The sequence below is a fragment of the Rhamphochromis longiceps genome, linkage group LG20, assembly GCF_057381845.1.
Source record: "Rhamphochromis longiceps isolate RC_006_pf linkage group LG20, R_longiceps_female_GT1.1, whole genome shotgun sequence".
Taxonomy (NCBI): domain Eukaryota; kingdom Metazoa; phylum Chordata; class Actinopteri; order Cichliformes; family Cichlidae; genus Rhamphochromis; species Rhamphochromis longiceps.
Window position 1 is genome coordinate 15156831 of NC_140576.1, and position 72089 is coordinate 15228919.

The following is a 72089-nucleotide window of genomic DNA, read 5'->3' on the forward strand; positions in this document are numbered from 1 at the left end:
TTTTTGCAGGGTTTTCAAAGTTACAATATAGATTAAATTACTGATTCATTAAAGCTTCTCTAAATTATATTTGCCTCAGAATATTTGGAAGCTCTTGAACCCACAGAGAGTTATCAGAAATATCCATTTCTGTAGCTACCTTCAGGTTTATGATGTTTATCCGGTCATATTATTACTGCATTGGTTCTGGCAAGGTAGAGAAGTGAAATGTCACTCATGATACTGATGAGCCCTTTATTGTGTGTCTTTCTGTCTATCTTCACTGCTCCACTATCCAATAAAGGAAATAATGCTCAAAAAGTAATGAAAAAAAATAACAAATGTTCTAATAACACTGATTTGGGTTTAACATCTTCAACTTCAACAAGTTTTCAACTTAGGTCCATATATGTTTAGACTCTGACAGTTTTTTGTTTTTTTACCTGTTAACTGATACATATTCCAGTTATAGTTATATAATGGAATGAAGCAAATAAAAGACCTGAAATTGATTTGAGGTGTGGTGTCTGCAATATGCAATTTGCAGTTTAGAAGATTTTGCTGTGAACAGACAAAATGCTGTCAAATTGCTGGTGAAATTAGCCATACTTAAGCTGTGAAAACCCATTGCTACAATAAATAAATTGCTACAATATTGGATGTCCATGAGAGACAAAAAAGCCTGCACACTGCTGGAAAAAACATTCTTTGAACAGAGACCCAGATCAACCTCTACCAGAATGATGGAAAGAAAAATGTATGGCGATGGTGTGGAACAGCTAATGATCCAAAGAATATCACATCATCTGTAAAATATGGCAGAGACAGTGTGATGGCTTCGACACGCATGACTTAGTAATGATGTGTTTATTGATGATGTGACACAAGGCAGAAGCAGCCGAATGAATCCTCAGGTGTTCAGAGACATACTGTCTGGCAATCAAAATACAGTCAGATGGGGTACCGCTTCATAATACAGATAGACAATGACCCAAAACATAAAGCCAAAGCAACCCAGGAATTTATTAAAGCAAAGCAGTGGAATATAAAGCATGCATTTCACTTGTTTAAGACTAAACTTCAGACAGAAAGTCCCACAAACAAACAGCAGAGCATTAAGAAGAAGGAAACCCAGCATCTGGTGATGTCCATGAGTTCAAGAATTAAGGCTGTCATTGCCAACAAAGAGATTTTAACTAAGTATTAGAAATGAATTTTTTTTCCAGTTAATTTCTCCAATTACTTCTGACCCCCTGAAATGAAGGGGTTGTGTTAAAATTCTTTAGTTCCTCACATTTTTATGCATTCTAATTGTTCAACCCACTGAATTAAAGCTGAAAGTCTGCACCTCAACTGCATCTGAGTTGTTTCATTTAAAATTCATTGTGGTAATGTACAGAACAAACATTTTTAAAAAAAGTTGTCTCTGTCCAAATATTTATGGAGCTAATTGTATTTATATCACAAAAACAGTCAACTCAACATACTTTATACTGTAAGGTAAAGATCATACAATGATAACCAACATCAGGAACCTTCACTGCCAATGATGTCTGGGAGCTCACAGGATTAAATAAGGGTACTTTCAGGCCTACAGTCTTTCGTCCCTTTAAATCAAACTCTGGTTTGTTTTCCCTATTGGTGTAGTTTGTTTGTGCAGATGTATACACAGTAATCACACTCGGAAGCAATTTGGTTCACTTGGAGTTTACTTGGATTTTTCCTATGTGTGAAATGAAACCTTTCAAAGGGAGAAGCTGATGAGTTTAAAAGTTTATAAACTTATCGGCTGATTTGGACAAACTTGCTGCTGCAAGCTGTTCTTCACTGTTAATGGAGTGAAAGAGTTCACCCACTTCAAGGCTGGGTTGTTAAGCAAAAGCCAGTCATATCCCAGACCTGCTCTCAGTTCTGGAATCACAAGGCTGAAAGTGATCTTGTATGAAGTCATGTGTGACTGTGCAACATGGCAAATAAACAGAATTCTCCAAATGTCCATGTGTTCCTAAAAGATTTTCACTGACTTTAGAGAACTGTGGGCTATATGAATTTTTCCTGCAGTTTATTTGGTAATGATAGTGGTGGCATAATTTTTACCTGCTGGTAAAACATATATTTTGTTGAAAGTCTCTGTAATATTACTGGCATCTGTGCTACTGGCATCCATGTGATGATTGCTAAAGGCTACATCTTTATTAGAAATAATTACAAACTGTGAAAGGAATATTGAGAAGTGAGACTCCTCTGCTCTGTAATTTAATTCTTGTGAGTACACGAGGGCATCAAAGACGGGATAGGAAGCTGTAATATGGATTCAGTCTGGTGCCGTGAAGACTACTGCGCACCATCCTGGGATGAAAAAGATCCCAGAAATGACATGACTCCATGTCAGTGGTGACAGCGTAACATGATGATCATAAACTTCAAACATGCTCCACTACATAACTTTAATCACTGATGGCAGCGTGACTGAGGACGAGAGAGCGTTGCTATGATGTTCGCTGACTACTGCCAAACATAGCAGGATATTTTTGGAATCCACAGAAGTGAAAAAATAGATACACTATATATAGTTTCATCAGGTCCACATACTTACAAAAACAACAAAACAAAAAAACCCTGTAAAACTTTGTGTGACAGGGTAAATGACACAAGCTTGCACAAGTACTTTGTAAAACAAGTAAGATGGAAAAGTGCTAAATACTACGTTCAGTTACCATTCCTCCTGTCCTGGTGTGAACCGCTTGAATCGGTTAGTAGTGAGTGACACCTCATTATCCCACCGTAGCCCTGCAGAGACCAACACGCCAATGTATCTGTTTCTTTGTGTTGTTAGTTCTGTTTGCATGGATGCTCTGTGCCCTCAGATTAAGTGTTCATGACACGGGGAAACAAACACATACACACACAGTCACAGAGACACAGGTGCAGCAAAACCACCACAGACACATCACTGGGTTGTAGATGACAGCCTGGAGGATTTGTTTGTTCAAGTGCCACAGCTTGAGTGCATTCATGGCTCACAATGGTAAACCTCCCACCGGGCTGGTGTTGTCTTCCCCTTAAAGACCCACTTCCACGTGAAAGTTTCAACAACATGCATCCAAGGCTACGCTTATTTCAAACATATATCAACGCATTTATTATTAAAATAAAAATCCTTTATAATCATAATTATCAGCTCTGCTTTGACGAGTAGGCTCTGCACACAGAACAGATGATTAACAGGCTATTTTATGCCCATATAAAATTTAATAAACATGAAAAACCTGTCAGTTATTGTAAACTGATTAAATTTAAGAAAACAAACAAAAACAAAAGAAAAGAAAGAAAAGCTGCATATTTGCACACCAAATCAAGGAATCGCGTAGACAAACAGGTAGTTCTTTGGGGTTGTATTAGTGTGTAATGCCCAGAATAGCACGCTAACAATGTTTGTTTGTTTTTTTTAAAAAGAAAGAAAAGAAAAGAAACAACTGAGAGGTTTCCTCAATTTTGACCGTTCAACTATTGTAGATGTTTGCAAATAAGCAGAGTCTACACCAAATATTCACAATTTGGTCAGCTAAGTCTAAAAATGGAGGATTAAAAAAAATGCATACCAACCCTGGCACATTGAGCACAGACAGGTAAAATGTGAGGCATGCCGGTTATGAGCCGGCCTTTTCTACCAGAAAGTATTCACTGTTTAATACCAAAGCAATGCATAAATAAAAATTTTATCCTTTTGATGACGATAGATGGAAAATTAGAGGATCACTAAAATCCAAATCATCTGATAGCTTTACAGGTGCTTGACACGATCACACTAGATGAAGGCATGTGTTGACCAAAATTAGTACTTTCTAAAAACCATCAATGTGTTCATTACATTTCAGGTGCAAATTCATCTAGCAAGAAAAATTGTGGAGCAGACAGCCAACAAAATAAAAACATAGGCCATTCCACCAGAACTGTCCAGGACAGGAGTGTTTTATTTGACATTAGGAACACACGTGATGACTTTGCAAAGTATTAGTTTGAATTCACATGTCTGACTTCATATCATGGCAGCCATTTACCCCCTATTGCAGGACACGATGTTTATATCCCTAAAAATATAGAGTTACAATACAGTTAAAGCAACATTCAGCTCTAGTCAAAGGAGCTTGCAAAGAAAAGCGTCTGGACTTCTTTAAGACTTCTTTAAGTTAAAGAAGTCTTAAAGAAGTCCAGACGCTTTTCTTTGCAAGCTCCTTTGACTACGATGACCTGGATGACTGAGAACCTTCACAGACAACATTCAGCTCTAGTTATTTCCTGTAGTACAGAAGGAAAAATCTCATTATAGTTATGCTACTGTAAAAACAAACCCTGTATGGCAACATTCATTAGACATGCACAGTAAAATAACATGCAACTCGAGAGCGAACTGCTTTCTCTCTTCCAAATACAGATCACTGAGTCCAATCTGCAATGTAATCAGAGTATCATAACCATGTGTCATATGATATATTTACTTGGACACCTCAGCCTCATTTGTAAAGTGGTAACAAATCCCAGTCAAAAGGTCAGTGTAGCAATACCACACTAAAAATACTTAAATAAAAGTCCATTCATTTCAGTTTCCTCGATACAGTTACAGTCAGTGAAGATAAACTTTAGATATTGTTATCATTCTTGTATAGTTCAACCTGTAATAAGTTACTTTCTAAAGCACTTACAACTGTCAGTGAGTTTAATATGTTTAAGAAGAATATTTTCATCTAAACTACACTGGTGAAGTATGAAGCAGGCAAAAACTGGTAGATATAAAAGTACTAGTATCCACAACTTGCTACATTCCTCCATTAAAACTAGATTTGGGTGAAATGTTTTATGTGCTTCAGAGTAACTGGGAAAGAATAAAAAATAATATTATTTCCAGGTTATTTCCATACTTATATTTATGATGATTTTAAGTCAACCACAAAGAAACATGTTTCTGCACGGGGTTTGTCAAAAGGCTAAAGTCACTGTTTGTGTGTGTGTGTTTGGGGCGAGGATGTGTGTGTGTGTATGTGTGTGTGTGTGACAGAGCCACAAATATTGAAACTGTAATTTCATTTGCTTTTTCCATTAAAAGAAGGATTGAGTAAGGTTTATGAAAATGTGTTTAAATTTGTGTTTTTCATAGATTTATACTACATGCACATGTGCAGTTGGTTTTAGTGTGATCGTGTATGTGTGTTTACGTGGGCGTGCCCTCCCCAGTGGCAGTTTGTAATCAGCTGTCAAAGTGGGCACTGACCCCATCGCAGCATTTGAAAGCTGCATGCTGGGAAACGAAAAGCTTTCAAGTCCACTCGTGCAGCAGCAGCAGTGAAAGTGAAGGACAGGCAGCACAGACATTTAACCTGCACTTGTTCAGGATATTGATTAGCTGCATTTTGTCAGTTGTAAGAATGGTGGTTTAAGCCTATGCATTTTTTGTGTCTGTTTGGATTGCCATTTTTTAAACTCCAGTGACTTTATCAAGAACAGTAAAGAGCAAAGGTAAGATTTTATTATGGTTAATATGATAATCATGGCTAAAGATGGCAAACCACTGACAAAACAGGTACTAAAAAAATCTGCAATCCCATTTTTTGTTTTCGGCGAAAAATGTAAATGTCATTCAAAAGTTTTACTCATGCATAGCAAGTATAACAATGTGTGTGATTTAAAAAATAAATAAATAACAACCATCTGACTGGATTGGTAGATGTTCTTGATCAAAAAATACCCTAATAGTATGAATGATAGTATAAATTTTATTTGACACTGGAAATTAAAGTTTTTCAGAAACAAAAGAGCCATTTCTTGAAAAAACTGCACTCTTACTTCACCTGAAATCGTAGATTTGGTTTTTCTTGCAGAATATTGTGCTGGCGTCTCAAACCTCAGGTTAAAAATTTCAGCTCTGGCTTTTGATTTAACCATGGATAAAGATTCAGAGTCAAACGTTTGTTTAATATGCTCATTTATGTTCTTAACTTGGGATTTAAATCAGTATTTTTATCTTTTCAAACTTTAACAAAATCTTAACATAGTTAATATTTTTAAAGTATTTAATGGCTGTGCACACACCCTATGTGGCTCTATCACATCAGCTCTGACCAAAATTTCGATGGCATGCAACAAGCTGCTTGCACAAACAAGGGATTGAGTTTTTTTGATTGTTTGTTTTTTCGTGGGAGAGCAATTTTAAATTTGAAAAAGCACTTGCTTTGTTTTTGCTTTATGTTTGGCTAAAGATGATTGAGCTGGGCCTCCCTGATGGCAACCTGATTGATGAGTTGATGGAGCTGACAGCACAGAGCCTCAGTCACCTGGAAATCCAAGAACACTTCAACGTCATCAAAGAGATCGGACGAGGGAAATATGGGAAAGTGCTCCTGGTTACACATCGCTTTAGAGGTATGACTGCACTTATTCTTCTTAAAGAAGAGTATAACCGGTTTCCTTCTATGTGTTATAAAAATCTTTTGTTTCCCAGGAGAAATCAGTTACAGAATTTACCTTCTTTAATGTTAGGAGTTTTAAAATTTCTTAATACATGGCAGAAAATTGTTTTTTATTTGCACTTAGCTGTTGTATTATCACAAAAGGATGCAATATATGATGACATATAATGTTTCTGAAAAGTATATATTCAACAGACTTAAGACCAAAAACACGTAGTCATTTATAGTCTACCAAAAGTCACCAAAGTTGTTCTTTTTGTCATGCCAGACATCTCTGTGGGTTGAAATAAAATAAAAGCTACTGAGAGAGAGAATGCTTTAGTGAAGAAACCTCAGGTTAAAAATTTGGGAAAACTGCTACTTGAAGAAAACATAAGGTGTATGATGTCTTCTGATTCTGTGCAAATCTTGAAACCTGAATGACCCAGTGCAATTGAGTCAAATCAAAGCGGAGCAATAAAGGTGTCAGTGGAGACAAAGTAGACAGCCTGAATGCATAGCATGGGGTTGCAAAGGGTGGCTGGCTTGAGGCCTGGAGGTTCTCAATTTGGAAACAGCTAGCGTGTATGGGGGTGACCCATACACGCTAGCCTACGTTTTGGAAATACTCTGTTGTTGTGTCTTAAATAATTATCATATTCAACTGTCATCAGTTTGATTTATCTGTTTAACAAAGTAACACAAACATGTGTATGAACTGGGATACTAATTACAAAAACATGAATGATCTGCAGGGACTCCCATGGCATTGAAAGTGATGCCCAAAACTTCAACTAAGCTGCAGGGCTTTCTGCGAGAGTACTGCATCTCCTTGCACCTGTCCTGCCACCCCTGCATTGTGGGTCTTTTTGGCATCGCCTTCCAGTCTAATGAGCATTACTGCTTTGCCCAGGAGCTGATCATTGGAAGGGACCTTTTTGCTGTCATTCAACCAAAAGTGAGTCAAACAATTGCAAAATAAGACTACAACTAGAGCCATAATAGTGGGTTTGTAAGATTGTAATGTAATGTAAGCATTTACTTGAATTTACTGTCACATGTGCACCATCTGACTTTAGTGTGTTAAGACGTCAACTGTGAATTGAACTACAGAGTGCAGTTGAATTTGATGGCAATATTATTAGTTTTGCAGGTATTTTGTCGTAAGCCAACATATTGGCTCAGTGGTTAGCAGTGTTGCCTCAGGAGAAAAGGGCCCTGCATTTGACGGGTTTATGTGTGTTTCCTGTGTTTCTGTGTATTTTCTAAAGATGTTTGAGTCCCTCTGCAGGGACAGAGTTGATACAATAATGTACTTAAGATGTATCTTCTGGCCACCAAAGGAATGTAAAGGAAAATGTATCTCACTGTATCTCAAAAAAAAAAAACCAAAAAAAAAAAACCAGTCAATCAAAATGAAAATCAGTAGATTTCTGCTGTTGGCCCTGGAAATCTGGGGACGACCCCTTCAGCGCTGTCCATAAGCCATGGCTGTATTCAAATCTTCCTAAGATAAACTTGGGACATTTTACAACATTAAGAGGCAGACCCATCAAATATACAGAATTAAAAGATTCTAACGGACCGGGTTAATTTGAACTTAGGCTGACTGAATTAAACCTTTCACAACCAATATGAATGGTTTTCCAAATTTCTTGAACTCACATTCATCAGAAGAAAACATTTAGATGTTTAATGTTTGGTGAAAGAAATGATGAGCACTAGAAATATATTAAAAACGACTGTATCCAGCTTCTATATTAGGGTCACAAGCCCATCTCCAATTTCATTTGTTCTAGGTGGGTATCCCAGAATCCTCAGTAAAACGCTGTGTCCTTCAGATCGCCAGTGCTTTGGAGTTCATCCACACCCATGGCTTGGTCCACCGTGATGTGAAGCCTGAAAATATTCTTCTGCTGGACAATCTCTGCTGCCAGGTGAAGCTGGCGGACTTTGGACTTGCCCAGAAGAGAGGAACCCTGATACGTTTTATCACAGGAATCCTTCCCTATATGGCCCCTGAACTTTGTTCTGTAGCTCTGCCCGAGGGCCAGAAAGAGGTGACTGCTCCACCTCTGAGTGTGGAGCCAAGTCTGGATACCTGGGCATTTGGCGTGGTTATCTTCTGCATCCTCACAGGCTACTTCCCCTGGGAACGCTGTGTGGACTCGGATGACTTCTACGAAGAGTTTGCAGATTGGTGGAGAATGGAAAATCGATCTAACGCTGAGGAGGACATCCCTCCTTTGTGGAAAAGGTTCACTCCAGTAGCCATGGAGATGTTTGGTAAACTCCTGGCTCTGGATGCAGGAAAAAGGTGTTCAGTGGGAGATGTGAGAGCATATGTGGAGAAGGACTGGCTGAAGAAGGTACCGGGTAATGATCAGCAGTAAAAGTCGGGGGAAAAGGGAAAAAAGAAAGCAGCATTTCTCTGGATTTTGTAGCTCCTTATTGCTTAAAAACAATAAAAATATATGATGTAGCTCAAAGCCAGCGTGTGGTTTGCAGTGATCTTTAATATCATTCTGATGCCTTTGTCCTTGTGTAAAAGCATCCTAAGACTAGCAAATGTCTTGTCTTACTGACCATTCAAAATATCCATCTCACATTTGAACTGAAAATCATCAATAAAACTACCAGGAACATCGTTAGACTGTGGAAGGAAACTAAAGAAACCCACCAGATATGGAGGTAAAGGACTCTGTGAATCCAGAACTTTCTTGCTGTGAGGAAGCAGCACCATCTTGCTGCTAGTACGCAAAACAGACAAAAAATAAAACGGGAGTTTTCTGCATGTATTTGTTGCATTTAACTAATAAAAAAATTATATAGTAACAGTAAATTGGTGCGTGGTGATTGGCAGAGGTGCCTCAGGAGAAGATGGCCCTGTGTTTTGAGTTTGCATGTTCTCCCTGTGCTTCTCTGGGCTTTCCTCAAGTCTTTGAGGTTCCTGATTCATGTTGCCTATCTTGGCTCAGGCTACTCTTACTAAAGAAATTTAAGTTAAATAAAAGTTAACAATACAACCTAATTATTTTTAAGGTAATGTCTTTTTTGTATATGGGATGATACAGACTGTATGTTAAAATACGTGTACCTTATGGTACATACTAGTGGTGCAACGGATCAAGGTTGATTCGTAATCTGAACTGATCCCACTCCACAGGTCGGCATGCACGTGATCAGAAGATTCGAAAAAGAAGAAAAAAAAGTATGTGTAGGGTGCGCGTGGTGGATCTGTCAAGCGATAGTTATGGCCAGCTTAGCGGTCCAAGTGGCGGAGCAGAGGAATTTGCGGTATTTAGGTCCAAGTGGCGGAGCAGAGGAGTTTGCGGTATTTAGGTCCAAGTGGCGGAGCAGAGGAGTTTGCGGTATTTAGGCAGCCCTTTGCTGCCCAATCTGACCAGGCTAAAGCTATTACAAAAGCTATTACAAAAGCTATTGGGGTGTTTAAAGTTATGGCTGAACTGTCCCAGGCATCTTCTGTTGCCTTAACTACTACAAATGGGTGTAGCAATGGAAAGCTACGTGACCGTGACAGCTCATTATATCACAGCAGAGTGCGATAGAATGAGCGGTATGTATTATTGTAGGGTCTAACTTACAATATAAAGCACCTTGAGGCAACTGTTGTTGTGATTTGGTGCTTTATAAATACAATTGAATTGAATTGAATTTAGTGGTAGATACAAAGCCCTGTACTGCCCTATATTGTACCATATTTTTTTAAATAATTGAGTGGAATGAGTGTTGAGTTGAATGTTTTTAACAGACAAAAAATAATTCAATAAGTAAATGTTAAATTTATGTCTTTTTTCTTTTTTTGCTGATCCAAAAATCCGATCCGTGACTTAAAACCGTGCACCACTAGTACATACAGTATATTTGAGGTTTTGAGTAGTATAACACATAGACTGTGCCTGCAGGGACAGAGTTGAATTTTATTTGAATTTACGTCCACCAGAAATACAAATGACCTAATAATTGCTCAACAGCTTCATCTATGAAATTTATGTTTGATTCCTGCAAAAACAGCATAAAATGAGAAAACAGATGCAAAACAATAAAAAAAGGAGGGAACAGAGACGGTTGCAGAGAAACCGAAACAATGAGAAACTGACATACAGAAAACAATTAACGCAGTTGCAGCAGAGTGCTTCTAGTTTTTCATACACTGCTTTTGTATTTTCACTTAGTTTCTGTGAAATAAACAATGACATGGTGTAATAATGATGAAGACCAGATGATTTTTCTTTATGTTCTTATATGTAAAAACTAAACATTTAAAAAAAAGTGTGTGTACCTAGCATGCAAAAATATACAATTCATGATTATATGTTCTGTAGTTATATGGTTATTTCTGTCTTATGTACAAAGAGAAACCCCAAGAAGTTGATTCTGTTTATCTGGACGCAGCGTTTTCAGCGGGAGAAACATTCTTCTTCAGTCTCAGCTGAATGCAGGTTTCCCCAAATTTATACACAGTAAATCTGCATAATGAATGAAACTAGCACCACTGACGATCATTAATATGCAAATTGTCATGACCACTGATCAGTGACGATTGGTCATGAGTACCATTCACAGATAAACATCTTTCACCATCTTACAATGCTGTGATTGCAGGTCACGGCTGAAATACACACAGTTACATAAAACAGATCAAATTCATGACCTCACGAGTTATTTTTTGTACCCCATCTGCCATACTTTATTGACCTTTCTTTAACAAGGTTACATGCATAATCTCATGCAGCTTGTTCTCCACTGATAGATGTCTTGCTGTTGCTGTTCACGTACACGAGACACCAGTGTTGCTTTCTGATTGGAATGTTTCAGGATCTGAGGATGGAAGAACCAGACTGACCAGAGTCTTTAATGTGTTTTTCCAACTCTACTCCAACTTTACTATATTTTTAGGACAGTACATGATAGGTTTGTAGCATAAACCTATTCGCTGGAACGTTAAGACAACATAATTACACTGCAAGCAAGACACAAGTAGGCAAACTTCTTCATGGTACTCGTGCACGGGAGAGAACCGGACAGGCACCGTTCCTTCGCTTGACCCCAGTAGCTCTCGTCCGTTCTCCCGTATCACTGTCCTTTTATTGAGGTTACATGAATATGCATAAGTTCATTAACATATGACGTCTACATACACAAAGAGTACCTTGCCTGTGTGTGTGTGTGTGTGTGTGTGTGTGTGTGTGTGTGTGTGTGTGTGGACTGCTGATCAAAGGGTCAAACATCCTTGGTCAGGAAGAGGGTAGCCTCCCCCTCACCCTAGATGGTTCATCCTAGATAACACGGTGAGGAAGTCCTGCAGTTCATCTAAACAAAGAGCACTTAGACTAGAACAGACGCAACTACGTTAATCCTACCATAAAATAATAAGACACGGTATGACCTCTCATGCTCCCAAAGTGCTGTCTAATACACACAAAGTTTGCAGACTATCAAGGATCAAAACCTCTACCAATCTACAACTAATTACAAAACTCTAAGCATATATAAGTAAATATTTCTAAGCATAAATGACAATCAACAATACAAATCTAACATTTCCCCCCTTTTTGACCTTTATGCCTGAAAAGTTCCCAGGTATGAATACCTCATGTCTGACAGTTTCAATGCAAACATTTTTATACTCAGCATATGTCAAATCACCCTAAATTACTGAAAAGGTACACAGTTCAACAAATGTATTAGCAGTTATCCCATTCATTGAGCTCATCTCATGGCAAACTGCATCTTACGAGCAAACAAAGAAATTGTTAATTTAATAGTGAAAATAAAAAAGTAACATTTTCAAAAACATCTCAGCTTGGTAATGCTTCCTCCAGGTGTGCACATCACATGTCTCTCTGCAGAGTGGTTTGAGTTCTGCAGGGCGTCATGAATGTCTCTTCCAGTTGTTTCCATCGTTGTCCATAGGACCAGAGTCCAAATGTATGTAGAATAAACATTCAAACATACCAGTTGGTTTTGTTGTTTGTCAACATGGTTCTCAGCTATTTCCAAAGCTGCAGACCTCTCAGCACTCTAGTTTTATGGCCTCCCATTACCTCACTTCAGGCCTTCGTCCTGTGAGGGGGATATTTATGACTCCTTCATTGTCCTTCATTGTCCATACTCTGCAGAAAACACCTCTGTGGAAAGGGTGCAGGGTTGTCTTACTGCTATTATGATCCCAGCAGCCTTCAGAGTGTCATCGTATGCACAGTACAGTGGCACAGCGTTAGGTGATGTTCATAGGAAACTGCTGTTATCACCACCATAGCTTCTGGTTCCTGTGCTTTTCACAGAATCATGATGTCATCCTCGAACTCCTTCTACGCTGTCGATGGAGCTTGGCACGCTCCTCATCCCCTGAGTGTTTATGTTCCAACGCTGCTGAAGGTTTAAGGCAGAGCACGTCGTACACCTTAGTCGTCTTCCTCAGCGTCAATATTGAATCTTTCATTGTATTTAAAATCTTGCTGTGGGAAGTCTCCTCTTGATTTCCTGGAAGCTTAGTAGCACAGCTCTCTGTGTGATGTCTGCTGTGCTGAAGATGATCTCTGATCCTCCTGAAGCCTCTCTCCCATCTTGTGGACGATCCTCTCCTCTATTTTGCAGGCAGTTTCATGGTCCTTGCTGTGGCTCCAAGGTCTGATTTCATGATGGGTCCCAACCAGCTTGATCTTTGACCTCAACCACTGCCTGGTCCTGTCAGCTATGCGCTTCTCACTGGGCCTCTGAAGATTTCTCAGGAGATTACTGCTGCACCTGTATTTCCTTGCTAGGAAGACAAACTATTTGGAGAGTGTGTCAACAATCATCAAACCACATTCTTTAGTTCAGTGAACTTCACTTATAGGCCATCAAAGCCTCATCTGAACATGGGTGCACCACTTGCATAGGTTTAATATTTGTAAATAAAACGGCTAATCACACAAATCACTGCAACAATAATAAAAAACATTGTTTAATGTTAATCCTTGGACCCCTCCTCTTGACGCATGGACACACCCATGCGTCAACTCACCAAACCTGGATTCCAGTCTTAAAGAAAAAGATTAGCTAGATCATATCCCAGGCAACATCAGGGCATCTCCTCCCCTGGAGCAGCACCACCCTGGACCTATAATCCTGCAATGAAAATGTTAGTGTGTTTTGCATATTAAGTTTGCTTAACACCTGGCTCTCCCAGGAGCCTGCATACACACCATCATGGCCTGGAAAACAAAATCTGGAAGTAAAATCAAACTCCATACCTGTAAACAATTGTATCATAAGAACAAGAAGCATTCAACATCAGCAAGACAAGTGTCATGTGCAGGTTTTCTCAAATCAGTAAACTACAATTATTTTCATAAGTCGCCTCAGACATGGATCATCCCATGTACTCAGGCAACATTAATGTAATCGGTGACTGCTCTTAAGCAAAGTCACTCCACTTATATATTACTATGGGCTCAAAAGTGGCCAGCTAATGAGCCCATATCAAACTATCCCAGAAACACTGTATCTCTTATTTGTTTTACTCATGTCACTTGTCCGTTTCAGCTGAATCTTCCACAGCATTCTCAAAGAAACTAACATTAGCAATACATATTGACTGTAGTCAGACAGAGGTCAGACACAGGTCAACAGGTTCCAGAGGTGCCATAAAAACACCATAAAGTCAACCCTAGCTGTGGAAAGAAGTAACACCAGTTCTCAACACAGGAAATTTCACACATGTTATTCACATTATCAAAGTAACCTTCACATTTTCCCATCAACACAACGCAACAGCATCACCACTCATAACCCGTAAACACAGTTTTCCTCACACATAAACCCAGAAATCCTGTAGTAGGAAAAAACATCAACCAGTTGTCCTGGTATAAATCGCATCATCAATTCACATGAAGAACTGGCATGCTGTAAGAAAAGAAAATGCAAATATTAGCGCTTGCGCAGGCGTATGCATACTTTGTCACAGTTATCTCTGTGAGCAACTCAAGCCTATGAATAACACACCTGATAAATGCACAGACACAGAAAATGGCATTTAAAAGGTTAAATCATCATGCAACCTCGAGTGTTGCTGTCATCTTTCTGCTCCTGTAAAAGGAAACACATGGGTTCATCTGCACCTTTGTCAGGTGGGGGTTAGCTTCACACAATCATGTTCAGTCAGTCAGTCAGTTATTTTAAAATTCTTACTCATTCACTCAGTGGTTCCTTCTTTTGCTAATTGTGGAAATTATCATCGCATTCGTTTCCACGCTCAGCAAAACGACGTTATTTCAAAAAGAAAAATAATTTAGACTGGATTTCCTCGTTGAATCCTTTTTGGGGGGGACTCTCATTTCCTAATTGTCCCAAATAAGTGGCTTTCTCCTGAACCCATTTTAAATGTGGAGAAACTCACTTGCAACAATTTTCTTGACGACGTGTAACGCTTTTAATTCCCGACTTGCAGATCTGCTCAAAGAAAAGAAATTCACAAGCAAAAATCAGTGCTTGTTCAAAAATGAGAAATAAAAAATAACAGAGATTATCAAACCAAACTCTCAGTGCACTGTGAAAGTATCAAAATAAAAAGGCCTTGTTAAGTCATGACACAAACTCCTCATCATCTTCACAACAGGAGAAGAATCATCAGCTAGATTCACTCCAAACCAACCATCAACTGCACAACACACAACATAATCCTAATGTCATATTAGCTATGAGTTTAATCACCCGGTCTGTGCTCTTCACTCATTTAAGCCACAGATCTATTTTATTCAATTTTTCCTTTTTCCCTTCATCATAAAACATGTGACATGCTGTCATGCACTTCACAAAAGACGTTTGTTCTGATGTATTCAGAGTTGTGTATCTAAATACAGGATTCACTCGCACATCAAAACAGGAAACTCAGTGTTTTAGAGTCTCCACTCAACACACAACAACTCCAACACATCTCATTCACTCATACTAGAATTCAGTCACCTTTCATTAATCTAAAACCGATCAACTAATTTGCATATCAGCTATTAACCCACTAAGTTGACAGGACGACAGAAAAGCATGTTCAAAATAGTATCACAAAAGACAATTTCCCTCATACAGTAAATTACATGTGCTGCCTCAATCAAGCAGGAAGCTTCTCCCAATTTACCATTTTAACAACTAAATTTATTGTCTGATCACTGGTTGGTCAAACCAGGATCTTTTTTCCCACAAAAGTTAAACTGTTGTCCTGCAACCTGGAGAGTCAATTTTTTGCATTGGATAAATTCAGTATTTAATAACAAGTGTCTGCTAAATTGACACTATTTTAACACTGATGAAAGATAACAAGCTAATTTTCATTGCATGGGTTTGTGTTATTAGGCAGGTCTAATGCATGTCTGTGGAGCTGCATCTCCAGCAGAGCATGTTCTTAAAGCTGCCTTTCCTACACACTTCTCTGCTATTATTTAATCATTTCTTAACTAATGTGCTATGAGTCTTCATGAGTCATTTTGTGTTTGGAATTGTTAGTAGGGTTAATGCATGTTCTGCTTGTGTGTGTGTGATTTTGTATATGTTTCTATTTTCGCAATGTTTCAGACTCAGTCTCAATTTTCCAACTTAAGCAGTCAGTTTTCTTTTCCCCAGGTTTGCTAACCCAAATTTTGATTTCCCACATTAAATAATTCCTATGTGTTCTCACCTAGTCTTCTCACTCTGTTGTCCTCTCACTCTTTTGTCCTCTCCCACTTCAACAGTCCCGGCAGTTCTCCTTCAGCTTTGTCCTGTCTAGTAGCTGAAGTGCTGCTGCTGCCTTCTTGGGCGACTTCTTAGCAGCTGCTGCCGGTTTCTTGACTTTGGCCGCGGCGGGCTTCTTGGCTTTGCTCTCAGTAGCCTTGTTCATCTTGAAGGATCCGGAGGTCCTGGTGCCCTTGGTCTGCACCAGAGTGCCCTTCGCCACCAGGCTTTTGATGGCGGTCTTAACACGGGCCTTGTTCTTGTCCACATCGTAGCCTCCGGCAGCCAGAGCCTTCTTGAGAGCGGCCACAGACAGGCCGTTGCGCTCCTTGGAAGCGGCCACGGCTTTCACAATCAGCTCGCCCACGCTGAGGCCGACCTTCTTGGGCTTGGAAGTCATCGTCTTCTTCTTCTTGGCCTGAACCTCGGCGCAGGGCGCGTTTATGATGGAGCCTTTCCCACCACAGCGCTGGCACGTTGAACGCATCATGAAGGGTCCATTTCTTTCATGTCGCTAGCCGCATGTGGCTTGCCCGAGTCACTCAGTCCTTTTTGAGCATTTCAACATGCTGCCGCCGCAGACCCTGGCCTCAGATCCAGCAAGTTTAGCGCGCTGATCTCCAAAAAAGTCCCGATGGCCAGAAAGACGTCAAATAAGTGTCTCGTGCTGAGAACTCAAACAAAAACTCCTCTTCACGCTGCCATCTTGCTCGCCCCTCCGTGAAATTCAACCAATCAGACAGGAAGATGGGTTTGCTTTCTTCTTCTGCTGCTGTTTATCCACATTGCTGCTGCTTTGCTGGGACTTTTTGTGCTCAGGACTTGCTGCTGTCTCTTTATCATGTTATTGCTTTGGAGCTGCATTCCTTATCTTCAGGGAGGAGTGAGCTCGCTTGTGAGGTTGAGAAACACATGGCACTGTAAATAAGTCAGCCAGAAACTTGGCCTGCATGTTTCCAATGATGTTAAACTATAACTTTCTTCCGACTGTTGCATGTGGAAAATTGATACAGGTCTGCTTTTCACCTGAAAGTGACAAACTAAAACATGTTCATTATTATCATCACTGCTTAATCAACACACATCTCTCTCTCTCTCTCTCTGTCTGTGTTTGTGTGAACAATCCTTTCTTAAAAGCAGAAAATGACATTGTAGTTGTTTTTCGGCTGATCAACACAAAACCTTTTTCCTATGATTATTTCTCTTCGTCTACAATGTAATTTGTCTCTTTTTCACTCTTTTTTTTTTCTTCACAATAGCTGGTGGTCTGCAAAATCACCGCTCTCACTCACAATCAGAGGCAATCACTTTTGCACAGTGCACAAAAACACTGTGATGTCAGACACATTCACACTCACTTTTTCATCTGCATAAATAAACCATATGGCTGGAGATATGTGCCATGGTGATCCATAAGCATGATCACCAGTTTATTTAATTATTTTTAATCCAACAAAACAAATAAACAAAAACATGATGCTGATGCTACACACACACACGAGTCAAGGTGCAGAAAAACTGCTCATGGAAACGCTGCACACTCTCTGTTTCCCTCTCTTTGAGTAGTTCTCAGACAGCTCTTGATCTGATAATGTGTACCTTGCTCATCAGCTCAAAAAACAAAAACAAAACTGCAACGCGACATCACACAGTAGTTGCATGCTCTGCCCACAGTGGCAAAGTCTTACACTTACATATTCAACACAGCTTCTCCATCATGTATTTTTAGATGTTTCATACAGGGTTGAGCATATTAGTTGTTTTCACAGATGTGCTCTATATCTCAACAATGGCTCATAATAAGACGACCGTCTTCCACACAGGTCAAGTGCCTCTATGCACTTCATGAGTTTAAATATTTACCTATATCACTTCACCTCACATGTCATTGTACTGAATTTAAGCAACCACAAGCTTAATGTAGATTACTTTTAACAACTATCCACCTCAATTAAATCTATGGTCTGGCACACAGGCTGCTGTCGATCAGGGCAAGCTAAAGAATAAACATTGTGTCAGCAAGGGGTGGGGGGAAAGCCATTCACCAGAGCATATCTTAAGTGCTGCTGATGTGGGCTGGCCTTCTCCACAGCTCTCCAAGGCTGGTGTGTTTTCTGAAAACTTCTAACATTTGAATCTCTTCCATTTATAAGCCTGCGATTAACCGCACGGCTCAGGTCCGCGTGACCGCGCTCGCGTGAACCCGCGCAGCTGTGGAGCCGTCGCTCTCTCTTTTTTTTTACATAAATACTTTGTGCTGCCAGGAGCAAAGTCCAGCACAAACGTCTGTCTCCCTCCGACTCACTCTTGGTTGCTTAGAAACCCATGATAACAACAACAGTCGGTGTCACAGACCACATGTTCTGCTCCGCACACACTCACACACAACAACAACAACAACGACGACGACAATGACAACAACACAAAATAGGCCTACTGTCCAGCACAATCTGGACCCCGTGGAACTTCTCAACACCCCACTGAGCGGTGGAGAACTCACTACAGTACCCCACACAGCGGTCTGTATTTCGCCCCACTAAGACGGCGAACCAAAAAAAAAAGTTCGAACTGCGCAACTCTGCGACTTAATGCTTCTGTACAAAAAACCCCACTGAGCGGCTTTGTACATCGCCCCACTTAGACGGCGAATTTTAGCCCCACTGAGCGGCCACGGACAACGCCCCACTGAGCGGCGAAGACGTAATTTTAGCCCCACTAAGCGGCCACGGACAACGCCCCACTGAGCGGCGAAGACGTACAGTTATAGAGTTGGACTCTAAACTTACTCGGTGTTGCTTAGCGTGTAATATCAGCCTCGAATCCCGCCAATCGCCATTCATCGAGGAGAAAAGACATACAGCGAATCCACAGGAACTTCCTGGCTGACGTCAGTCTTTCAGCGTGCCTCTCCTCCCCTCGGTGAATGCGATTCCAGGGCTCCGGCTCGAAGGACCAATTAATGATAGGTTTGTAGCATAAACCTATTCGCTGGAACGTTAAGACAACATAATTACACTGCAAGCAAGACACAAGTAGGCAAACTTCTTCATGGTACTCGTGCACGGGAGAGAACCGGACAGGCACCGTTCCTTCGCTTGACCCCAGTAGCTCTCGTCCGTTCTCCCGTATCACTGTCCTTTTATTGAGGTTACATGAATATGCATAAGTTCATTAACATATGACGTCTACATACACAAAGAGTACCTTGCCTGTGTGTGTGTGTGTGTGTGTGTGTGTGTGTGTGTGTGTGTGTGTGTGGACTGCTGATCAAAGGGTCAAACATCCTTGGTCAGGAAGAGGGTAGCCTCCCCCTCACCCTAGATGGTTCATCCTAGATAACACGGTGAGGAAGTCCTGCAGTTCATCTAAACAAAGAGCACTTAGACTAGAACAGACGCAACTACGTTAATCCTACCATAAAATAATAAGACACGGTATGACCTCTCATGCTCCCAAAGTGCTGTCTAATACACACAAAGTTTGCAGACTATCAAGGATCAAAACCTCTACCAATCTACAACTAATTACAAAACTCTAAGCATATATAAGTAAATATTTCTAAGCATAAATGACAATCAACAATACAAATCTAACAGTACACAAACTGGGGTCTTCTTTCAATTCACTCTGGGACCCAAGTGCACTTCCAGGCCTGTCATACAAAAACTAATACAGGCAGTGTATTAGTAGCAAAGCCAGTGGAGGAATTTGGCTCACTGACTGTAGAGTGGTGTGTTTTTGCCCCCTTCCTAATTTCCTATTTTTTCAGATCCACATTTTAAATGAAATGTGTTTATTAGTTAATAATTGGTTGGGCCACCGTTAATAGAAACAACTGCAATCAAGCATTTGCAGCAACTAGCAATGAGTCTTTTACAGCGCTGTGAAGGAATTTTGGGCCACTCATCTTTGGAGAATTTTCATAATTCAGCCACAATGGGGTCTTTTGTGACCTCCTGAATGAATTTTAGCTCCACTCTTGAGGTAATTTTGGTCGGCTAGTCACTCCTGGGAAGCTCACCACTGTTCCAGGTTTTCCCTATTTGTGTATAATGACCCTGACTGTGGATCGGTGGAGTCCCAAAGCCTTAGAAATGGCTTGTAACCCTTTCCAGACTAACAGATGTCAGTGATTTTGTTTCTCAGGTGTTATTTTAGATCGTGGCATGATGTGTTGATTTTTGAGGTCTTCTAGCCTGTTTCACTTTGTCAGTCAGGTTCTATTTAACTGATTACTTGATTCACCAATTCTACCAGTAATCAGGCCAGAGTGTCAAACTGAACTGAGCTTTCCAAAAAATGTAGTTATTCACAGTTAATTCATCTGTGAATAACTCTTTAACAAGAGGGGCAATAATTTTTTCACACAGGACCAGGGAGGTTTGGATAACCTTTCTGCATTAATCTATGAAATCGTCATTTAAAAACTGCATTTTATATTTACTTTGGTTATGTTTGTCTAATCTTAAATTTTTTTGCTGATCTGAAACATGTGACTGTGATAAATATTCAAAACTTAAGGTAATATGAAAGGAGGCTTACACTTTTTCACATGTATGTGCTGCTTCTCACATACATGAAAAGAAGATTAAAATAATAATTTCATGTGTGTTCTATGTAACAAGGCATCACACCAAGTTCGTGATTCTGCAGACTTCAGAACTTGCAGTAAACTTTTTATTATGTTTATTGTTCTTTCTACATATTAGATTTTTAGAGTGGAAATTTTATGAGAAGTTACATTTGGTTTATCTATTTTTAAAAACATTGATTCCAATAAGTGTGTGTGTGCATGTGTGTGTGTGTGGACAGCATCTACAATAAGCATGATTTGGAGGTAACAAGTGTGTAAACCAAACAACAATAATAAAAACAAACAAACAAACAGGCTGTGGACAGACATGATTTCTATTGTTAAGAAACATGATTTCTCATTTTATATTTCCAAATAAACAACACTGTGTATATGGCTTCTAAGTCCCAACTGGTTCCTTCTCTGGACATATGACACTTGAGACTCTGTACGGTAATTGTCATCGGGATCACTTGAGGACCACTATGTCTCTGCTGTATCTATTTCAGCTTCAGCTACACAGCAGACTTAATCCTACACCATGATCCCTCAGCAAGGCCTCTAACAGCAATGCTGGCTGTGATGTTTACATATGACATGAGGGTCACTGCTTACAAATTAGTCCCTTTGGGTGTATCGTTGGCTCTCTTCTCAGTGGCCCTTGGCTAACTCCTAACCAAGCATCCGAGGCCTTAGTAGGTCTGTCAGTCTTATAAAAGCTGCACTAGCCGGTCTGTCAGTGCCTCAACGATGGCCTGACTCGGGTTAACATTTGTAGTAAGCACCTGCTCTAATTTTGACCATCAGTTTCAGAACTCCAGTGACTCTCAAAACGTCTTGTTGATGAAACAGCTTATCTCTCAGGCATTAGATGTACTCAGAGGAGCAAACCTAAAAATGTCACTCATTTTATGTCAGTGGTATTCATCTATCCAGTTTCCCATGGTAAGAACAAAATGTAATGTCAGCTCAACAGTAATATTGGCTAGTAAGTTTTAGTCAGCAATACACCCATAATTCATCCTGATTTCAAATGGCATGCTAATGCTGACTAGCCTGTTATTCACCAAGTGGCTTTCTGAGCCTGTATTTTTCTGCAATTACAAACTCTGTTTAAACAATCTTGGTATCAAAATAAAGCTAATATTTGTGAGATTTCATCAGAGGTGTAAATATTACAGCAAATGTTACTAGATCAAAGTTACAGAGGCTGGAATAAAGAAAAAGTAAGTATAATTTATTTTTGGATTTTATTGCACATAAACAGTTTGAAAATATGCTTCGGTTCACATTTAACTCCAGAAAAAAAGGAATCAACATATCGACATTATCTGTGAAGAGATTAACGCTCCTGAAGTGAAACAGTCAAAGACTGCAGCACTTTTAATGAATAGAAAGCCAGGCTTTTTGCAGTTTGCTACATTTTGGCAATATATGTCAGTTGAAATTTATTGAACAGCAGAAATGATTTAACTTTATTTACATGCCTAAAATGTTTGTTTTTTGAACAAACTTTTTTTTTTTTTTTTTTTTTTTTTTTGGCCTGTCCCGTTTGGCTCTTTTGCCATCAGAATTGTTATCTAAAGGCAAAGAAAGATGCCCAACGGATTTACTTTACCAAATTGATCATCCCAGCCTTGCCGTAATGGTCCATTTGATTCACCTTTTATTGGTTTATTTTATTTTCACTTACTGAATACGGGACAGACTTGACTGGGGGAAAGAAGGGGAGAAAGAAAGAGGGAAAGAGAAACAGCTGAGAAGAGGGACGGGGGAGAAGGGCAAAAGACAAAAACCAACAGAACGGGCAGAGAAAAAAAAATGCATATATCAATCACCTGGGTCACCTGCTGAGAAAGAAAAAAGAAAACAAGCAGAAGAGAACAAGAGTAATAGAATAAACAACATCACAATGATATATGGGAATATGACAGTAAATACTAAATATTAAACATTATTGTGCAGCACATAAGATCAACAGAACACAGTGTGCTTTGAGGTAGGAGCCAAAAAGGGTGTAGTTTGTGGGTGTGATCAACCGTGTGTACACCTGTGAGCATGGACGCGCTTGTTTTTTGTTTTTTAAAAGGTTCCTCCATGTAATAATCTGCTAGAGGGTGTGGGGGGGCCACAGCCCCGTCCTCCAGGGCATGAAGCAGGTATGGAGGAGATCAAAACTCCAGACATCCAGAGGCCCCCAGAACACAAGAGACCAAGGAAGACCAACAGAGGGGCAGCTGCGCCACTGTCCCAGAAAGAGCTGAAGAGAGTCCCAGATGAGGGCTCACTCAGCAGCCGCGGAGCAGAAGCCAGGGGGAGTTGCAGTGACGCGCCCGTGAGCTCCGCCGGCAGCCAGCTGCGCCTGAGTGACCGAGCCCCAGGCCGAGAGGCCGGGGGCACCCCACCTCCGAAGTGGCCCGAGCGAGCCCCAGGCTCCAGGCCCCGATAAGCGGCCGCCAAGGAGTGAGCCGGTGTGTACCTGGACGCCCATCCCCGGACACAAAGAACCACCAACGCACCGATGTCTGAGGGGGTCCGCCACTGGCAGGGGAAGTGGTGGTGGGGGGAGATAGACCTCCAAACCTTGGAGGGCCTGAGATGTCCCCAGAGAGGTGGCGCCTGACACCCAACCTGACATATAGACACAGACATACAGGCACACACAGATACAAACATCCATTCCCACCCTCATGCTCTCATATGCACTTACTCCACACTCAACCAACGTGGAGACAGACATAAAGAGACGTTGTACACACGATCACACTCCCCAAGCATACTCTACAAACCGGGTCTAGGTGCCCCCGCCCCTGGAGGGGGGAACTGCACCCAGACCCAGGTGGTGTTTCCCTTTTCCCTGCGGTGGGGGGAGGCAGACCGCCCCGACTCCGCAGCAGCAGGAAGGCTCCACACTCCAGACCGCAGTCGGACGGCCAACTCCTCCTCCTAGTCCTAGCCCCCCTGCTCCAGCAGGTCACAGAGAACGGGGGTGAGAGTGAACAAACTTTTCTGAATCAGTTTCTGAATCAGTGTGTTGATTTTTTTGACAAATGTGCCAGGCTTTGACTAGTTTGCTGCTTTCACTGTGTTTGGAGGTTGTAGAAATGGTTAATATGAGCTCTTAGCTGAGATTCAGAGGTTAACGGGACTTTTATTACCAAGCTCTTGTTACAGCCAAATAAACAAGATCTCACCCCTTTTTGCCCCTGGCACCGGAGGTGCTGGGGCTCAAGAGGCTAGTCTTAAAACAAAATGTACAAAATGTAGCTAAACAGACTGAAAGATCACCCACCTGACACTCACAACAGTCACAACCTTAATTATTCTTAAGTTTAAGAAAAATAAACAAATTGGGTGACTTATAGAAAAATGTGTTCTGTGAACAGTTGTCATGACTGTGAAAATTAGCCCTAAATTAGCTGCAGAAAAAAAAGCTACAACCATGAGAAGAAATAAACACAAAAGATAATAAATGACTACTTTAAGATTATTATCACAGACTTAGACTGCATTATGTTAAAAAGTGCTGCTTTGCAATGAGGCACATCTGGCGAGGGAAAGCTGTGTGTTTACAGCTTAAAAATATTTGCATTTTCACTGGACTGTGAGTGGAAACATGGTGGCTGATTGGCTGGCAGATTGTTTTCACTTTTGACATATTTTCAATTAATCAAATAAGCGCTGTTCGTGGTCATGCTCCTGACGATTTCTGGGGTTTTGACACTTTGGACTACAGACAGACACCTAACTCTCCTCACCAATGATACGAGAATTTTGCATTTGCATCTGTTTTATATCTCTGTTCAGCTCTGTTCAAATTTTGGTTAAATTGAAAGTGTATGTCTTCGAACGGTCAGCAGGGAGCAGCAGTAGCAGTGCACAAGGAGACAACATCAGAAGGTGAGGTTTTGTTTTTTATGAGCAGAGAGCCTGAAGTTCTTGATGCAAATCAATTAGGTAGAAATAACTTACAAAAGCAAAAATAATAATAATAATTTGTTCAAATAATATCTCTAATGATAAGTAAAATTATCAGTGTAAAGTAAAAAAGTGTTAAAGGTGTTACTGCTTTTTATATTTCCAAACTAAAATATGATCTTAATGATGTACAGTATGTAAATGACACTAAGCTAAAGATTTGTTTAGGGAAAAATAGACAAGAAAAAACGAATGAAAGACTTAATGACTCACCAGTACAACTGAAGTCTTCCATCTCATTTTCTTTGTCAATGACATCTTCATGTTTCCCACCTTCAAACTCCAGTTCTTTCCCAGGCAGCATTCTTACTGAAAGGTTACAGCATTTCACATTTACTCATACAGTACATAACAACAGCTGTCTCACCAATGCACAGTGCTAATGTACCAGTGAGGTAACAAGGAGCACAAGAGCAGGAAAAACACAGCACAAGAACAGGTGTGCTTAATTTTTCTCTTCTGTATTTACATTTTCAATCAAGCAATGTTTGGTTGAGCTGATGGGCTGCTCGTTCAGTCAGCAGCAGTGATGGTGATATTTGAAATGCCTGTAAAGACTGCCCTCTTGTGGCAGTCTGCAACACCCTTTTTGGTTTTAAACTTGGAATATAAAGTATGATCTCATGTTCAATCGGGATCTTTACACTTTTTAAGGTTTTCAATTAAAAGTGAGACAAGCCATGTGTGTAAGTTGTGTAATAAATACACTCACATGAAGCTCTGGAGCTCCTGGCTCTCTTGACACAAAATCATACAAATACAAAAGTCAAGATCACTACAAGAAGAAATCTCACACCCATGATAATAGGTGCTATGGATATAGAGGAAAGTGGTGGCAGCGGTGGTGGTGTGGGAGTCCATTTTTCATAGCCTGAAATCACACACAGCCAGTTTATTATTTTTTCTGGATTCAGTCACAGTGAGTTTCAGTCATAATTTATCTGTATCACACTGATCAAAGTAAGTCAGCTCAGATTTACAGAATACAAAAAGTGTCTTTCTGTCAAAAACAAGTAATTGATTGATGGATTCATGGTTTATCTTACCTTCACAAAATATTGTAGCTGAAGAAACTTTTCCACAGGAACGTTGTTTGACGGCGTACTTGACGTCCATGGTAACATCAGTGAACTCCAGTGTTGTTTCTAAGTTGACCTTGAATCAAATTTAAACTTTTTCACATTTAGAGATACAGCCAGAATAAAAGACACTGAAATTTCTCTGGCAGTAAAAAACAGGCCGGACTGAAGAAACACACAGCAGAAGTCACTAGAAGTCCAGACCAAAAGTATTGGGACATTCAATTTCTTTTATATTTCTGCAAACTTTGTGTCAGCAAAGTGTCCAGAAAGTTTTTAACTTCAAACATTTGGTCAATTTGTGTTTATTCAGATACAAGTCTCATGCATTTCTTTCCATTTTATGAACCTAAATATTTAAAATGTGAGATTCCAGTCTTCATTATTAGATTAAGCTGAGACACAGAGCCAGGAAACTGTCCATGATTTTGGTTTGTAGAATATGAGACAAATCAGTGACCGATTCAAGACGTAAAATGGAGAGGTTTACCTGTTTGATTTCCGTAGAGCCGCTATGGGTCTCATTAATTTCTTTACAGAGCTTTGTCTCTAACACTGGGGAACGATTAAATGGACATACTCTTTCCCACTTATCTCGATAATTGACTTCAAGGACACCTCCATGTTTTTCAGTCGTGCGGAACTTTACACTTTCTGTAAAAGCAAAGAAACTGTGTTTAAAGAAGGAAACAAGCTCATCCACTTCTGTCTGACAAATATGATGTTAGAGATGGTCACCTTAGCTTTAGCAAAATCACTAGGAGCAAAGCAAGCACCTGTCATCACTCTGCATTTATTAAAGTTGAAGTGTAAAACATGTGTTCAACATATTTTTAAAAGATTTTCAATAAATAACTCAGATTTCTTATATCTTATAATGAGCTTGACAATGTCATTTTTATTTTAAAGAAATAATCTTCTGTTTTATAAAATAAATACCTAAAAATTACCCCAAGATAATAAATTAAAATACTACCAGAATTAAGAGAGGACATACATGTATGTACTGTATATAGGGATGAGTTTATGGAAAGAGAGGTGTATGGACTCACACTTACCACTACAAGTAATGAACACCACATTTTTGTCACACTTTCCTTTAGTCCTCCTGCACTGGCCAATGATGGAATGGTACTTTTCACAGCTGACATGGTAAATGTTACCTGAACCCTTTGATGGAGCTTTGGATTCAATAAAGACAGCATTGCCACAAAGCTTTTCTTGGCAAACTTTGTGTGCATAGGATAGATCCCAGTTACTAGCACACACTGGAACGCCATCTATCCTCACTTCCCCACGACAGCCCTGTGAAAGGCTGACACTGGGCTCCTCTGGGAAGGAAAGCAATAAACACTGCAGTCAAGTATTGATAAAGACATAAAGCACTGAGGTAGAAATGATCAGTTAATCTTCTCTGCACTGCAAAGTCAAAATATGAAGCACAAGTCCATAATCAAATAGTTCATTTAACACTTTTAGCTTTGGTTTGTTACTTTATCCAGTGTATCTGGAAAAATTCTCCTTCACACTCCGAGTGTCTTGTTTCACTCTTCAGTGTTTCCAGTGCAAATGTAAAAAGTCTGTGATCATTTAAGATCAGTCCTGCTGATATAAATCTTACTTTTGCATTCAATAAAGACGGGCTCCTTCCTTGAGGGTGTGGATTTATTTTCACATTCCCAAATGCTTCCTGGATTTTCACCACAGCTGAAGCTTTTGTTCCAAAAAGAATCTATTTCAATTGTTTGGGGGTGGATTTCATTTGTTGATTTGTATCCACCACAGTCCATATTCTGGCAAAGCTTTTCCTTCTCAGTTTCATTGAAGTTTTCTCTGGAAACAGCACTGAGTCCCTGTCTCCAGTGAACCAACACTGTTCCACTACAGGCCTTTTTGTCAGGTACCATCGTCCTCCATTCTGAGACAGACAAGAGAAATAAAAAGTTCACAAAACATGATGTAACCAACAGGATCTGAATGATATAAATAACACACTCTGCACACAGAAATGACATTATGATCCTGCATCAACTTAAAGTTTTACACTTTTGAAGTTTAGCTACCCTTCTGACTGCTGTGTAAATAAAATGATTTTATAGAGTGATAACAAAGAGATGACAACTGATGACAGCGATATTTCTATAACCATCAGACTGCACAGGCCAGCTGTTTCCAGCTGATTCCAGACATTAAGTGAGTCAGACTGTGTGGCAGAGCCGTACTGGTGACATGGACAACAAGCAGAGAAGAAAAGAGTAAAACTGAGTAGAACAAATATCATTAATGGAGGTGAGGATGTTAACATTCTACCCTTTATTGCACTAACAGTAACCTTTGAAGGCGAGCATGTCAAAGTTTGAAAGCAGCATTATTTTTATCTCAACATTTTTCTGAAATACAAACTAGTCTCAGTTTGTTTCAATTTCAATTCAGTTTCAAAGCCTTTATTTTAAAATTAGGCTGAAGGAGCAAAGAATAATTCAGAAACTGCTGACACAAAGATCATTATACACACCAGAGCATCGGAGGCCACTGTGTTTGCAGGCAGCTGTAGAAGCAGTAATACTGCTGCATGCAGATAATGGACTGTTAGCATTTGCAATGCAGTTTAGGTTTGAAATGGCTAATTTATCTGCTGGTGCAGGTCCAAAGTAGGGAAGAGTCTCCACAGCATCACCACATTTAAGCTCCTGACAGATGGTGTTTCCATTGTTAGTGTCTTTGAGAGCATCCTCGCACACAGGGATCCACTTCCCCTCATACTCCACCTCTACGTTTCCAAAGCATTTGTAACTGGGAATGCTAAATCTGGGCTTGACCCTACCTGCAAGAAAACAAAACAAAAATAATAATACCATATATTTATAATAGTCTTATTTTATTTTTAATTAGAATTTTAAGCAACAAGAACTATCATCATCTTAGTGTAAAGAATTTCAGTCTGATAGCTTCAGAAAGATTTATATTTGCTTCTTTAACACAAATGAGCTTAATTATAAAAACAGTATTTAAAAAGATATTTTTAAAACATTTGAAGGAACATTTAAAAACAGACTTATGTCTTTTTGTTTGTTTTTTACATTCTGTTATCCTGTAACTTAGTGACTGAAGAATCAACAAACCAATAAAACTGGCACTTTTTTCCAAAGGGTCCAAATCAGTTGAAAATGAAACTTTTTAAAAAGCAAGTTATGACATTTATTATATTTTTGTAATATAAAATTACTTTTAAAAAAACAATTACCTGAGCAAACAACATAGGCTGGTTTTTGTTTACAGGACTTATCATTGTCCTGGTTTTTGACAAAGATGCTCTGTGTCAGGTCAGTAGTCTGATTTGTCGGGTGTAAACTCTTAAAGAGGATATCACCATCTTTGGGACTGTTGTGGGCTTTTATGGGCGTCCCACAGTTCAGCTTTTCACACAGCTTCACAGACTTGTCTTCTGTCCAGGTGTCTCCACACATATCTCCTTCCTTCTCTTCTACACGAATCCTGACTTTTCCCCAGCAGCTGTTCATCAACCTCATCTCAATATTTCCTGTTGTGACATGAAAAAGTTAAATTTAAGAGGAAACTAGTATCAGCAGATATTTCACAACTTCTTAGACCAAGCTAGGTTTCAGAAAAAATAGAAAATAGTAGAAATTTGATTGAGAGAAAACAAGGAGGTGAATGTACATCTATGGACATTAAAAGGTAAAGTCTGTTATAAATAAATTGTCTCTTCTGAGTGGATCACATTACAACTAGTGACACAATAAATCAATTCCATATTGACGTCAGTCTTAGTTTTATACTTTAACTCATTCATATTTCACATTACCTGAACATTTCACATAGGCAGTAGAATTATGGTGGTCAGGAGGCAGAGGTGTAGTTTGGTTACACTCAAAAAGAGAGTTTTCTCTGGATGAGCAGCTAAAAGAGTTTTTCCAAACTTTATTAATCATATCAGCCCTAGAATTGAAAGAAAAGTTTGCAGCGTTCCCACAATGCATCTGCTGACACACTGTGTCTGCAGACTCTTGGTTCCATGTCTCTTTAGACCCAGAGAGCCAGTAGATTTCTCTGCCATGCTCTATCCCCACATGACCAGAACAGGTTCCACTTAAAAACACCACCTTGTGACCTGATGGACACAAAGAGAGAAACATGATATACAGTAAGTGGCTGTGCAGGTCGTCTACCTGTTGAAAGGTCATTCGTTCATGTGTGAATGTTAGACAAAGCCCTTAGACACAGGATTAAAGCACTGCATGAATGTGTGCTTGTGACTGGGTTAATTGGGCTTGTAGTAAAAAGCGCTTTGACTTTAAAATGCTGAATGTGTTTGCTGATAGCTGAGCAGAATAATGATTCTCTACTACTTTCAGCAAAACACACTCTGGGTGCTCTAAAGGAGTAGAAAAGCATTATATATATGTATGAGCACCAGCTAGTTTTTGTTTGCAGTGTAGGTGCTGCATTCTGGACCAGCTAAACACGAGCTAAAGAGGACCGAGAGGTGCATGTGACAAGTGAGTCACAGTACTCAAGACAACAGAAAATTAAAGCGTGCAATAAAAGTTCCACAAAGCTAAGTGTCAGTAAGGGTCTGAAATTTGTGATGTTTCCTAATTAAATGAGAGAAATAGACTGGGTGAGCGTTGAGATGTGAGATTCAAATTTCAAATCAGTACCAAAAATGATACGAAGGCTCTTAAATGATGATTCGGTTTTACTGTAACAACTGACAACCTCAGATTTTTTAGAATTAAGGTGAAGGAAATTTAAAGACATTAAAAGCAATGAAGAATGCTTGTTATTTATTCCTGTTGTCTTACTATTTATATTTTATTTCTGCACACTTGACGAGGAGCCCCCACAATTTTGTGGTAAATTTACAATGACAATAAAAGACTATTCTATTCTATTCTATTGGCCAAGGTGTGAGTGGCTGGTAAACACTCCACTATTGGGAAAACATTGTTTTGTCTGTAATTAGTCTGCTAATCTACTGACAAAGACATTTGGCACCCAAAAAAGCCTAATGACTTTTTCACAAAAGACCAGTGATGGGAATAAAGGCGTTACAAGTAACGGCGTTACTAACGGCGTTACTTTTTTCAGTAACGAGTAATCTAACTAATTACTATTCCAATCGTTACAACGCCGTTACAGTTACTAAGAAGAAAACGCGGTCCGTTACTATTTTTCAACAAACAGACGGTTGAAGCTGTCTTCAGCTTACCGCATCTTATATCAGTTGCATGGAAGTAGCTGTAAGTAATCTGGACGCTACAGCTTTAAGCAGCTGCGCACGCTCCCGCGGACGGTAATCACGATCGCTGTCTAGCACAACACCTGGAGCTAAGGGGGCAAAACAATCACATGAGTGCTGCTGTTTGACTGAGGAAGAATAAAGTAGTCGTGGTAAGCCAATCACATGACCACTTAAAGACAAAGCAACAAGGTGATATATACCAGTTTTTAAATTGTGTTGATAGGCCACGTAAAACCAGAGTCATGATAAACAATATATACGTGGCGTTTTTTCCTGAATAGTTTTGTCACGTTTACTGTCTAAGGACAGCGTTAGCAAGCACTCTCTGCTTATGAGCAAAAACAAAAACAAAAAAACAAAAACAGAGGTTTTAGGAGTGACGGCGAGAGAGAGAGATTTGTGACATTTAGTGTGTTTGGAGTGTGTAGTTAATGTGTTGTCTTGTGTAGTTAGTGTGTAGTGTTGTGGATAGTTTTGTGTTGTGTGTCAGAACAATGAGGCGACTGCTGTCTCCAGGCAGAAACAGGAGTGATACACCTGCTGCTGTCAGACCTGCAGGTATCAGGCTGTGATGTTCTCCTTTATAGTGGACAGAAATATTTGGAGTGGCACAAATAATTTGTGTGGCATCTTATTGAAGGCAGAACAGCTGATTGTTATGTAAATAGTTTGAAATTGTTATTTAAAAAGTCAAGGTAAATGGATGCAAATAACTTTGTTGTTTGCAAAACTTGTGCATAGAATTTTAAAATTGACAATTTATATTTGCATTTAAAGTTATGAAATATGATTCATTAAACATGTTTGTGGTTGTTACAGTAAAAAATATAACTTTTTCTACTCTGATTTTATGTTTTTTTGTCTGATTTTAGATCAATTGTGTTAATACAGCATGTCAAAATGAAAACATAACTGTAAATTCAGACACGTGAGGCTGTGCTGAAAACAATGATACCAAACAAGGCAAAGTAAATAGTTTTTAAGGTGAAATGTAGAGGAAACATCAAAAGTAGTCAAAAATGGCCAATTATACCATGGACCAACACTGCAAAAAGACAAATTGTTTATTTGGGTTTCTAGTTGGATTTTCACAGGTAAGTGTATTTAGACCTTAGACTTGATGATTTAATAAATAGAAGCATGTAACTAAGCAGAGGGAAAAAACACTTTTTTCTTCTGACTGACATCGATGAATGAAAATGTCTTTTTCCTGGTTCTAGCATTTTATTATATTTCAGTATGTTTACTTTGGGAAAGCACTATCATTTGTGACACATGTGTAATTACTTATAACAGTTATACACAGCAACAAGGTCAAAGGGCACGTGACACTCACCCTCACAGGTGATTCCAGCTGCTTCCGCTTCCCGATCCGAAAATTGGTTGTTTGAGTTTTCTGTTAAACACTCAGATATCTTTGATATCTTCTTATTTCTCGGACACGTTATTGACAGGAAGCTACCAGAACCCTGACTGAATTTTTCAGTTTTGCCTTTTTCCCCACATTGCAGTTGTTTGCAGACAGCTGCTGATTGAGCCTCTGTCCATTCTTTTACAGGAACTTTCTTCCACTGGCCCTCATGCTTTATCTCCAATCTTCCAGCACATCTTCCAGGACCATCTGCCAGTTTCACCTCCACACTGTCTGTACCACGACAATAAGAGATTTATCAGCCACGAAACACAAAAAGAATAAATACATTAAATTAAACTCTTACTGAACACATTTTGGGAAAAATATAATCAGAATTTAACAATGTCACAATTTCACTGAATGAAGTAACTCATTTTCTCTCTCGACATAGAATTTATTGCAGGATTTAAAATCCCATTATAAAAGCAGACAAAGGCCATCAGCAGCCACTCTGTACATTTCCACTGCTGTATCTCACCTGAACACACCACATAAGGTTGTTTTGAACACTGGATGTTCTTGCCATGCTGAGCCTGACAGTGCCACAGTGAGGACTCACTGCCTTTGCAGCTCACATGGTCCATTATCCCTCCTGAATTCTGATGTTCTTCAGTATAAATCAGCTAGAACAAAGCATTTATGAGTTTATGTTATTTCATTGATAATCATCCAGTATTAATGGTGCACGTTAGTACACTTATCACAATAAATCCAGTAGCACTGCTGTATGGACAGTTTCTGATACATGAACGCTCAGTATCCATGTATCAGAACAACAGGTAACTTATGGTGACTAAACTTGAAAACTCACTTCCCCACATCCAAGCTCCTTGCAGACCAATTCAGCTTCAGTTTTAGTCCAGGAGGAGGCACACACAGGATTAACTGAATCATTCACTTCAATATTAACTGTACCATAGCACTTGCTGTCTTTGCCAGAGTGCTTCAGAACTACTTTAACTTCATCTGAGAGAGAGAGAGAGAGAGAGAGAGAGAGAGAGAGAGCAGTTTCACAGTGTGAAGTGTTTGCTTGGAAGTTGTTTGTGTTGGAATATAGATGTGTTGAATTACCTGTGCATGTCACATTAAGGTTTTTGTTTGGGCTGAGAGAGTTACCGCAGTGCATTTGCTGGCACACATCAAAATCAAAGTTGTCCTGTTGAACAGGTATCCAGTTGTTATTTTCTTCTTTTTCCAGCTGCCCAGAACACACATTTGACTGGTTTCCTTTGAGCTGCAGTCTCGTATAACCTGTTCATAAAAACACTTTCTGAATTCACCACCATATTTAATATTTAACAGTTTTTATCACTGCTGTAACTCACCTGAACACACACACACACACACACACACACACACACACACACACACACACACACACACACACACACACAGGGAGATTTCACTTTAAACATTTTAAAGATTTCAAAGATATTTTAAAGATTTTTAATTTAAAATAATGCTATTAATTAATAATATTACTACTATTCAAAGTTAAAGAAACTAAATTAACTTGCCTTGTGAGATCACCAGCTCAATGTGAGTGAGGCGGAGAAGGGGGAGCAGGAACCACATCATCACTACAGCTTATGACTTGAGAGTGAGGCAGACAAATGATATGTTCAACCTTATATTCCCGTGGCTTCACCCACAAAAAAGGAAATGAGCAGAATATGCGCCAAAGTTAGACTCACAAATGTTAACTTAGATTGAAAGAAAACACAAGTGCTCTAATTTCTTATACAGCACCTTTTTATGTTAAACTTAAACTCACTCTGATGCTGTAACACTGAGAAAATGTGTAAACATATCAACAGTAAATCACACTACTGATTTTATGAGAATGTGAAATTTAATTTACTGATAAACTGTAAATTCAACCTTTAATAGCTGATTCAATAGCTGTTTTTTTAAATTAATAATTTTAAAAGAAATGCTAACAGACTGATTTAACTCCAGTTCAACTGCTGATAGGATGCCTGACCCAGCACTGTTCCAAGCAGTCATTTCCTGCATTCATAATTCCGTTATTTGTGACAATTCTGCAACACCACAAGCTGAAATGCAGCCCCAAGCTACGACAGAGCATCCACTATTTTTATAAATGGCTTTGGACACTCACTGCTGTTCCCTCTTGATCTCGTCTGTACATACTAATTACAATTTGTCACTGATATTTGCGCTGTGCTGCATTTTTTCCTATTTCTTGGGAACACAGTAAATCATTTTTAGGCCTGCATCATCATCATCAGAATCTCTTTGTTGCTGCAAAAATAAAAATTTTTTCCCCTGTGTCATTTTCCTACTTTATTTTACATGCAGATAAAGAAATGGGAACAGAACACATGTTTTTGCCACATGCTGCTACTAACATCCTGTCTAAAGGTACCAACCTTTCTGTTATATGTTGATCCGACAGTCGTTCATTCTTTGAGTTAGGTGCATTGGTTATGTTTGAATGATTTATACGTCAAGGTTAAGTGGTTTAATACAGCAAAGGAGCATTGTCAAGCTTACATATTATAACTCACTCTAAATTATTTTACATGTGTCTGTGGCCTCTCTTAATTCCTGTCACTAAGACACACTAACCAAACTTAAAAGAAAATGTAATAAAAATCTGAATATAAATAAACTAATGGTAAAGTAATAAAATGTTGGACCTCAGTTGGTGACTTTTTCAATGCATGGTCCCTGAAAAAAAGTTGTTTTGTAATAGTTTTTGTGAAAATCTGATTATTACAGGAGAACATTCTGAGAATTTATTCTCACATCTAGAGATGGCACGATACCACTTTTTTATGTCCGATACCGATTCCGATATCATAAATTTGGATATCTGCCGATACCGATATGAATCCGATATAGTGTTTTTTAATCAACAAAACTCTTTTTTTTTTTAAATATCTTGCTGCATTTTGTATAAGTTCATACTCAAGTTTAAAACAACAACTACACTAAAGCTATTCTGTTATACCTGTATGCAAAAAAAAAAAAATTTCATAGTTCAGCAATACTGATCAATCTAATAAACTTAAACCTACACCATCCTCCCTATTCTGGTATTTTAAAGAGTACTTAGCGTAAATATTAAGCAACCTAACTAATAGGGTTCCAACTCCCAGCAACAACAAAAATAAATAAATAAAAAATAGGGAACCACCCCTCACGCTCCACCTCATGATGCTTAATCGACGTAATCAACCTTAATTTGATGCAGTGTGAAAAAAAAAATGCACAGAAATCAATTATTTTTCAAGAAATATTAAATAGATTCAACATCTTTCTTCAACAAAATTGCAGACTGCACAGATGGTACCTTCCCAAAGGAAAAAGTACTATATTAGACTTAATAGTTACTATATACAGTAATTGACTTCTATTCATTTTACATCAAATTAAAACTTTGGGTGTCAGATAATTATTTACTAAAAGCTAGACATTTTAAATGAGAATAAGAAAGAAAAGTATGTCTTTGTGCCCTCTTTTCCCTGTTAATGCCCTATCGGCCCCCCTGGCTAAACTTTGCTAGATCCGCCCCTGCACAGTTACCAGCCGTCAGCTACAAAAGATCCTCGAGTAGAAAGTAATAATAAATATATTCTAACAACAGCTTATCAAGTGCTGCTGCTGTTCAGCCGCTGGTTTCCTCTTTCTGGTGCAAAGTGGGCCAAAAACAAACCAGAGAGACGGAGTCGCGACAGAAAAGCCGATCAGCTGATCATTAAGCAGTTTCATGATTGAAGTAGCAGCAAGAAGAGGCAGTCGCTTGTTAAGCTTTACGCAGGAATGCTTTACAAACATTCAGAGATGGACTTACACACTTGCTTTACTTCTCTCGGGGATAACTTTGTCGGAGATGAAATGCCGGGTTGCTAGCGAAGCTCCACATGCTATCCAGACCACCGACAGGTCACAAATGCCACAGCCGCTCTATCACGTGATGCATACTGCTCCGACGTGCTAACGTTCTGAGGTGAGTTACGCGTGTTGCAAGTTTTATGAGGTGCTTTCGTGATATTTAATGGATCGGATTACATTTTTTATTTTTCTCCGATATCCGATCCAGTAATTTAGGTCAGTATCAGACCGATACCGATACGTAATATCGGATCGGTCCATCTCTACTCACATCTAAGTATAAGATTCACACAGAGGCAACTTGACCACATTTATCAGGGACCTGATCAGAAATGAAGCATAAGTATCACCATCAACTCCAGACTAGCTTAAAAGAAATAAAGCCACAAACCTCTGGGTTGCATTTCTGAAACCAGATCGTTTATCTAGGCAGGAAACAGTGATCACATATGCTTCTGCTTCAGATATATTCTCAGGAGAAAATCAGCTCCCAACTGTGTTTAAAGGTGTGTATTTAAAAAAAAAATAGATGTATGCTTTCATGTGTTTTAAATATTTACTTAAACAGTAAATTCATGAATTTTACTGTATCAAACTGAATACAAAATTAAAGGGCATGCTACCCACCAAACAAGACTCTCGGGGTGCACAAACAAACCCTGTTGTAGGTCAATGCACACTATGGAAACACACACTGTTCCACAAGACTGTGCGACTTTTTCAAGAACTCAGAAGAAGACAAATGCAATGGGTTATGCATCGGGGCATGTGAAACACACCAGCGAGTCAACTTATGGGTGGCTCAAAAAATGTTATATTATTATTCAGTAATGTGTCAGATTTCATAGCAATTCTATATGTAATTAACACATGAGCATGCCCTGCAGCCAGGATAGCAGACAATGATTTTTTTTTTGGTTTGTTTTTGTTTTTTGCTAAATAATGATGGCAGCAAAACTGTGTGCAAAATCGTGTTAAACAGCATTACAGACACCAGGACTCTTCAACCACATCCAGAAAAGACAGCCAAGATCTTAAACTAGATGCAAAAACATGACAACATATTTGCAAAAAAAATTAAGATATATATATGAAAAAAAAAAACCACATTTCATAAGATGAAGTTTGGAAAATATTAAATGATAACGCCCATGATGCAATTTAACCTTTACAAAAACATTTGGAATTTGGCCAGGAAACCAGTAGTGGAGGCAAGACAAATTAGAAGGACATGGGACAGCTCAGCTTTACTTAGCTGGAGGTCAACATCAGTGGTGGAGATCCTCTGGTGCCTTGTGAAAAACAACAACAAAAACCGAGCTTTATTTGTCACCTAGACAATCATACACAGCTGCAGGTATAGTCACGCCATTCCAAGGATTGATTTTTAGCATGGGAGGTCTAGCCAGGACACTGTGCTGGAAATTGAACTTGCGATTTCCACTCCAAAGGTGTGTAGTGTGTTTGTACACACTACGCACCTTTGGTGTAGTGTTACCACTACACTGAGGTCAGCATGTCTGGAGGACATTCTATGGAGGCTTGTGTTGGCAGAGGTGCCAGGACACCCCTGTAGCTTGGCTGGGGAGTGACATTGGCCGGGGGACCCTCTGAAGGCCAGTGACAAAGAAGACAGGACCCCTTTGGAGCCTCAGCAAGTGATCAGCAATGTAGGCAGAGAACTTGTAATTGGATATAGATGGAGTCACATGCGCTCAGATTCAGGTTGTTTGGTATACCTATCTAAGTAGTATATCTGAAAGTTTTATGTTTGTGCATCTACAGATGGGAACTTGTCTGTGTGTAAAAAAGATTTGTTTTTGCAAAAAAACATTTACACGAGTTTCAATTTTTTTTGTTAAAGTCTGGTTACAGATACAAAGCAAAAAACTACGTGTAAAACTTTGCGCTCAGGTTTCCTCACTGCACGTGGATTTCAACTTACAAGTACAAATTTTGACCCGATTTTTCTTCCTTTAAGCTGATTGGTCAATGTAATGTCAATCACAAATTTAACAATCCAATCAGAGAACAGATGGGTTTGGCTGTTGGAGGGGTCCTCTACGGAGCTTCAGGTCCTGGAAGGGTAATACAGTTTGAAGCTGGAAGATCTCTATATAAATCTCTATATAAATATCCCATAGAAGCTAGGTCCACTAACTTTCAGTAGCTGCTGAAAGGATAAAGTTTTGGTATATCAGTGGTTAGAAATAGCATTATTACTTTAGGATTAGGGAACCTGAGTGCACATAGTTTTTTGCTTTGTATCTGCAACCAGACCTTAACAAAAAAAATTGTAACTCGTGTAAATATTTTTTACAAACACATAACTTTTTTTACACACACAAATTCTCATTTGTAGATGCACAAACATAAAACATAAACATAAAACTTTCAGAAATTTTGGTTTACAAGGTTACAAAACTCAGTACACAAATTCAACATTTGATTTACAAGTACAAAAAATTTATGACCACAATTTCAGACTAAGGTTATGTGTGCATGGCGTGCATTGCAACTTAAATGAACTACTATAAACACTTGAAACTGTCTGTAAAGAGATTTCATGCACACTTAGTCAATGACGGCTAAATAATATTGGGTTTACAAAAACGTATATATTTGAAACATTCCTGGTTGTGTTGATGAAGGAGAATATCTGGCAGGGTTGGATGTGGGTTTACACTTGATGAAAAGGTTTGAGAAACACAGTTAAAACAAGAGGTTTATTTGGTCTTTTTTATGTAACAAATTTTACCTCAAGTCATCTGAGCATGCTTTGGATTCCACTAAATGCATGTGAAAATGTTTACTCAGAACCCACATCCACCCCAAACACGTAAACCACAGACACATAATGTCTTCCCCTCCTCCAGTGCACAAAATGTACCCAACTTACGCACACAGGAACACACGTACACACAGAGTAACCAATGAGAAGGCTGAGAAATATTTTGGTTTTTTATGTGGTTTTGAATGTGGATGCAGATGTTTAAGATCTCAGTTAATATAGGAACTCATGAGATTACAACAAGAAAAACAAAACAAGTTTGAAAAAAAAACCCTAAATATATATTGGTCCAGTGGCACCATAGTGTAGTAGCTTACACATTTGTTTAACAAGTAATACATCTGTCATTTGGTTACATTAATATTAACTTACTAAATGTTGGTTTAAAATTGAAGTGTCATGGTCTGCGGTGGGTGGCTGGAATTTCCATAAGGCTCCTGAACTGACCTGGGATCTGCCCCTGGGCAGGGCCAACTCCAGCTCCTGCACACCTGGAGCCTATTGCAGGCAATCAAGCCAGAGGGATTTAAACCACACGTTGATGTTCATTCACTGCCAGTTCGTCATCAACACATGTTGGTAACAGGCCTTATACCTCAAGTTCTTGCTGTGATCTACTTGTTAACTCTCTTGTGCTGCAGTTGCTGGATTCATCTTGGCTCATGCTCCACCTCCGGACTCAGGATACCAAGCAATCATTCTGAAAATCTCTCTATGCCTCACCTGCCTGCCCTCCTGCCATTAGTGATGGGCAGATGAAGCTTCATGAAGCACTGAAGCTTTTCATCCAATTGGTTCACCCCAACGCGAAGCTTCATGAAGCTTCATTTGCTCTAGCAGGACACCTACTGGACGTAAAAATAATAGCTGGCATGAATTTGAAGAGTGTGGCATTTTGCACACAGCCTGTAAATGTCAACAACAAAAGGAGTGTGTAAAACATGTATATTGTAGTGATGGCAGTATACTGTGTATATTTATAGTGGCAGTATGGGAAATGATTATTTGGAAATGCTTGAAATGGAAATGATCATTTACTGTGAGGTGAGGTGTGGTTGGGGTGTGGACAGTAGTTGTGCTTTTGTAACGTTGAGGTATGGACAGCTACACACTGAGGCCTCAGTCCTGCCTGTTCACATTTTATTCTGTAAAAACTAAATTTTCACTGCTTTTACGACCTTTTTAGTGGGGAGAACATAGCTAGGATTTAATGATTTAACAAATCTTTTGAATCCTTTGTCCTCCACAATGCTAAATGGCTGGGAGTCCTCAATCACCATGCTGACCAGGTCTTCATCTATTTGAGATTGTTCTCCTGAGGAAAGACAATAAAGATAAAGCACAAATATAAATATCACACACGTAACTTATAACAGTTGTATAATATTGTTATATCATTTAGTAACATTACTGCATCCTATATTATCATTGCATTTGATGGCTCACCTGGTCTTGCTCCACAATCGGTGTCCCCCTTATTCTCATGCAAAGCTCTGTAGTGCCTAAGCATGGATGAGGTGTTGTTGTTATATCCCAGCTCCCTGGCACATAGCAAACACTTCACCTTGTACAAAAGTCAAGACAGCTCAACATAAATTGTATTGCACCATCAGTATCATGGAAATACATCTTCTGTAGAAATTTACCTTGTTGGGAGGAATAAGATCAAAATGTTCCCACACAGGGGAGGACATCCTCCTCTTCTTAGCTGGCTCCATTCTCTCCTGACTTTCTCTCCTCACTCTCATAAACCTCCAAACGGTCTCCAAACTCTCACTAACCGCAACTCTCCATCAAACACCCACATTTTTGAATGAAGTCTGAGGGGTTTATATCGCTGTCATATCTCGCGGCAAAGTTCGAACCACTTCATGAACCAGTCACGTGGTACAGCCGGGCAGCGAGGCTTCGGACGTCATCATTTTCAGCTCCTCCCATAAATGAAGCAAGCCTTCGCGGAAACGCCCCCTCCATTACTCGACACACGCTCCGAAGCCTCGATACAGAACGTCCCATCACTACCTGCCATCACACTCCATCTGAAGCCCCGGATCTCAGGCCAGCCTTTCCACGCCACTCAGCCTCCCCTGGATTCTCATCACCCCCCCTCTCAACACTCCCTGTCCCCTACTGCAAGTAAGAATTGCTACTCTTACAACTGGCCACTTCAGAGCTGCCTCCACTACCTCGCTAACTCCTCTATCTTCTCTCTTCAGTGTGACTGTTCCCTGCTCAGCTCCACTCCGCATCTCAGGCCTCATTCCCTCACCCTAGCCACGTTCCCCGGGCCACACCTCGTCAAACTCCACGTCTTATTGTTTTTTTTGTCTTTGCTACGTTTTCTTTTTTGCACTTTAGCCTAATAAATTGTTACATCATCTGCTGTCTCTGCTCTGGGTTTCTGCACCTGAGTCCTGTTCAGTACAGGCCACTTGGCCCCGTGACATGAAGAAGACATCAGTCCATCGTTTGAATGTCGCTCAACATATTTCACATTAATATTGAAAGATAAGGACCCAACAATTACACAGAGAAAACCCCAACAATCAAACGATCCCCTAAAAGCAAGCACTTTGGTTACGGTGGGAAGGAAAAATTCTTTTTTAACAGAAAGAAACCTCTGGCAGAACCAGGGTCAGCGACATAGCTGGACTGGCCATCGGGCATGGTAATTTTTCGTTTTAAATGGACCAATGTTTTGTTGTTGTCTTTTTTTCCGTAACCGTGTAAACAGTGAAAGGTGGCGGATTGGATAGATGCTGGCAGACGTGTAAAAATAACTCAATTGTTTGGTAGTGGCTATGGTGGAGCTTTCACAGATTCAGTAAACTTAGCAAGTGGTGGAGGCCAGCAGGTGGATGGGGGAAAGGGGAGGCGGAGGTGGAGAGACCCAAGGCGGCCGCAGGTCCGACTGTCAGGTGAAATGAGCTTCAGGTAAGAAGTTATGACCTGCAGTCTATCTGGGTCAGATATAAACCAAGTTTAGGTGGAGTTTATTTTCGTTGTGCTGACTTTTTACAGTCAGTTACAATAACTCGTACTGTGTACTCTAGCATGACGGAGTTTCTATACAGTTGGGTGGGTGCTATGATGTTACTGGTGAACTTTATTTTATTCATATGGTTAGTTAGTAGAGTTGCCTACCGTCCAGCAAAAAACGGAATCCTCTGGTATTCAGAGTTAATATTATGCGTTTCGTATTGAGCTGAAAATAAACGGGATTAGTCCCGTACTTCAGCTACAATAAAAAAAAAGACAAAAAGCTGGAGTTATTCTGTCTTTTACGCTGTCAGCTGCCTCTTCTTCTCTCATTCTCAAACCTCCCTCTCCTGCTGCTACTTCAATCACGAAACTGATCAATGATCGGCTGATTGGCGTTTCTGCCACAAGTCCCGTCTCTCTTGCTTGTTTATCTCCCGCTTTGCGCTAGAAAAAGGAAACTAGCAGAGGTCGCGTTAAACAGCAGCAGCGCCTTTAAACTTAATAAGCTGTTGTTAGAATTTATTTAATATTACTTTCTAGTATCAGCTGATGTTTGTTTGGTTATCTGGTGAGAGGGAAACATGAAGATGAAACCAGGAGATGTTCTTACTGAATCATCAGAGCTGAACAGGTGATGGAGAAACAGGTTTACCTTTTAGGTGACATGAATGGGTTGAAGGAAAGCTATGAACTGTTTCTGAGAGACAACTTACACCAGGATCCTTTTCTATGTAGCTGACAGCTGGTAACTGTGCAGGGGCGGGTCTAGCAAAGTTTTGCCAGGGGGCCAGGTAGAGCATTAACAGGGAAAGGGGGCACAAAGAAATACTTTTCTTTCTTATTCTCATTTAAAATTTCTAGCTTTTAACAAATAATTATCCGAATCTTACAACCAAAGTTTTCATCTGATGTCAAATTTATAGAAATCCATTATTGTACATAGTAAGTTTTTTTCAGGGTCCCAACATAATTTCTTCAGAAGAAAGTACTGTACATGATGCCAGTATTTTCCCACATTTTCTAGATACTGTATTAGTACTTTGTGTAAAATGCCATCAAAAAGTCAGTTAAGTTTTATTCTTTCTCACCTGTCTTTCTGTCTCCTTTCACTTTTAAAAGGTTGCCATGTTAGAAAAAATATTTTGCCCTGCCATGCTGTTTATTGATGTGGTAAATAAATAGTTTCTGAAAATATCACTAAATCTGTCATTTATTATTTTTAATATTCAGTAATGATCATGTCTCACCTCTAGTCTTCTCTGTCTTAATTTCAGGTTTCCACCATATGTTGTAGATAGTTCAGGAAGTTAACTCAACCAAGCAGTCTTTGGGTTTCGGCTAAGTACTGTTTAGAATACCAGAATAGGGAGGATGGTGTAGGTTTAAGTTTATTAGATTGATACATATGTACCAACAAGACAGTGTACATCACTGTCACAACAACGTTTGTTTTCATTCAAAGGCTTTATGGTTTTTCCTATAATACCTGGTGGGCCGGTCTCTAGTCAAAATGCCTGGAATGATTTTTTGTCCCAGTCCAGCCCTGGTCAGGGAGGGGCAGTCCTCTTGGTTGGGGGTGACAGGACAAAAAACATGCTGTGGAAGAGACCCAGAGGTTAACAATAACTGATAATTAGGTTTAGAGTATAAACGTATTGTGGGTGAAAAGAGGTGAGAGAAAGAGAAATGCTAAGTGCATCATGGGAATCATGATTGGGAAGAATGGCCTTCCAGATCTGAACCTGAATGGTGTTCTGTTACTTGACTTCTATGCAAACCACAGTTTTTCCAAAATGAACAGCATGTTCGACATAAGGGTGTCCATATGTATACATGGCAACAGGATACTCTAGGCTGCAGGTGGATGATCTATTTTGTAATTATATCATCAAGATCTGCAGCCATATGTTCTGGACACTCGATTGAAGAGAGGTGCTGAGCTGTCAACTGATCACCATCTAGTGTTGAGTAATCAGGTAGGGGAGGATGCTGGACAGACCTGGCACGAGCTCTGGCAGTGGCTCAATTTGGGAGGAGTTCAGAAAGGCCATAGAAAAGACTTTTGGACTGCCTCGAAGAGATTCTGGCAAACTATCAGGTGACTCAGGAGGGGAAAGTGGTGCTATACCTGCACTATGTATAGTACGAAGGGAGCACTGCTGACCTCAACTGAGGAAGGAATACTTTGAGGACCTTCTTAATCCCACTCACGTTTTCCATAGAGAAAGCAGAGTTTGGGGATGAGGAGGAAACTCATCAATCTCTGGGAGGGAGGTTACTGAGGCAGCTAAACAACTCCTTGGTGGCAGGGCCACTTAGGTGGACGAAGTTGGACGATCTGATATCCTCGTGTTGGTGTTGTTTCCTCGTCATCATAAATAATGTTGTTCCAGGTTCAACATTGCAAGTGACCAATCACCTTCTCCTGACATCATCCGCGACCTCGAAAAAAAACAAATCTACTTCACTTGCGAGAAGAGAAACCGCCTCTGTAAGGATGTATAATGCTTACTGTTTATTAAAGAAAAGTATCCTGAAATGCAAAGAATTCAAGTTCCTGGATCTGCGGACAGAAGCGGTTTCTCTTCTCGCAAGTGAATTAGATTTTTTTAAGGCGGTATTTTTCAAAGGCACAAAAGGGGGACGTCACAACAATGTGACTGGTCACTTGCAATGTTGAATCTGGAACAACATTTATTATGATGATGTGGGAACAACACCGATACGAGGATATCAGATCATCCGGACGAAGTTTGCCCTAAATTCCTGAAGACTCTGGATGTGTATGGCTGTCTTGGTTGACATGCCTCTACAATGTTTCCTGGAGATCGGGGGGGGGGGGGGGGGGGGGTACCTCTGAATTGGCAGACCACTTCACACTCACCATCGCAGCTGAGTGTGAAGCAGTAGGAATGAGAATCAGCACCTCCAAATCTGAGGCCATGGTCCCCAACCAGAAAAGGGTGGAGTGCCCACGCCGGGTAAGGGAAGAGTTACGGCCCCAAGTGGAGGATCTCAGGGTCTTGTTCACAGATGAGGGGAGAAGCAAGCAGGAGATGGTCAGACAGATTCGTGCTGCGGCTTCAGTGATGCTGACACCACACAGGTCCATCGTGGTGAAGAGAGAGCTGAGCGTAAAGCGAATCTTTCAATATACCGGTCAGTCTACGTACCTACCGTCACCTATGGTCACAAGCTTTGGGTAGTGACTGAAAGAACAAGATTGTGGATACAAGTGGTGGAAATGAGCTTTCTCCAAAGGGTGGAGTGACAATCTGCATAGCAATAAAAATTTATGCTATGCCCTCTAATAAAACTGCCTTAGGGAAGTATGTATAATGTAACCAGAATGGGTCCTAGCATAGAAACTTTTGGAACTTCATAATTAACCACTATGCATGAAGAAGACTCCCCCATTGAAATGAACACATTAAAGACTATTAGATGGGTATCATTCGAACCACTGCAGTTCACTACTTTTAATACCTACAGCATGATCTAATCTCTGTAACGAAATATTATGATCAACAGTACTGAGGCTAACTAGAACAAGCACAGATAATAGTCAACTATCTGATAATTTGTGACCTTCACTGATGCTTTTTCTGTACTGTGATGACTTTTAAATCTGGCTGAATAAACCATTCCTCTGCAGGTGATCGGGTAGCTGTTTTATAACTACTCTAAACCCTTTATAGACTTTATAGACTCTTTATAGACTGCAGTAAAGGTTTATCATATTATCATATTTCTTCATATTAGACAGATATGCATCACTTTCTGGAGAAGGTCTGGAGAAGGCTGTATCTATTTCAGCTTCAGCTACACCATGATCCCTCAACAAGGCCTCTGACAGGGATGCTAGATGTGATGTTTACACGAGATATGAGGGGCACTGCTTACAAATTAGTCCCCTTGCTTGTATCGCTGTCTCTCTTCTCAGTGGTCTTCTAATAGCAGCGCTAGCTGGTCTGTCAGTGCCTTAGCAATGACCTTATTCATGTTAACATTGGTAGCAAGCAATGACTCTAGCTTTGATCACCAGGAGAAATTATTAAGTTATTACATAGAACATTAAATTGTGTGATAATGAATTTTTATTCAAAACACTCTGAATCGAAGCATTGATTTTAAAAAAGAAAGAAAGAAAGAAAGAAAGAAAGAAAGAAAGAAAGAAACAAACAAACAAACAAGTCAACAACCTAAAAGAATGGGACATTTTATTTTCAGTTTTAGAACTTCAGAGACTCTAAAACCGACATCTTATGGATAAAACGGCTTATTGTGCTGTGTATCAAACTATATATAGCATACATAACATACAGTTTGATACTCAACATCTAAACCATTTCCCAAATTCCTGAGTCTCTGAGGCATCACTAGAAGTACTTAAAGGTTCAAACCTAAAAATGTAATAATTATAAAAGATTTAATTATAATAAATGTTACATATGAAACACTGTAAGGATGTTTATAAAAACCTTACATTCAATTATAGGTTTACAAACAAACAAAAAAATAGAAAGATAGAATACTAGTACTTAACATTCTTTTTATATATTATACATTTCAAGTTTTTTGCCAAACTTTATCAAAAGACAGATTTTGCTACTTTTTACACTGAGGTTTTGGGTCAAATTGAATTTTCTTTTAGCCATTTAAAATAATATCATTTAAGGAAGGCAAATTTTACATGATCTGATTTTTTAAGTAGGTGCTAAAGCCATATTTGGCTCACCCATCCACATCTGGCTCTAGGTAGTCCTCATCTCTCTCCACCAATCCTGGGGCTGCTGTGTTTAAGTCATCAATTGTTTGGGAGCTGTTGTGAACCTCTGGTGTAGTCTGTGCAGTTTCAGTAATCATACCAATGTCGTCATAACTTTCCTGTGAATCTTCCTCTTCGTAAGTCACCCCATCTGTCACAAAGAAAATCAGATTGCAAATTTTAAACATTGATTAGTCAAAACACTGTGATAGTGCTAGTACTTTCATTATGGACACCTTCATGAACGTTGATGTCTCGGGCAGCAGGAGCAGTCGTGCCTGAGAAGGTCAGGGGTCGAGCCTCATCTGCTTCAATATCCTCATAAGGTAAAGAGGAAACACTTTGCCCATCTTTCTCTGAGATCATTTCCGCCTCTGATCTGACTCCTGAATGAAAAATAACATGAGAACACAAAAAAAGTTTCCCCCAAAACGCCCACATCTCAGATATGTGCATATTTTTAATGAAAACGGAACCTTGACTAGTGCAGTAATTTGAAATCTGTTTTATATCTCTGTTTAGGCCCACGCTGAAAGGGAAATTGTGCACCTTTAAGTGGACATCAGGGAGAAGCAGTAGCTCAAGGCAAGAAGACAACATCAAAAAGTAAAGCCAAATTTAATTCAGGTAAGGTTTTCATTTCTATAGCCAGAACCTCTCAAGTTGATGATATAGTGCAATTAAGTAGACATAACTTCAATTGGTGTATTAATATGTAATAATGATTAATATTATCAGTGTAAAGTATAACAGTGTTTTAGGTATTACTGCTTCTTAAATTACCACATCATTACCACAATACAAATAATGAGTTTTAGTTATGTTTAAATGACACTAAAATCTAGACTTTGATTAGGATTAATAACACGAATATGAAAAAACTGAATGAATGAACAAAATAATCAATCAATCAATAAACAAATGAATGAATAAATGACACACTACCATGACTGAGGTCTTCCATCTCATTTTCTTTGTCTATGACATCCTCATATTCCCCACTTTCAAACTCCAGTTCTTTCCCAGGCAGCATTTTTGCTGAAAGATTAATGTATTACACATTTACTGATAGAGTACATAACTACAGCTGTCTAACCAATGCACTGTGCTATTGAACCAGTGATGTACCAGTGTACCAGGGTACAACACAAGACAAGGAAAATCGCAACACACGCACAGGTTTGGGTAATTCTACACGTTTTGTATGTACATTTTCAATCAAGTAAGCAATCTTCGACTTTGCTAATGTGCTGCTTGTTCAGTCAGCAACAGTGACTGTGTTATTTAAAATGCTGTCTGGAGTCAGAATTCAGTCAGTATGCTGAAAGACTGCCCTCTTGTGGCAAAAAGCCTCCAACGCCTTTTTCTTTAAACTTGGATGATGAGGATGGATCTCATGTTCAGTTTAGTTTTTGATACGTTCTAAGGTAATTTGTTAAAAGAGAAACAAGCCATGTAATAAATATACTCACATGAAACTTTGGACTTCCTGGCTCTCTTGACACAAAATCGTATAAATACAGAAATCAAAATTATTACAACAAGAAGAAATCCCACACCCACGATAATAGGTGCTATGGATGTAGAAGGAGGTGGTGAGGTTGGTGAGGGTGGTGGGGGTGGTGAGGGTGATGTTGGCGTGGGAGTCGGTTTCACATAGCCTGAAATAAAGCAAAGCCACTTAGGTGTTTCTGGATCCAGTCACAGTGAGAGCTGTAGTTGGTTCATCATGTTTATCTGCACCACCTCAAGGTAAGTAAGCTCAGAGTTACAGATTTTAAAAAAAGTCTCTTCTCTGCAAAACATGTGAAGGAATATTTCTGAAACCAATAGAAGATATTAAGAAAGGATTCATGAATTCTCTTACCGGGACAAATGATTGTAGCTGGAGAAACTTTTTCACAGGAACGTTGTTTGACAGAGCGCTTGATGTCCATGGTAACATCAGTGAACTCCAGTGTTGTTTCTAAGTTTATCTTGAATCAAATTTAAACTTTTTCACATTTAGTGATACAGCCAGAACAAAAAACACTAAAATATCTCTGGCAGTAAAAAGCAGGCCTGACTGAAGCATCAAAGCAACACACAGCAAAAGAAGTCACTACAAGTCCAAACCAAAGGTAGGACAGTCCATTTCTTTTACGTTTCTGCAACTTTGTGTCAGCAAAGTGTCCAGTAAGTTTTTAACTTAAAAATCTTTGAGCATTTTGTATTTAGTCAGCTAAACCTCCCATACATTTCTTTCCATTTCATAAACCTAAATAATATAAAAATCACATTCCATTCTTCATTATTAGATTTAAATAAACTGAGACACAGAGCCAGGAAACTGTCCATGATATTGGTTTGTAGCATACGAGAAAGATTAGTGACCGGTTTCAAGAAACAGAATGTAAAGATTTACCTGTTTGTCTTCCGTAGAGCCGCTATGGTTTTCTTTCTTAATCTCTTCACAGAGCTTTCTCTCTAACACTGCGGAACGATTAAATGGACATACTCTTTCCCACTTATCTCGATAAATGACATAAAGGACACCTCCATGTTTTTCAGCGGTGCGGAACTTTACACTTTCTGTAAAAGCAAAGAAACTGTGTTTAAAGAAGGAAACAAGCTCATCCACTTCTGTCTGGCAAATATGATGTTAGAGATGATCTGCTTGCGTTCATAATGTGTTTAAAAAATGAACAAAAATAATTTGTACATTTTTTTAATTTCTGAGATTACTTTTCTAATGAACAAGCCAAATGGTCATTGTTACAGAAACTGGAATAAGTTCCTTAACAGTGGCATAAGCAATTTGAGAATGTCGTTGTCATGTTTCCTTTTGCAAAAAACAAAAACCTGTAACAATTACCCCAAGATAATGAATTAAAATACTACCATAATTAAGAGAGGACATACATGTATGTACTGTATATAGGGATGAGTTTATGGAAAGAGAGGTGTATGGACTCACACTTACCACTACAAGTAATGAACACCACATTTGTGTCACACTTTCCTTTAGTCCTCCTGCACTGGCCAATGATGGAATGGTACTTTTCACAGCTGACATGGTAAATGTTACCTGAACCCTTTGATGAAGCTTTGGATTCAATCAAGACAGCATTGCCACAAAGCTTTTCTTGGCAAACTTTGTGTGCGTAGGATAGATCCCAGTTACTAGCACACACTGGAACGCCATCTATCCTCACTTCCCCACGGCAGCCCTGTGAAATGCTGACACTGGGCTCCTCTGGGAAGGAAAGCAATAAACACTGCAGTCAAGTATTGATAAAGACATAAAGCACTGAGGTAGAAATGATCAGTTAATCTTCTCTGCACTGCAAAGTCAAAATATGAAGCACAAGTCCATAATCAAATAGTTCATTTAACACTTTTAGCTTTGGTTTGTTACTTTATCCAGTGTATCTGGAATAATTCTCCTTCACACTCCGAGTGTCTTGTTTCACTCTTCAGTGTTTCCAGTGCAAATGTAAAAAGTCTGTGATCATTTAAGATCAGTCCTGCTGATATAAATCTTACTTTTGCATTCAATAAAGACGGGCTCCTTCCTTGAGGGTGTGGATTTATTTTCACATTCCCAAATGCTTCCTGGATTTTCACCACAGCTGAAGCTTTTGTTCCAAAAAGAATCTATTTCAATTGTTTGGGGGTGGATTTTATTTGTTGATTTGTATCCACCACAGTCCATATTCTGGCAAAGCTTTTCCTTCTCAGTTTCATTGAAGTTTTCTCTGGAAACAGCACTGAGTCCCTGTCTCCAGTGAACCAACACTGTTCCACTACAGGCCTTTTTGTCAGGTACCATCGTCCTCCATTCTGAGACAGACAAGAGAAATAAAAAGTTCACAAAACATGATGTAACCAACAGGATCTGAATGATATAAATAACACACTCTGCACACAGAAATGACATTATGATCCTGCATCAACTTAAAGTTTTACACTTTTGAAGTTTAGCTACCCTTCTGACTGCTGTGTAAATAAAATGATTTTATAGAGTGATAACAAAGAGATGACAACTGATGGCAGCGATATTTCTATAACCATCAGACTGCACAGGCCAGCTGTTTCCAGCTGATTCCAGACATTAAGTGAGTCAGACTGTGTGGCAGAGCCGTACTGGTGACATGGACAACAAGCAGAAAAGAAAAGAGTAAAACTGAGTAGAACAAATATCATTAATGGAGGTGAGGATGTTAATATTCTACCCTTTATTTCACTAAAAGTAACCTTTGAAGGCGAGCATGTCAAAGTTTGAAAGCAGCATTATTTTTATCTCAACATTTTTCTGAAATACAAACTAGTCTCAGTTTGTTTCAATTTCAATTCAGTTTCAAAGCCTTTATTTTAAAATTAGGCTGAAGGAGCAAAGAATAATTCAGAAACTGCTGACACAAAGATCATTATACACACCAGAGCATCGGAGGCCACTGTGTTTGCAGGCAGCTGTAGAAGCAGTAATACTGCTGCATGCAGATAATGGACTGTTAGCATTTGCAGTGCAGTTTAGGTTTGAAATGGCTAATTTATCTGCTGGTGCAGGTCCAAAGTAGGGAAGAGTCTCGACAGCATCACCACATTTAAGCTCCTGACAGATGGTGTTTCCATTGTTAGTGTCTTTGAGAGCATCCTCGCACACAGGGATCCACTTCCCCTCATACTCCACCTCTACGTTTCCAAAGCATTTGTAACTGGGAATGCTAAATCTGGGCTTGACACTACCTGAAACAAATTAGTAATGTTGTCACTTTATTTTTAATTATCCATCATAGTCGTAGTGAAAAGATGAAAAGGTAACTTCAGAAAAATTCAAATTTGCTTCTTTAACACAAAAAGGATTTGAAGGAATATTTAAAAACAGATTCATGTTAAAGCAAAAATCAGTCTCTTTTTGTTTTTTAAATTCTGGTATCCTGTAACTTAGTGACAAAAATTCAACAATCCAATAAACTGCAACAATAAAACTGGCAATTTTTTCCAAAGGAGGCAAATTAGTTGAAAATGAAACATTCTGCCAAGGAAAGTCACAACATTTATTATATGTTTGCAATCTAAAAATAGTTTTTTTAAAAAAAACAATTAATTACCTGAGCAAACAACATAGGCTGGTTTTTGTTTACAGGACTTATCATTGTCCTGGTTTTTGACAAAGATGCTCTGTGTCAGGTCAGTAGTCTGATTTGTCGGGTGTAAACTCTTAAAGAGGATATCACCATCTTTGGGACTGTTGTGGGCTTTTATGGGCGTCCCACAGTTCAGCTTTTCACACAGCTTCACAGACTTGTCTTCTGTCCAGGTGTCTCCACACATATCTCCTTCCTTCTCTTCTACACGAATCCTGACTTTTCCCCAGCAGCTGTTCGTCAACCTCATCTCAATATTTCCTGTTGTGACATGAAAAAGTTAAATTTAAGAGGAAACTAGTATCAGCAGATATTTCACAACTTCTTAGACCAAGCTAGGTTTCAGAAAAAATAGAAAATAGTAGAAATTTGATTGAGAGAAAACAAGGAGGTGAATGTACATCTATGGACATTAAAAGGTAAAGTCTGTTATAAATAAATTGTGTCCTCTGAGTGGATCACATTACAACTAGTGACACAATAAATCAATTCCATATTGACCTTATTCTTAGTTTTATACTTTAACTCCTTCATATTTCACATTACCTGAACATTTCACATAAGCAGTAGAATTATGGTGGTCAGGAGGCAGAGGTGTAGTTTGGTTACACTCAAAAAGAGACTTTTTTCTGGATGAGCAGCTAAAAGAGTTTTTCCAAACTTTATTAATCATATCAGCCCTAGAATTGAAAGAAAACCTGGAAGCGTTCCCACAATGCATCTGCTGACACACTGTGTCTGCAGACTCTTGGTTCCATGTCTCTTTAGACCCAGAGAGCCAGTAGATTTCTCTGCCATGCTCTATCCCCACATGACCAGAACAGGTTCCACTTAAAAACACCACCTTGTGACCTGATGGACACAAAGAGAGAAACATGATATACAGTAAGTGGCTGTGCAGGTCGTCTACCTGTTGAAAGGTCAGTGGTTCACAAAGACATAGACACAAAAATAGGAAAGTGGTGCATAAATACATACTTGGTGAAAGAAGCTGAATGGAGATATACCACAGTCTGGGCTTATTCCAGCATAACTAAGTGATTATTCGGGGTCACCTTATTGAACACTAATTATAAGCTTTATCAAAAAGGAAGGTTTGAAGCCTAATCTTAAATGTAGACAAGGTGCCTGCCTACCAAATCCAAACTGGGAAGTAATTCCAGAGGAAGAGGGGCCTGAAAGCTGAAAGCTCTGCCTTCTATTCCACTTTTAGGAACCATAAGTAGTCTGTAGTCTGAGAGGGAATTTGTTCTAGGGATCCAATGAAGAGAAGCCAATAAATCACAAATCTGCTCTCTACTGTTAGTCTATGTCAGTACTTGTGCTGCAGCATTCTGAATCAACTGTTTTTTACTGGCGAATTTAATTTTTGGCCAATTTAACGTTTATAAGGTTAAAATGTGCTTAGTTTTATCTCTATTTATAGGTAAAAATTAGCATTGTCTGTAAGACTTTCATTACTAAGCATGTAACTGTGCCAAAATAATCTTTTAATTAAATATTTGTGTAAACAGTCAAGTATTTTAAAGAAAAAAAATGTTAAAATGGAATGAACAATGAAAATTAAATTGTAGGCATGGAAGGACTTTTGAGCCTGAAGGAGCTGTAGGAATAAAAAGTGAAGTTAACTAAGCTGAGCTTTTCTTCTGACTGACATTGATGAACGAAAATTTTGTTTTCCTGGTTTTAACAATTTATCATATTTTAGTGTGTCTGCAGCTTTTCCTGTCTTGATCCATCTTCACCAATATCATCTGTGACTTGTTCAGCAACTAAAAGACCAAAGATATAGACATAAAGCCTTCCTTTAAGGAAGGAAATTGTTTTTCTGGTTGATGTCACTGAAGGGCAGAGAAATAAAAAAAATAACACTCACCCTCACAGGTGATTCCAGCTGCTTCCGCTTCCCGATCCGAAAATTGGTTGTTTGAGTTTTCTGTTAAACACTCAGATATCTTTGATATCTTCTTATTTCTCGGACACGTTATTGACAGGAAGCTACCAGAACCCTGACTGAATTTTTCAGTTTTGCCTTTTTCCCCACATTGCAGTTGTTTGCAGACAGCTGCTGATTGAGCGTCTGTCCATCCTTTTACAGGAACTTTCTTCCACTGGCCCTCATGCTTTATCTCCAATCTTCCAGCACATCTTCCAGGACCATCTGCCAGTTTCACCTCCACACTGTCTGTACCACGACAATAAGAGATTTATCAGCCACGAAACACAAAAAGAATAAATACATTAAATTAAACTCTTACTGAACACATTTTGGGAAAATATAATCAGAATTTAACAATGTCACAATTTCACTGAATGAAGTAACTCATTTTCTCTCTCGACATAGAATTTATTGCAGGATTTAAAATCCCATTATAAAAGCAGACAAAGGCCATCAGCAGCCACTCTGTACATTTCCACTGCTGTATCTCACCTGAACACACCACATAAGGTTGTTTTGAACACTGGATGTTCTTGCCATGCTGAGCCTGACAGTGCCACAGTGAGGACTCATTGCCTTTGCAGCTCACATGGTCCATTATCCCTCTTGAATTCTGATGTTCTTCAGTATAAATCAGCTAGAACAAAGCATTTATGAGTTTATGTTATTTCATTGATAATCATCCAGTATTAATGGTGCACGTTAGTACACTTATCACAATAAATCCAGTAGCACTGCTGTATGGACAGTTTCTGATACATGAACGCTCAGTATCCATGTATCAGAACAACAGGTAACTTATGGTGACTAAACTTGAAAACTCACTTCCCCACATCCAAGCTCCTTGCAGACCAATTCAGCTTCAGTTTTAGTCCAGGTGGAGGCACACACAGGATTAACTGAATCATTCACTTCAATATTAACTGTACCATAGCACTTGCTGTCTTTGCCAGAGTGCTTCAGAACTACTTTAACTTCATCTGAGAGAGAGAGAGAGAGAGAGAGAGAGAGAGAGAGCAGTTTCACAGTGTGAAGTGTTTGCTTGGAAGTTGTTTGTGTTGGAATATAGATGTGTTGAATTACCTGTGCATGTCACATTAAGGTTTTTGTTTGTGCTGTTGTTTGGGCTGAGAGAGTTACCGCAGTGCATTTGCTGGCACACATCAAAATCAAAGTTGTCCTGTTGAACAGGTACCCAGTTGTTATTTTCTTCTTTCTCCAGCTGCCCAGAACACACATTTGACGGATTTCCTTTGAGCTGCAATCTCGTATGACCTGTTCATAAAAACACTTTCTGAATTCACCACCATATTTAATATTTAACAGTTTTTATCACAGCTTTAAAATCGGTTTACATAATGTGTAAGTGTGTGTGTGTGTCTGTGTGTTACCTTCACATATGACAGAAACAGGTTTGCATGATGCTGAATTGTCCTGTTTGCCATTCACACACTGCCACAGATGATCTGGGTCTGCATTTTGAAAGGCTGAACAATCGAGCTCCATCTTTGATGAGCTTCTTTCACTATCCATCCATTTTAAGGTAAGAATTTCTTTGAATTCACCACACCCGAGATATTTACACAGAAGATCGGCTTCTTTTTTTTCTTTAAGAGAGAGGAATTATATATTCTTTGTTAATCAAAAATAGTGTACAACATTTTAAAATGTGATCGAAGTAGTACACCATTAAATAACAAGAAGAATCTTTCACAGTAGTGGAACTCTTCTGTCCTTTGAAACACAGAAGATATTTGATAGTAGCATGAATCTGATAATTTAGCACAAAGAGATTGTCTTTAGTGTGATACTTTAGTATTTCAGGCTTAACAAGACAATGTTGAAGCTTCTAATTCTGCGACTATAGTGTTTGAATATAAAAGTATCAATGGTGAAAAGTAACTTTCCTTAAGTATCTTCATTTTTATTTTCGATTGGGATTATACATTAAATATATCATCATTATTTGTCTTAGTGAAAATCTTCACTGAATGATATTTTAATAAGTAACTTAATTACAACCATTATTGGAAAATATGAGTCAATTAAAATTTAAAACTATCTGACATTAGTTTAGAATTTATTTAACCATAATTGCATTACGCTGATCTTAAACGCTGTCTCTAAGTTGCTGTGTATTGTTTACTGCATTTGCATTTTACTGAGAAAAAGTTATCTTTGTTTCTCCTCTGAAGTTATGTACAGTTAACATTTAGAAAAGAACCTACAAATGTATACATGAATGAATCACACTCTTACCCAATCTGTCTTTACAAAAGTAACCCGATTTGCCATCAATGGAGTACTGGACAGCTCCAGCACATTTGGGTCCATTCAGGCTTATTGTGATATTACCTTGAAGAGCACAATCATAAACCAGCCAAATACAAACACAGACAAAAAACCAACAAACATCACAATCGATCTTATCAAGTCATTTCCAATATAGTTAATGTACCTTAACAACCTTTAGCTAAGAGTCATTGTCACTGAGCTCACTAAAAAAGCCCACCAACAACAACAAAAAAACAACAGAAACAAAAATCTGAAAAACTTACTTGAACATGTAATTTTTTTCACTGTGAGCTTTGGGTAATGGCTGTAGTTCCAACCAGGATGTTTACATTCCCACAGAGCGCTCTCGTGTCCTTCACACTTCAGTTCATTGAGCCAGATCGGTCTGTCTTCAGAAGGCTTAACAGTATCTATTACTGGGTTCTCCACAGGTTCCCCACAGTGAGTGCTCTTACAAACCACTTTTTCAGTGTTGTTGCTCCAGTGTGTATCCCCAACATAACCCCATATGTTGTTATGGTAGACTTCAAGGTAGCCTTCACATGGGTAGCCTCCTTTGTTTTTTAGAATCAGTTTGTCCTCAGCTAGGAACATACAAGGTTTATACAGCAAAGTATTATTATAAGAATTATGATTTGTTTCATGACTTACTTTTGGGAACTGCAAAGGATAAAATTTTAAACCTTTGTTTGTGCCATAACATCTGAATACAAGTAAAAATAATAATAATAATAATTTTTTGTTTTGTATGCCTTTACGTTTTACTTTATTATTGTAATATATTTAGCAAGATATTTCTAAACACATTGTTTTTGTGTATCATTATTATTATTATTATTATTATTATTATTATTATTATTATTATTATTATTATTATTATTATTATTATGAATCCATTAAGTCTTAATCCAAACAATTCTGCTTATAAAATTTCTGGGCGGTCGGAATCCAGCTGTCATGGGGAAAGAGGCAGATAACACCCTGGACAGGTCACCAATCTGTTAACATATGGAGAAACTCGTGTTTACATTACACACACAGTTAATTTAGATTTACCAATTAACCTACTGCATGTATGTGTTTGGACTGTGAGAGGAAGTCAGAGTACCCAGAGATAACCCATGCAGACACAGGTGGCTGTGCCAGCTCCACACAGAAAGGATTTTGCAAAAATCACAATAAAAAAAAAAGCTTAAAGTGGACGCCAGACTAGATTGGAACCCGGTATTTTCTTTCACCGCCATGCTTCCCACTATGTTTGTTTATACGTCTTTATAAATAGAAACATACATAGATTTAGCAATGGAAGCTTTTAGCGGTTGTGAATTTTTGCCATTCTGTATTTTATGTTTAGCCCCACAAAAAAGACCAATTTTTACATTAAGCTTTGAAAGATATTGTAGCGAGTGTAAACAAATAACACTGATTGTTTTCTTTGTTTGAAATCTACATTCTAACTCTTTTAAAGTATTAATATTGTATACTAATTATCAATTAATTTATTTATTAATTATTAATTTCTATAGTTTTTTTCCCGTAAATTTCAAAGACATTTTAAAGACTCATTCGTAATTCAAATTCATAATAATATTTATTACTATTAATAACATCCAGAATTAAAGAAACTAAACTTACCTTGTGAGATCACCAGCTCAACGTGAGCGATGTGAAGAAACAGGAGCAGGAACCACATCATCACCACAGCTCATGACTTGAGAGTGAGACAGACAAACGATGTGCTGGGCTTTATATAGCCGTGGCTTCGCCCACCAAAAAGGAAATGAGCAGCATACGCGCCAAAGTTACAAATATTATCTTAGGCTAAAAGAAAACTAACACAAAAGTGCTCTGATTTCATATACAATACCCTTTTCAATTTAAACTCACTATGATGCTGCGAAATTGAAAAAATGTTTAAACATATCAACGGTAGAACATACCGTCCATAAGAATGTGAAATTGGTCAACTATTGATAAAACATAAATTCAATAAAGTTGAATATCAACCTTTTTCAGTAATTCTGATATGTAAGAGCATTATGTCCTTAAATACAAAGGCTGCTTTAGGGAACAGCAAATACAGTAATCATCAGGAAAACCAAACATCATCTTAGAGAAATATCAGATTTTTTAGAAGCGGGTCATTCCATCTCACATCAGCCAAATTTCTCCTTCAACTTGTCCATTTCACATAAACATTCTATTGCACAAAGTTTGAACATGTAAAACAAGTGCTGTGAAATTTTCCTTTATACATTGAGCCCCTTTCAGGCCATTGTTTGGAACATCGAAATCTGAAACCATGTTTGAAGATGAAAAAGTCTTTTAGAGAAAAGCCTACAATTTTCACTGGTTTTTCTTACACTCAGCACGAATCAGTTTCTGGTACAAATTAGTGTATTTTTTGTTATGGAGACCTGGGTCACTTGTCTCAAATTATGAAATTTTTTAGAACATCTTCTGTTAAACCTTCGACAGTTTTTATGTCAACTGTTGAACATACATAATGATTACTGTTAATTTTTTAGCTTTTATACTTTCCAAGATACATATTTAAAAAAACATAAATACAAAACAAACAAAAAAAACCCCTTTCGGTCCATTTCTTCACACATTGTTACAACTATTCTCGATGTAACTGAGGAAATATTTTGCTAAATATATGAATATTTGCCTCTTAGTCTAAATTATCTTGATGGCAGTAGTAGGCAGTATTGTAGGTAGGCAGAATAGGTTTTGAAAATGAAAAATATACACATAATTAACAGAATATGATTTTGAATATTAACTGGAAAATTCAGGTTAGACTATGTACTAATTTATTTATTCATTTTTTGTTTGCATGTGGTGCAGCCTTTGATATTGTGACTATTAAATGTTAAAAAATATTCTGTTTTAGCATTATCATGAAATATAACTTTATACTGTTCAAAATTGTGTGAAGTTGTATTTTATTCATGTGTTTTCAAATACGAAACTGCTTGAATTATTTCTTTTTTAATATATAAATAATGTTCGTCTTGTAATCGGAAGGTTGCCAGTTCGAGCCCCATCTCGGACAGTCTCGGTCGTTGTGTCCTTGGGCAAGACACTTCACCTACCACCTACTGGTGTTGGCCAGAGGGGCCGATGGCGCGATATGGTAGCCTCGCCTCTGTCAGTCTGCCCCAGGGCAGCTGTGGCTACAACTGTAGCTGCCTCCACCAGTGTGTGAATGTGAGAGTGAATGAATAGTGGAATTGTAAAGCGCTTTGAGGGGTCCCGAAAGCGCTATATAAATGCAATCATTATTATTATTATTATTATTATATATATATAATTTAATTAGCTAATACACAGGCAATACCCAAATACAGATACAGATCTTTGTCTTTAATATTCAGTAAACATTACGTTCGATTTCAATGTGCAAGAAAAATGCCATGAATGAGGGTCAACAGGTCTTTTAAAAAATAGATGTGTAAAAAGGTATTTTATATATGAAGCTAAAATTAACAGTAATTTACACAGACTGTATATTCAAACTTTGAACCATATTTATTTATTTTTTTAAATAATCGGAGGTGGCAGAGAAGAAAATATTAAAATGTAAATTTGCATACATTCAAGTTAGTCAATTATTTTCTGAGTTAAACAAGTGTACCATCTGAAAACTCCAAAATTGGGGGGGGGGGGGGCGCAGGGTAATCCATTAATATTTTTGTTTTTGTGTTACACGTGTCACATTCATCCTACTAAATGAGACTTAGAATTTAATATTAAAAAGTATTCTAAGTGCTTCATTTTACTGTACTTGGGAAATTCTGCTACATAACTTTTGGAAATTGTCCAAATTTGTCTCTTCTGCACAAAATGCAGAAAATTTGTGTAAAAATGTTGAAAGAAAATGACTTATGTAGCCTTATATATGTAGCCTTAGGAGAAGTAAATAGCTATCCATGCATATCATGATAAGCTGTGAGTACAGTTACTCTAATGATAATATCCATTCTGATGTTTACAAGTTTTACATTTGAATTTGCTTAAACTGTGGTCCCAGGTGTAAACTGAAAGTATGAGAGAACTGCACAGGGCTGTGGGTTTGTGGCTAGAGACTTCTCAGAGCTGTGACTAACTGCAAAAAATATTCTCAAGTGCACTTTAGTAACTTGCTAAACTACATTCACCACCAGGGCAACAAAAATCCAGGTGCTACTGGTGCCATTAGACAGAAAAGAAATAAGTCATTAAAGGAGTTATCTGTTTTTTAAGAATTATCTGCTTGATGCTAGCTGTCTCAAAGGATCAAAACACGTCATACTTTTTATACCGTGCCAAACATACGAAATGTACAGGATTCTGGATAAAGTTGGAAGTTGTAACTAATGTGGCTGCAGTAACCTTCATTATAAACTAGTAAACCTCATCCACTCTGGAGTCCTGGCCACCAAGTAGTTGTTTAACTGCCTTTTGTGTAAAATTGGAGGATAATGTTAGGATTAATTGGAAGATATTAGTGTGGCGGCAGGAGTAATAATAGTAGAACAAGACTTATGCTTGCCCTTAATGCAGCATGTGTATGGATGCAATCACTGTCATTGTGCCATATGCTGCATGTGCTAGAATGGTTACTGCTGTTAGCAACTGCTAACTGATATACTTTTAGCATTAAGATTCATCCATCCATTCGCTTCCGCTTCTCCTTTTCAGAGTCGCGGGGGGCGCTGGAGCCTATCCCAGCTGTCATTAAGATTATTTCTACTTTTTTCAGAAACTGTAGAACACAAGGAGGAACACATTACACACACCTATCAAGTCTGTCTCTAATGTTACTACACTGCTGTGTAAAAGTCTTTATTTTGCTTGGAAAATGGGTGCATGAAACATGACAAGATGGAGATACGGTATAAAGAGGCAAAAAGAGAGCATGTAGAATTCTCAAAAGCTTGAAGGTCAATATTTGATATGTCCACCTTTAGTCTTCAACAAATTATGAACTTGTAGTTTGAATATTTAGTGTAGAGAAATAGTTTTCCAAGCTTTTTGAAGGACATACAAAGTTTTTCTTTGATTCGAACCAAGCTCTTCATATTGGTTTATGGCTTTATAACCCCCTTTTGCCACTGATTTTTACTCTAGTTCTTGTGTACTTTGGCATACCTCAACAGTTTTCTCCCTGTTTCCTTATGGCTTCCTGACAGTCACCCTTCCACTGATTAAACTTTGGTAAACAGTAAAAAGAACAACTGAAGTGGCAGATGCATCAGTCAGGTCACAGATATCAGGTCTTTCCTGGATTTTTTCCTGTCTCTTGATGACATGTGTTTCAGATACTATTCATCTACAATAAATAATTATTTAGGCCTGAAACTTCTTCTCACCAAAAAGTTCTCTGGGACTTAGAGTGTTGCTGCAGAAATATTGCTTGATGTCTAATAAACTGCTATATTTGTCAAATTTAATTAAATGCAGCCAAAGAAATGGAAACACAGTAACATGGTGTCTAAATATGCATTTTTATGCTCACTTGTATGTTACGTGTGGGCACAGTCGTTCATCCTTTGAGTTAGGTGCCTTTTTTGAGCTTAAATAGGTAGTTTAACAAATCAAAAAAGTGATGTCAAGGTTCGGAGGAGTTAATACAAATACTATATCTTCCTTTACATTATTTTGCTAGTGTCTAAAAATTAAGACACTAATGTTAATGCAACATAAAGTTTTGACATCATTGGGTGACTTTTTCAAATATGCATGCCCCCTAAAAGAAAGGTTGCCTTTTTTTATTTATTTATTTCTTTTTTAATAAATTGTTGGTGGGAAAATCTGTTTGATCCTACATCTAAGCGTAAGACTCACACAGAGGTGTCTTGACCACATTTACCAGTGACGTGATCAGAAATGAAGCATAACTGACACAACCATGAGCTCTAGTTTGGAGGTAGCTTAACAGAAATGAAGCCACAAACCTCTGGGTTGTATTTTTGAAACCAGAACGACTATCTAGGCAGGAAACTGTGATCACATACGCTTCTGCTTCAGATATATTCTCAGAAAAATATGAAAGTATCAACTCCTACTGTACCTGTGTTTAAAAGTTGTTGTTTTTTTAAATAGATCCTATATTGGGTTTTAATTTGCTTTAAACATTTACTGTAAATATTCGTTCAATATTCGTATGTTTGTATGACATTGAATACAATATTAAAGGGCACGCTAACCAGCAAACAAGACTCTCTGTGTGCACAGCCCCCAACACACTACAGATACACACAGTGTTAAACAAAACTGTGTGACTTTTACACATACCATACATTACCACAAACTGTAGCAACTGCCAGGGACTAATACATTGCTTGGTTTCAAGTATTTAAAAATGAAAAAAAAATCACATGAAAAGACAAAAATTAATTAGTGCAGTGATGATGTATATATCTGTGCAAACCTTGATAGAGTCACTTCAGAAGTTACTCAGACATCCTCTTTTACAACATGCACAAAAATCATAATAATGTTTTAAAAATGCATTTTCTCTTGTACCAGCCACACCCTGGCCTGATTACTGCCAAACAAGTTCAGTTAAATAAAACCTGTCTTAAAAAGTGTAGCAAGGTGAACAATCTCAAAAGTCAACACATCATTCCACAATCTAAAGAAACTCAAGATGAACTGAGAAACAAAGATATTACATCTATTGGTCTGGAAAGTTTTACACAAATTCTTTTATGAATTTCAGAAGGCTGAGTAGTATAGCTGAATATCATCAGCAAAAAGATGATAAGAAACATCAGGAAACTGCTGTATCATCTGGCCTCAAGAAAGAATGTATATTAAAAACAGAATAAGTCCCAGCATGGAGCCTTGAAGAACTCCACATAGAAGTTCTGTAAATTAAAAGGATAATGGATAACTACATAAGTTACCTCAAATTTCCCAAGACAAGAACAAATCACCATCATCTAAACAAATCAGTCCATGACAAACTTAAAAAAAATGGCATTATCATAAAGATAGTAGAAAATGAATTAATAAGGACACTGTAAATAACAGAAAAGTACAACAATACTTTTCTGTTATTTACTGTAGCATTAAATGACTTTTTAGTAGTTTACAGTGTCATTAATTTAGTAATATCACACTAAATTAATTACTAAAATTAATTAATTTCTGTACTAAATTAATTAAATTCCAGTCACAATTGTGCCGTTACTTGGATTGCAAAGGTTCTTCAGTTATCTGCACACAAGGATAAAAGACACATTTTCTTTCACCTGAAGTGCCAACTACATCCACGAAAGATACAGCTGAATTATACACCTAACACAACTTTGGCTCTTCATGCAAGCATCTGCACAGACAGCATGCTTATACAAAGACAGCCAGGAGCGCAGAATGATGTTAAAGCTGAGTGTGTGCCAACCTACATGTACGTGTTTTAACAGTATAATCACTGTGGTGAGCTAACCATTAAAAATGTTACTGTTAATTACAATTAACTTGTGATTCAGCTTAAATGAGATTTTGTGATTGGTTAAATAATATTAAATTTAAAAAAAAACATGTTTGTTAAGCATTCCTGTTGATGAAGGGGAACATCTGCCAGGTTTGGTTGTGAGTTTACATCTGAAGTTCAGGAACCACTGTTTAAACAACAAGTCAGTTTTGTTATGCAGCACGTTTTATCTCAAGTCATCTTAACGTGCTTTGCATTCAGATAAATGCATTTAAAAACATTTACCCAGAAACCACATCTAACCCAAGCATGAACCCCCCCTCAACACACACACACGCAAACACAGTGTAAGTAACGATAACACTGAGAAATGTTCTAGAATGCAGATGCAGATGTGGAAGCTTTCAGGTCATGTAGGCAGTTTGTTCCACTGAACAGACACCAAACTAATCAATAACATCATCAGTCTGGAGCCCACCACTGATAACTTGAGAGACTTCAGTCTAGAAGCAGGTTTCAAACTTTCTGAAAACATAAACATCTCAGTATTTTTCTTTGGAAGAAGATTAGGGCCACTGGAAGAAACAAACAAACTGGAGACAGCTTTAGTTTGGTTTTTTTTGAGAAAATAGTCAGAATTTGACTTTTTTTCTCAGAATTCAGAATTTTTTCCCCAGTGGCCCTAACCCTTTTCCATATGTCTCTCTATATAACAATAAAACATCAAATTAAAACAATAAAAATGAAAGAACTGTCAAGGAATAATTATAAATAAGAAATATTATGGTCCAGTGGCTTCATAGCGTAGTATTTGCCTAAAAAGATTTCTAGTTTGATCCCACCAGGAGACACAAATCCCTTTGAACTTAAGTTTTGATTGTTTGGTCAGGGACTTTCACACCAGTGACTTGATGGACGTAATTTTGCAGCTCTAGCAGTGCTCATCCTGTTCCTCCTTGTAGAAATGACCCGACACTGACAGCAGTTTATGGCATATTTTCAATGTCAAATTAAACAGTGTCAAAGATTTTACTTCTTACCTAATGCTGTCAATAGATTAAAAAAAATAACAAATTAATCTCACAATTTTCTGTAATTAATCACGATTAATCACTATTACTTGATCAATAGCCTGGCTGCAATTACACTTCAACTTTATATTTAAGCTTGTAACAGACATTTATACAATATAACGAATTAAATGGAGAATAAACACAAGGAATGTGTGCTTAAATTCCAAGAGAATTTGAATAGTTTTCTTTTTGCACAGGTTCTCTCCTGTGAAATACAACTTTTTAAAAAACCTACATACTAGTAGGTAAGCATAGACTAATATATAATATATATATTAGTGCTCTCAAACAATTACAATTTTAAATGAGATTCATCACACAGTTACTGTGGATTAATTTTGATTAATCACGAATAAATATCATTCATTTTTATTCTATATTAATAACATTTCATTTTGCATGAGCAAACAGACAGAGTAAAAACACTGAACATTTTGAACATTCAAAAAAGCTCTGTAAACATTTATCCACTCTCTCTCTGTCACTCTTGGGGAGGCACTTCAAGTCATTGAGACGAGGAACCAAAGCTATGTAAAGTGTGTGTTCTTACTGAGCCCCCGATGCTCCGTGAGAAGGTAACTACTTGGGCAAACTGCCCGAAATGCGTTGACAGAAACATTTCAGGGATTTTGAGTCATGCTGCACTCCAGATGCGTTGATAGCGTTCATTTTTTTTATCGCGTTAATTGTGATGACGCTTAATCTAGAATAGAATAGAATAGAATAGAATTCAACTTTATTGTCATTGCACATGCACAGGTACAGGGCAACGAAATGCAGTTTGCATCCATCCAGAAGTGCTTTAGTGATATAGATATATTACAATATATATTAGCAATAATATAGATATGTGAGTATATTACAGAAATGGGTCTATTATGGTATGTTATAATGTACACGGTATGAAGTATGTTGTGAATATTCTATAACTATAAGTATGTACAGGCTGTAGTGAGTACAAGCTATGTACAGGATATGAACAGGATATAAATATGAAAAACTATACAGAATATGAAATAAATAACTTTACAGAATCTGGGATATACAGCTAAACAGAAATGGGAACTATGCAAGTTGTAAACAGTTGTAGGATTAAAGATTATCGAATGTACAGAATGATTATTTACACAGAGCTATACAGTAGTGCAGTTAAGATAAGTGAGGGTGTAGATAGTTTCTACAGAGGCTATATAAAGTGCTAGTGGTTGTGAGTGGTGGTTCAGTCCATGTTATTATTGTGTTTGAGGGTACAGTTGTCCATTGTGGGTGTGTGTATGTTCAGTCCATGAGTTTAACGTGGGTCAGATGTCAGGAGGCAGAGTTCAGGAGTCTGACAGCTGTGGGGAAGAAGCTGTTCCGGTACCTGGTGGTCTTAGTCCGGAGGCTCCTGTGGCGCCTCCCAGAGGGCAGGAGGGTGAAGAGTCCATGTGATGGTTAACTGGGGTCTTTGATGATTTTCCCAGCCCTTTTCAGACACCGCTTCCTGTAGATGTCTTTTATGGCAGGAAGTGGTGCTCCGGCGATGCGCTGGGCAGTTTTCACGACCCTCTGCAACGCCTTCCGGTCCGAGGCAGAGCAGTTCCCGTACCAGACTGTTATACAGTTGGTCAGGATGCTATCGATGGTGCAGCGATAGAAGTTCACCAGGATGTCTGAGGACAGGTGGTTCTTCCTCAGAGTCCTCAAGAAGAAGAGGCGCTGGTGAGCCTTCTTGACCAGCTTGGAGCAGTTGGTCGTCCAGCTGAGATCCTCGGAGATGTGGACTCCCAGGAACTTGAAGCTGCTCACACGCTCCACAGCCGTCCCCTTAATGTGGATGGGTGGATGTGGGTAAGCATTCCTCCTGTAGTCCACGATGAGTTCCTTGGTCTTCTCGGTGTTAAGCAGCAGGTTGTTTCTGTCGCACCACTCAGCCAGACGATCCACCCCGATCCATCTATGTTAACACGTTAATTTTAACAGCACTATTCTTATCACATTAAATAATATATATAGATATATAGGTAATAATAATTACCTATATAATGTACAGTATTTAAATAATACAAAGCTCCAGACTTTGATCAATAACATGTTTAAAAATTTAAAAAAAATGCAGATTAGAAAAACTGAACAAATTGATCAATTTTACACGTCATATCTGTTTCTCTGTTATGACACAAGGTAAAATGGAGGCAAAAATGAAATTATGTACCTTCAAGTGGTCAACAGGGAGGAGCAGTAGCACTTTAAATTCAATTCAGTATTATTTATATAGTGTCAAATCACAACAAGGTTTGGCTCAATCACGACTGGTCTTTGACTCAGCATTTTTAGTTTATTTTGTATACATGATTCTTTCCGTTGCATTATGCAGATGTTCTAAGTTCACGTTTATATAGTTTAGCCTGGAGTTTAGTTCTTTTATGTCTGTGAGTTTTTTTGTATTTCTTTTTCTTGTCTTTGTGTCATCGCTGTGTCTCCTGTAAGAGTCTGTCATGTCCTCTGTGTATATGTTTCCCCAGTCACGTCTCTGTTTATTCCCTCTACATCTCATGTTTGTTTTCCTCGCTTCCCTTGGACTCAGTCTCTTAGTCACGTATGTGTTTCGTCTCCCTTATATGTTTCCTTGTTTCTCCCCTTGTGTGTTCCTGTCAGTGTTTGCGTGTTTGCGTACTTCTGTTTTATTTTGACATTCACTTGTTCTGTGTTCAGTGTGTTCAGTTTTGCTTCCCTTGTCTTGTTATTTCTAATGCATTCTTGCTGTTTTCCCATGTGTTTCCACTTCCCTCGTCACTCTTCAGTGTGCACATTGTCTCTGTCTTTCTCAGCCCTTTGTTGGATAGTTTGTTAATCCTTCTCCATGTTGTCAAGGTATTTCCAAGTGTTGGCTTTCTTGTCTGGTTTATGTTTGTAATCAGCTAACATAAACAAAATGTCTCACTTTTTGTTAAGTTAACCTCTGCTTGTCAGCATTTGGGTCTTCATTCTCTACAACACGCACCCTGCAGCCACAGGCCATGACAGACTGAAGTTGTGCATCTCATTTTCTTTCTTCAGACGTCTTCATATTCCCCACTTTTAGACTCCAATTCTTTCCCTGACAGCGATCTTGCTGAAAGGTTACAGTATTACACATTTACTGATATAGTACATAACAACTGTTTCACTAATACACTGTGCTAATGCACCAGTACACAGCACAAGAACATAAAAAACACAAGCACAGGTCTGGGTCATTTTCCCAGTTGTGTTTTTGCATTTTTAATCAAGTAAACAAATGATTGGCTGACCTGTGCTGTTTGTTCAGTCATCAGCAGTAAAGGTATTATTAGAAATGGCTGTAAGCTGAGGAGTACAGAGGAGTCAGAATGCAGTCAGTATGTTGAAAGACTGCCCTCTCCTGGCAAAAAGCCTACAACACACTTTTACTTTAAACTTGGATGATTAGGATAAACTTTTTGCTCAGTAAGGGTTTTTACACTTCATGGCAATTCATTAAAACTGAAACAAGCTATTAGTCAGTTAATTCTAACTGATGCAATCAATATACTCACGTGAAACTTTAGACTTCTTGGGTGTTTGAACACTCAGAATTTTATATATACAAAACGGTGTCTCTATAAGAAGTCTCACACCTACAATAACAGGTGATATGAATATAGAAAAGGGGCACTGGTTGTAGTGGAAATGTCATCACATAGCCTGAAATCAAACATAGTCCTATTTAATTTTTCTACATTCACTCACAGTGACTGTGAGTCTGTGACTTGATTTATTTTGTTTATCTATATCACATCAATCAAAGTAAGCAAGTTCAGATTTACAGAATACACACCTTGGTAAACACGTGAATGAATATTTTGAAAACCATTATGAGTGACTGGGAAAGGATTCATAGTTTTAGCACTTTAGGAAACAGGTTTTTATTGTTCCTCCTGAGTAACTGACTACTAGTCCACCACAGGTCTTACTGACTTTTATTACTGGTGGTACAAGTGCCCTCCATTCATAAGTTAAGCAGCAGGGATAGAAAGGACATTCGGGAAATTTATAAAAAGAACATAAAACATAATATATTCAACAGGAACTAAAACAAATAGATTAGACACTGCAGCACAAAAAGAAACAATATTAGCTACCACAAACCCCACATAAGAAGGCCCCAGCAGGCCAGATGATTCAAAACTGGGACCTTGTTGCTGTGAGCTAATGGGTAGGGTGGCCACTGCCCCGGGGCAGTGATTACAAATGTACCTACATTTGTAATCAGTCACTACAGAATGGTTTATTATCTGATAAGATGAAAATTGCAAAGGTTATTTCCAATATATAAACCTGAAGATAAACGTCTTCTCACAAACTGTTGGCCCATCTCTTTACCACCGCAGTTGTCTAAGATACTGGAAAAAATATTTTACAATAGATTGTATGACTTTATCACAAACTCACAAACACTTTATCATTATGGCTTTGCCAGACTGGCCCACTTGATTGATCTTTATTATTTGGTTTGTTTGTTTGTTTATTCTTATCTTTTAAGTTATTACAAACGGAACAGACATGACCAGGGGATAGAAAAGGGAAAGACAGACAATAGAAGCTGAAGAAAAGGAGAGGGAAAGAAAAACAGAGGGGAAGCGGGACAGTGAGAAAAGACACAAAAAATCTGCTAGATCACCTGCTGGGAAAAAAGAAAACAAGCAAGAACAGAACAACACAGTAGGGAAACCACAGCAATAACCAAGATAAGCATAAATAACCGTAAATAATAAATATTGAATGCTACTGAGCAACACACAAGATCGAAAACACAAGATATGTGTTTTCGACCCCCCCTCCCCGAAATGTGAGAAACTATTTTTTTAACTCAATCTCTTCATTTCAGGGGCTCAAAAGTAATAAATAAAAATAACATTTTCATTTCTAAACCTTTCATGTATGAATTATGACAACCTCAATCAAGTATTTTTATTCATCTTTAGGCATGAAAAGATGAATAAAAATACTTAAGAAAAAATGAGGTTGTCATAATTCATGCATGACAGAGTTAAATAACAATAATTACAATGAACCCCCCCCCCCCCCCCCCCTACCCAATAAAATTATGAATTATCTTGCATAAATAGGCTGTTGATTTTCTTTAGTCATTAGTCAGTTATTACCAGCATAATAGTTGCATGTTTAATCATCTAGGAATTTACCCAGATCTATTTATTTATTTAGACATAGTGGGCTTTTCTGTTCAAAGTTTAGTCTTCAACAAGTGAAATGCATGCTCAATTGGGTTAAGATCAAATAACTGACTGCCCATTTAAGAATATTGACCTTCTTTGCTTTAATAAACTGCTGGGTTGCTTTGGCTGTATATTAAGGTGACTGTCCATGTTATGAAATAAAATGCCACCCAATCAATTTGACTGTATTTAGCTGGATTTGAGCAGACAGTGTGTCTCCTAACACCTCAGAAAACATCAGTCACATCATTAATTAACTAGCCAGCGCGCTCTAATGTCAAGGGTGAGCATTGGTTAATGGTCATCATGTGACTGATGCAAGCACATCCTTTTATTTAGCAAAATTGTGATTAATAGTTAAATGTTATTGTTGAGGGGCACAGGCAGGACTCCACATGCACACACAAATAAAATAAAAAAATGTCTCAAGAAAAGGACACTTGGGGGCACTCATCACGCTTTTCACTGTAAATTATTTGAAAAAGAAAACAATTAGTTGAAGTTACACCTGGTGCTATGAGGTAGTTCTACAAGCTGTGGAGTCATGACGTTTTTCATGCACTGCTTTCATATTTATATTCAGTTTTTGTGAAATAAACAGTAGCATGGTGTAATAATATGTTATATAATGTTCTGAACTAATTTTATAGCTTGCAGAAACTCAATTGATTCTTTTTTGTTGTCATATGTAAAACCTAAGAACTGAAGAAGGCTGTGTGTGTTGGATAAACACACTCTTTTTTAACTGCAATTAATGATTATATGTTATATAGTTATTATGGTTATTTGTATCATTCTATGAAAAGGAAAATGCATTCATCTGCTTATTCTCCCTCTTACCTTCCCGTTGTATTCGGGTCAAATCTGACCAATTTACAAATGAAACAGTCATAAATATTGGGGGGGGGGGGGGGGGGGGGGGGGGGGGGGTTACATCCGATTGCCTCGAGGCCTTATGACATCCTCCACACTATGCACTTGAACATCTAAAAGCGATGAGCACCTCTTTCATTGAATTTTGAGTGTTTTAATCAACTTTGTTACATCTGTGGTGTTCCGCCATAGGAAATGAATGGGAATCCACAGAGGCAAAGTCACCCTGAGCGATGTAGGGAAAAGAATATAAAGGTATCTTTAAAAATTCTCCTTCCTTTTCTCTGCTCGTGTTTATATATAACTAATTCAAACTGAATACATTGATTAAAATGAAAACTTACATACAAACTCTATAAAAGTTTGTATTATCATGTACTAATAACATTTTATTGCATTTGTATAACACAAGGTTAAGTTTGCTTTGCACAAATATTTAAGTCCAGAATGGATTTGCCACCTTTGCAGACAACTATGCTGAATCTATTTCAACTTCAGCTACACAGCAGACTTAATCCTACATCATGGCTCCTCAGCAAGGCATCTGACATCAGTGCTGCTTGTGACAGAATGCTCTTTACAATTAGTCCCTTTGGCTCTCTTCTCACTGGCCCTTTGCTCTGACCAAACATCTGAGGCCTTAGTAAATCTGTCAATGTCCTAAAAGCTGCACCTCAATGATGAGCTTACCCATGTTAACATTTGCAGCAAGCAGTTGCTCCAAGTTTAACCACTGGGGAAAATTATAAATTGCAATAGAGAACATTAAAGTGCATGATGATGTAACTGTATTCAAAATATTTTCAACCCAAACACTGGTGAAAGAGTCAACAACCTGTAAGAATGGAACGTAACAAGTTTCAGAACTTCAGAGACTCTAAAGCGTTGTCCTATTGATAAAACGGCTTATTGTGCTGTGTATCAAACTATATATAGCATACATAACATACAGTTTGATACTCAACATCTAAGCCATTTCCAAAATCCCAGAGTCTCCGAGGCTTCACTAGATATTCTTTAATTATTAAACCTAAAAATGTCAATAATTTAAAGCTCTGTGAGTAAAGCAGTGTTATTCATCACTCCAGTGACTCATGGTAAGAACAAAATAATGAGTTAGTAGCTAACGGTCATGCTAGCTAGTTAGTTCTGTTAGCAATGTACATCCATAATTCACAGAGATTTCTAATCACATGCTACTGTTGACTAGTTTCAAAACAAAATGTACCTACCCAGAGAAGCTAAACAGGATGAAACATGTCATTCACATCAATCACAACCTTAATCATG

At 38.4% G+C, this 72089-nt stretch overlaps 4 protein-coding genes and 1 pseudogene across 5 annotated transcripts; 1 reads left to right on the forward strand and 4 right to left on the reverse strand.

Moving 5' to 3' along the window:
* The first annotated feature begins 5301 nt into the window (after nt 1-5301).
* LOC146645101 (serine/threonine-protein kinase SBK1) lies at nt 5302-9138 on the forward strand. The gene is made up of 4 exons (XM_085394395.1): nt 5302-5493; nt 6234-6396; nt 7178-7380; nt 8222-9138. Exons 2-4 carry the CDS (start codon nt 6234-6236, stop codon nt 8813-8815), a joined length of 960 nt encoding a protein of 319 aa, XP_085250521.1. The 5' UTR covers nt 5302-5493; the 3' UTR covers nt 8816-9138.
* Nucleotides 9139-11433: 2295 nt separating this feature from the next.
* On the reverse strand, nt 11434-19642 carry LOC146645102 (histone H1 pseudogene; annotated as a pseudogene).
* A 5750-nt stretch (nt 19643-25392) lies between these two features.
* Nucleotides 25393-34018, reverse strand: LOC146645103 (scavenger receptor cysteine-rich type 1 protein M130-like). The gene is made up of 13 exons (XM_085394283.1): nt 33961-34018; nt 33515-33694; nt 33255-33409; nt 32922-33066; nt 32366-32674; nt 29590-29895; nt 29008-29304; nt 28279-28587; nt 27385-27681; nt 26822-27094; nt 26254-26417; nt 25731-25839; nt 25393-25421 (listed from the first exon to the last, which is right to left on the reverse strand). Exons 1-13 carry the CDS (start codon nt 34016-34018, stop codon nt 25393-25395), a joined length of 2631 nt encoding a protein of 876 aa, XP_085250409.1.
* A 5861-nt stretch (nt 34019-39879) lies between these two features.
* Nucleotides 39880-41040, reverse strand: LOC146645104 (uncharacterized). Its single transcript, XM_085393532.1, has 3 exons — nt 40742-41040; nt 40542-40659; nt 39880-40410 (listed from the first exon to the last, which is right to left on the reverse strand). The coding sequence occupies exons 1-3, from the start codon at nt 40841-40843 to the stop codon at nt 40250-40252; spliced, it is 381 nt and encodes a 126-aa protein (XP_085249658.1). The 5' UTR covers nt 40844-41040; the 3' UTR covers nt 39880-40249.
* Nucleotides 41041-46811: 5771 nt separating this feature from the next.
* Nucleotides 46812-57904, reverse strand: LOC146645105 (scavenger receptor cysteine-rich type 1 protein M130-like). Of its 2 annotated transcripts, none has more exons than XM_085394557.1 (19): nt 57844-57904; nt 56472-56792; nt 56173-56268; nt 55305-55520; nt 54997-55188; nt 54739-54893; nt 54406-54550; nt 53851-54159; nt 52521-52826; nt 51939-52235; nt 51265-51573; nt 50371-50667; nt 49808-50080; nt 49250-49416; nt 48719-48821; nt 48318-48506; nt 47788-47883; nt 47082-47231; nt 46812-46996 (listed from the first exon to the last, which is right to left on the reverse strand). In XM_085394557.1, the coding sequence occupies exons 1-19, from the start codon at nt 57902-57904 to the stop codon at nt 46812-46814; spliced, it is 3867 nt and encodes a 1288-aa protein (XP_085250683.1). The 2 variants fall into 2 exon arrangements, with proteins under 2 accessions (XP_085250683.1, XP_085250682.1); XM_085394556.1 differs by having other exon boundaries at nt 48713-48821.
* Between the last annotated feature and the right edge of the window lie 14185 nt (nt 57905-72089).

Bases quoted from the DNA above. Each gene is read 5' to 3' on its own strand.
- LOC146645103 (XM_085394283.1), bottom strand. From the start codon at position 34,018: ATGTGGTTCCTGCTCCCCCTTCTCCGCCTCACTCACATTGAGCTGGTG. The intron at 29,896-32,365 runs GTGAGTGTCACG...TGTGTCCATCAG, and splicing joins AGCTGGAATCACCTGTGAGG to GTCACAAGGTGGTGTTTTTA. The intron at 28,588-29,007 runs GTAATTGTTTTT...GTTTTCTTGCAG, and splicing joins AGCCTATGTTGTTTGCTCAG to GTAGGGTCAAGCCCAGATTT.
- LOC146645104 (XM_085393532.1), bottom strand. From the start codon at position 40,843: ATGAGAGTGAGGAGAGAAAGTCAGGAGAGAATGGAGCCAGCTAAGAAG. The intron at 40,660-40,741 runs GTAAATTTCTAC...CTTTTGTACAAG, and splicing joins ATCTTATTCCTCCCAACAAG to GTGAAGTGTTTGCTATGTGC. The intron at 40,411-40,541 runs GTGAGCCATCAA...GTCTTTCCTCAG, and splicing joins CGATTGTGGAGCAAGACCAG to GAGAACAATCTCAAATAGAT.
- LOC146645105 (XM_085394556.1), bottom strand. From the start codon at position 57,904: ATGATGTGGTTCCTGCTCCTGTTTCTTCACATCGCTCACGTTGAGCTG. The intron at 56,793-57,843 runs GTAAGTTTAGTT...GTATGTTCCTAG, and splicing joins TGAGCTGGTGATCTCACAAG to CTGAGGACAAACTGATTCTA. The intron at 47,232-47,787 runs GTGTGTCATTTA...TTTTTCATTCAG, and splicing joins GGAAGACCTCAGTCATGGTA to GAGTCAGATCAGAGGCGGAA.
- LOC146645101 (XM_085394395.1), top strand. From the start codon at position 6,234: ATGATTGAGCTGGGCCTCCCTGATGGCAACCTGATTGATGAGTTGATG. The intron at 6,397-7,177 runs GTATGACTGCAC...AATGATCTGCAG, and splicing joins GGTTACACATCGCTTTAGAG to GGACTCCCATGGCATTGAAA. The intron at 7,381-8,221 runs GTGAGTCAAACA...CATTTGTTCTAG, and splicing joins TTGCTGTCATTCAACCAAAA to GTGGGTATCCCAGAATCCTC.